We start from the raw sequence: 72,089 nt of genomic DNA on the forward strand, positions 1-72,089 counted from the left end.
TCCTCTGGTCCCAGAGTCTCCCTGGGTGCTGGCTTTCCTGAGTAGATGCAGGATTGTGAAGTGTATCCAGCAGTAGTCTCCAGGGAAATCATTTCGAGGCCTCCTTTCATCCTTTGCTAATTTACTGTTGATCAGAGAATTTAAGAACTTGATGACCTTTTAACTACTTCCTAACCTTGGGAGTTAGAGGACTAATTATTAAGTGTTCTTGTGTTTTCAGTCTAAACGGCTCTGGGAAAAGGGAAATCTAAGCCCAGCCCTGGCCCTCTTTGAGATCTGTGTGGACGTGATCCACACCCATAAAAACAGGGCCCGAGAGGAGGGAGGATACCAGCTCTCATTCACGGGCCGGAGGGGAGTCAGGAGGAAAATCCATTAGTGCAGGTTCCTCAGTGACATTCCTGGACTGGCTGACATTAGATCACCAGGGGGCTTTGAAAAGAAAGTCTCCAAATTCCACCCAGAGCGACATAATTAGAATACCTGGACTCTTAATAAATTAAATGATTTAATTTCACATCTTTTATCTGCATCGCATGTGTATGCAGGAAGGCAGCCAGTGGTGCACAAAGTCTTCTAACGTAAAGCAAGAGTAGCCCCTCCTATCCTGCCTCATCCTTTCCACCTTAGTCCTACGCCTTGGGAGCAACTGTCCTTTTTTTATTTTGCTTTGGATTTTACAAGAAGAAATAACACGTTTCAGCTGAAGTCTGGCTCTTTGCCTCCTCCAGTTCATTCTCCTTCTGAGTTCGTCATCTTATTTTGTTTGTTTGTTTTACATTTTTAAGTGCCTGTGGTTGGTACGGGGTCATAAGGAGAAACTGCATCCCTCCATCATATCACCAAGAACTCCTGGCTCCTTCAGCCTCCAGTTTCTGAGTGGGGCGGCTTCTATTTTCTTGGCGATTTTCTGGGAGCTCACCACACCGCGTTCTAACGCCGACCTGTTGCACGACTGGGATCCTGCAGTTTCTTTTCAGTGAACTTTGGGTTAGACTCCTGCCTATTTACTTTTTTTAGAGTTAAAAGGGAAAGAGTTTATTAGTGAAGCCGATAAACTTCTCGGCCACCCACAGGCAGAGCAGCCTAGACCTCTCGTTGTTGAACTCCAAGCTCCTCTTTACCTCAAATGCTATTCCTTTTTTTTTGGTTGGAGGATTTTAGGTAATTTAAATTTAGGAAAAAAATATATGTGAGATGGATTTTCTGAATCTCTATGCTTGAAAATGAATCTATTTTTCCATCCTATTTGATCCATAATTTGGCTGTTGGCTTGCTCTCAGGGCTAAGATATAAATAATTTCCCTTATAATCCACTGCTGTTGTGCTGTGGTACTTTTTGCTAAAGGAAGCAAGACATCACTGAGGTGTGAGATGTGAAACGCTGATTCTCTGGTGTTTCTAAGGGCCTTCCCCCATCTCTCGAGGGTTTTTAACATTCTCTTATTCTTGATATTCTGTAGTTTTATTAAAATGTGTTGAAGGAATTATTTTTCATTAATTCGGCTCAGTTCACGATGCACCTTCCCACTTCGATGACTTCTGCCTCTCCCCAGCTCCGGGAGGTTCTTCTTCTATTGTTTCTTTAAAATTCTGTCTCTTCCATTTCATGTTCTCTTATTAGAGCACTTGCTTTGAAATTCGATGTCTCTTCTCTCTCATCTCCTTTAACTCCATGACCTGGACAATTTCCTCCATGTTATTTTCTAGGCTTTCTAATTAAACATTTTTGGCAATCATTTTTTCTTTTCTTTAGCCAATAGCTTGTTCTTAATCCCTCTTCCCTTTTTAAAATAGCATCCAATTCTTTTTAAAATTAAATCTAATATTTTATTAGCATCTTACTGGAATAAAAACGGGAATTTTCAAGTTTTCTTCTGTCCCCTGAACACACTGCACAGGTGAGTAGGTCTTTTTCCGGTGAGGAAGGGGTCTGCAGTATCGTCGGCCTGTTCCTGGCAGGGTTTGATTCAAGGTGCATGGAGAGGGCCATCCATCCCCGCCCCCAGGCCGCAGACCTACCCTTAGAATCAGGTGGCATTATCGGTGGTTCCAACAGGCGTAACAGAAGCTGTCAGTTGTCTACACCTTTGTTTTTCTCAGAGATTCAACATCAGGCTGAATGTTGCCTGCCCCCCAGAGTTCTCTGGTTTTAGTCCCACTTACTCTGCCTTCCAGCCCTGCTAACTCTGACCTTCCCCCTCTCCAGAATCTGAGCCTGGCTCCCCATCGCTCTGCCCAAGTGCTGTGTACTTCCATCCTTCGTTCAGCTTCCAGAATGTGCTGGGCATCTTTTGCCCAAGGATGACCACCTTCATATGGCCCCATGTTTTAATAGTGTAGATTTATTCCCGTTATGCTTCTGCTGTCATTTTAGGGTCTTAGAGAAAACAAGACCAACACGTGCACTTAGTCACACATCTGGAATACAGTCTCATTGTGAGATGAACTGCTAGCTCTGTTGTGATGATATCAGGGAGCTGGAGGTCAGTTATGGGGTTTGGAACAGGGCGGGTGGAAAAGTGACCTGAGAACTGGGACCTGAAGGTGACTAGTACTGTGAAGGGCAGAGAGCTCATTGAAATGGGGGTGGGCTGGGGATGCCAAGGGGCACTGAGGTGATGGTGGGACAGCAGCACTGGCTGATGGAGCAGGAGAGGGATGGGCAGCAATAATCCTGCTCCCCACACACCATTCCCTCTCCTGGGTACTCTGGGAGTCTGATTTATTCTTCCTGAGGGTAGCACGGCCCCCAGTCTGGAGAGGATCCTGGATGGCTGAGTCCCAGTGCAGTCTGCCACTGACATGTTTCTTGCACTGCAAAGCCCTGTAAGCAGAAATGATAAGGCGCGCTCTGAACATGGAGGAGATCCAACAGTAATTTGTGATAACACACCTCTAGTGTTATCAGTAGCTCTGCACCTGCAATGGAAGCACAGCAGAGGCTGCTTGCAAGTGTGTAAGCCCTGTGAAAGGATGCTTTGTGCAGAGGGAACAGAGAGCAGCTTCTCTGGAAATGCTACTATTGTAATAATAGCTATTATCGATTACCTAAATCTTCAGACACGTTTGGCCTGTAATTATCACAATGCTATGGTAGGTATTGTTAATACCTTTTCACATACCAGATACCTGAGTCCAAAGAAATTAAAGCACAAGACCATGCCCCAGTGATGAACAGAGGCAGGACTGGAGCTCGTGCCTGCCTGACTCATTTCTGCTGTCCCTCCGGATGCTCTGCCCCCCCCTGCCAACACCAGCCCTTCTCCGAGTCCTGCTGCGTACACTTACTTTCTCTGTAGCATCAGGAGTCTGAGGAGGTAGCTGAGGAACTCAGGGTCCAGCTGACTGACCTGGTGCTCTGGCACTCACGGTCAGCGAGGTCCAGAGGAGGCTCGCAGCTGCAAACAGGATCCCCCTCAGTGCCATGGAGGGACCCAGAGAGGGTGCCCACTGGGAAGTGGATCCCCGATGAACCCCAGTGTCCTGTGGCTTCATCCCTAATCCCTTAGTTCTGGGTAGGCTGCCATGTGAGGATCAAAGAGAAAGAGAAGCTGCATGAAAGTGGCTAGAAGGACGTGCATTACTCGCCATCTCCAACTAACTCATGCCTTAGAAAGGAAACACACAGACACGCATACACACCTCCATTACCTTGCACTTCTCACACTACCTTGTAATTAATTCATTAGTTTAACTAATATTTATGGAGCATCTACCATAGGCCAGATGCTCTTCTAGGCACTAAAGGTAAAACAGTGAACAAAACAAACAAAAATCCCCACCCTTGTGGAAACAATATTCAATTGAACAATTAGGAATATCAAGTGCCGCAAGAAAAGGTAGACATACATGATTATATAAAGAAGTTTATGTTAAGTGATACCACGGACGAAGGCAAACACTAAACGGCAGGCTGCGTAAACGCAAATGCAACGCACGTGCCGAAGACTTGCGTGTAACACTTGCCGGCCGACTGCAGGTGAGGACGCGTGGGAAAGGGGACCCCGTACGTGCAGCGTCCCCGGGGGAACCGGCGCCGCAGGTCTGGCGTGGTGACGCGCGGCCTCCGCGGCCGCTGGAGGACCAGGTCACTGCCCCTCGGCGAGCTTCGGCGCAGGGACCGCAAGTGCCCGCTCTGCGCCGCTCGGCAAGCTCCCGGGAACATGACCGAAGCTCCAACGAACCGAAAGTGATTCTGCAGTGGGATCTGACGGGAGCACGCGGGGAACAGGAGGTTTACGGAGAAAACGCCGGGCTGAGCAGTGGTGCGAAAGGATGCGCCACCTCACCAGCGGCTGGAGAACCGCAGGGACGGCCGCCTCTCCTGCCGCCCGACCTCCCTCCGCGCTGCCGACGCCGGGACCGGGACCGGGCGCCTCGTCCTCCCGGGGAACGTCCGTTGTTTCTGGAAAACAGTCGGATCCGATGGAGTGAAAAACATTACGCGTTGCGCGCGGGACACCGAGCCTTCCTGCAACGCTACAGGGCCGGACGGGACCAAGGTGCCGTGGACGGAAGACGGGCAAGGACGGCGCCCGCAGGCCCCGCGCCCCGCGCCGTGGGAAGGGCGTCGGGTGGGACCTCCCGAGAGGAGAGCGGAGCGCGGTCCCCCGTCTGCGCGTCTGTCCGCTTCCGGCAGCCTGCACGCGCGCGAAGGTGGGCGGGTCCTGGGGTGCGGGGCCTCGGAAGCTGAGCCGCGCGGGCCGGGCGCGAGCTGCGGGGAAGCCGGCCCCCCGTGGGCGGGGCGCGAGCTGCGGGGAAGCCGGCCCCCCGTGGGCGGGGCGCGAGCTGCGGGGAAGCCGGACCCCGTGGGCGGGGCGCGAGCTGCGGGGAAGCCGGCCCCCCGTGGACGGGGCGGGCTCGCGCGGAGGCTGACCGCCAGGCACGGCCGCCCCGGAAGCGGGTTTGGACGAGCGGGTGGCGCGGCCCCAGGGCCGGCGAGGGAGTGGGCAGCGGAGTGGGGGGCCTGCCTTGCACACGGCCCGGGAGGCGGGAGGAGAGGCCCGGCCCCGCCCCGGCCAGCTGCGGGGGTGGGGTGGGGTGGGGGGGGTGGGGTGGGGGGGTGGGGGGGTGGGGGGGGGGTGGGGGGGTGGGGGGGGGGTGGGGGGGGTGGGGGGGGGGGTGGGGGGGTGGGGGGGTGGGGGGGTGGGGGGGTGGGTGGGGGGGGGGGGGGGGGGGGGGTGGGGGGGGTGGGGGGGGTGGGGGGGTGGGGGGGTGTGGTGGGGGGGTGGGGGGGTGGGGGGGTGGGGGGGTGGGGGGGTGGGGGGGGGAGGCGTGTCACGGGTCACGGGTCACGGGTCAGGGGCCTTGCCCCAGCGCCGGAGGCTCTGCCGTAGCTTCCCTTTCCCTGTGCATTTGTGCCCACTTTTGAGAGCAGCGAACAGACCATTTTGGATCCTGCTTCCTAACATAATATTAAAATGCACAGGATATTTACGTTATTGCAGACTCTTCACAGATAAAATAAGCTACTGGTAGAGGCTTACACTGCTTATATTATTTCTATTTACAGCACATCAAACTGTAATGAACATCTTCGAACCAAAGGAAGTTTTTATTTTATAGACTTTCCTTGGGGTGCGCTGTAAGAGGTGGAATTAGTGCAGTTCGGGGCTGTATGTTTTCAGGTCTCCCTGTCTGTATTTGGTTAATTTATCATATTGGAGACATGAAGCCATATTCAAAAGCAGCACCATGCCTGTTTTGAAACTATAAGCACAATTTGGGCCATTTCTACAGTCTCGCCTGAAGACTGTGTCCCAGGTAAGAAGAGACACAGGAAGCAGGAGGCCACACGGGCCGTGGAGAAGGTGGTCTCCGGGCCACTAGCTCCCTGTCACCCCCTCCCGGTCCTGGGGACGGTCCCCTGAATGCAGAAGGAAGGCTGTTGAGGACAGGCTGAGATTGGAGGGGGCGAGAGAGATTGCTCCAGGCTTGTCAGGTGAGCAGACAGGAAAACATGGTAGAAGGGAAGGCGAGGAAGGTAGTGGCCAGAAAGGGAAACCAGGCCTGGAGATGGGCGTTCATGAGCTCACCCGAGCTCTGGGGTCACCCAGTTTATGACTGACGGGGTTTAGAGGCCCATCTGGCCTGTGGTTTCTCAGGGGCTGAGAAAGAGGGAGGCTCTCCTGTTTCCACAAACCGCGTGGAAGGGGTGTGCAATTTGAGAATCAGCAGTAAAAGGAATAAAATAAAAACCATTAAGCCCTCAGAGTCTGAAGTTGACTCAGGCCATGACCCCCACTCAGGCATGCTCTCCCTGGTGCTGTGAGCTGAAATCTCTGAAACAGAGTCGGTACTGACATCAGGGGCCCTGCAGTGGTGGTGGGGAGTCATCGGAGAAGTCAGATTAGGCACTGTGGCACCCGGATGAGATTGGGACTTTTGGACTTTGGGGTTTGCTCTTGAAGCCCATTCTAGAACTTGCCCGTCCCCCCTTATGTCCATGCCAATACTTACCCCAGTTTCAGTGCCAGGACCCGGACCTGACCAATCGCTTTTGAAGGAGCCATCACACTGTGGTGATAAGTAGCCAGTAGGAAGAGCTGATTATGTTTCAGCTTGTGGTTTTGCTTTTATAAGCCCCAGGGCACTCTGTCTCCCCCCAGCACAGTTCAGGTTTCTCCTGAAACCCCATCTCCTGGACTCTAAATAAACTTTTAACCTGTTTACAGCCACAGCTCTTTATTGGTCAACACTGGGAAGTGAAGGGTGACCCTGCTCTGGATTGGAATTCCTACCGGGAGTCATGGAATTCCCAGCTCCATGAGGGTTGAGTCATGGCCTGTGGCCTGGAGGAGCTGGCAGCCCAGGGAGGGTCAGGAACTAGGGGCAGGAGGGTCTTGCTGCTGTTAAGAGCCTGGCAGGGGCCCTTGGAAGTCTGCACTCCATTCTGCCAACCAGAACTGATTCCTGAAGCAGAGGATCTGTGTGTCATTGTCCTTACACGAGTCCCCATTCAGCTCTTCAATTTTATTCGCTCACCACATATCCATGGAGCCTTTGTTCCATCGGACCATGCTGGAGAGTGAAGGTCCAGGAGTACAAAGATGTCATTCCAGGCCTGGTCCCTGTTCTCACTCAGGAGGCTCACAGTCCAGCTGGGGGACAAAGAGATGAATGCGGACAGCATGAGATGTGCAGTGTCAAAGGGATTCCGAGTTTGGTTCTTATTTTACTGTGTGGCTGGGGCCGGGTTGGAGGGAGCAATGTAGGGGTCAGGGATGGCTTCTCAAAGTCCTGAGAGTATAATTGGGTTTCAGCATCTAGCATAGTCCCTGACACAGAAAGAAAAGCCAGTTATGAAGCAAATGAAGTACGTATGTTTCTGGCAGAAGGCACATGCAGAAGAAGGGAGGGCACTGAGCATTCAGGGAGTATGTGTGCGTGTGTGTGTGTGTCTGGGGTGTGTGTGCGTGTGTGTGCATGTGCGTGCACGAGCCCTGGAAATAAGGTGAGACTGCATATTAAACACTGAGCTCACATCCTTCCTCACAGAGAGGAAGGAGGGAAATGTATTTTATCTGCTTTCTTTTGGTCTGGCTTGGACCGATCAGACAGATGGGTGGCCAGCAACTTTGAGAGACACTTTGGGGACCCTCATAAATGCCACACTAACAACCCACAATGCTTGGAGTGAAGGGAGGCTGTCGATTCATACTTTTCTTACTGAAATTCTTTCTTATTTTAAGCAATACATGCATAGTACGTACATTTCCCACAGTTAGAAAGATAGCAAATTTGACCTTTTAAGTAACATATTTATCTTTACAAGTTTGACAGCACTCTACATATAAATTATCTCCTTTGGTCCTGACTTCCTTTTTTTTCTCCTGAAGGCAATACAATAATAGGAAAATGTTTTAAAAAATCTGCTGACTTGTAATTAGATCATCAATATGGTGGCTGCTTAAGATGCCTTCTTAATCTTTTTCAGTCAATCAGCGTCAAACGAGCATTTTTGATGCAGAATAAATCTTTGAGAGATACGAGCGCTATTGTAAAGAAGCATAAAGTATAAACCTAACTGATTTATAGAACCGCATGCAGGGATCGTCAGAGAAATCCATTTCTCTAACTTGCTGGGAGAGGGGTATGGTCTTCTGAGAACAGCCTGTGTTTGACCAGGAGTCTTGCCTGGAGGACAAGGGATGTAACCAAGACCCAGACTCCAGACCCGACGCGGCCACTCTGTGGTCCAGAAACTCAGCCCCGCAGCTTCCCCTGTAAGAGGAGGGCTGGGGCACCGTCCCCCGCAGCTTCCCCTGTAAGAGGAGGGCTGGGGCACCGTCCCCCGCAGCTTCCCCTGTAAGAGGAGGGCTGGGGCACCGTCCCCCGCAGCTTCCTCTGTAAGAGGAGGGCTGGGGCACCGTCCCCTGCAGCTTGCAGTGCAAGGGAAAGCAGTTTTACAGCGTTCTAAGCGCTTTCACACACTGTGCTTTCATTTCTCACAGTGGTCCTTTGAAGTAGCTAGACCATGACGTAGCATTTGTAATAATATAGTAATAATGATGATGATGATGATGGAATGGGAAGTCCAGAGAAGTTTCGAGGGGTACTCAGAGTTGTGTGGCGCTCTGGAGACACCTGCCGGTGTTCAGAGGGATGTCCCACGTGGAAGAGGGGGTCTGCTCAGCCTCCTGACCTGGCAGCTCAACCATGTAGTGCAGGCCCTTCCTAGACAGGGCCAAAGGAGATCAAGGCAGGCCTGGAAGGAAAGGCCCAGAAGCTCTCCTTTTTGTCTCTTTTTGCTGCCGGTGTGGGGAGGTTTGTGTTTTCTCCTTGAGAGTTGAGTTGTGTCTGAAGTGTTGCTATCTGTCACCCGTGTGCACCAGAGGCTTAGGTTTTGCCAGTACGCTGCCTGTAACCCCCGCATTGCTCAGCGCCTGCCCTCCTGCGGGGAGATGGGGACATGGATGTGGACCAGCGCCCGCCGCCCAGCACCCCAGCACCCCACGGCAGCTTCTCAGGGCGCTCCCTGCCCTTCCAGGCGAGCCCCTGGTGGGCTCCAGGCGCAGCGCGTCTCCGTCCCTGCCCACAGGGCCTCTGCCCTGGCACCGGCGCGGTCAGAGCTTAGCAATTCATCGCCCAGGCTCTGGGTGGCGTCTTCTTGGCTCCCTGCAGGTGACGCTCCAGATCCTCACTTAGGTTAGCCCTGCGATCTCAGTTTTCTAACGCATTCAAGAACAGTAAGTAATTCCCCCCCACATTTTTCTTATTGTAAAGGTGAGAGCAACACCTTCTAGTTTTGTACTAGAAACTGGATGTTTCTTCTCATTTATAGAGTTGGGGAGGGAGAAAAATAAGGGAAGGCAGTTAGTGTGAGGAAGAACCTGCCTTGAGCCGGGCGCTGTGCCCAGTTACCCGTGTTGTCTAATCCACTCCCTGCACCTTCTGCCAGGCAGGAGCCGTCGTCCTCGTTGCTGCGGCCCTGCCCGCCCCGCTTCATCTTCGCCTGTGCTGCGGTGGCTGCAGGCGTCACCCGTCGTCTGAGGAGAGAGGCCGCGATGAGCGAGGTGCTGTCACCTGACCGGTGCCTCACAGGATGCAGAACGAACCTCTGCTGCATAACTCAGTGCTAACGCAGGCCTCGAGCCCGTGTGAGAACCACCGAGTCAGCTGCACACCCCTCTCCCTTCCCACCGAACTCCGGGCCGGGCTAGGACCTGCGCCTCAGGAACGCGCTCATCCACTCCCGGCCGCGGGAGGCCGCGGGAGCAGGCTGGGCCTGCCGGGACCGCCTGAGCTCTCCGCCGGGTGCGAGCTGCACTGTCTCACCTGCGCCTCCCCCCTCGCTCCTTGCTGCTTTCACACGACAGGATCTCTCTTCCTCAACGCTCCAGAGTCCTGCTGCCTCGCTGAAAATCAGTTTCCCAGCAGGAGCAGGAGCGCCGGGTGAAGGTGTGTGTCGGCGACCTGCGGGGGTGCCTAGGTGTGGGGAAATGCAGCTTTCTGGGCTCACCCAGACAGGCAGTGAGAGCAGGCCCGTGCCTGCTGGGGAGACAGCGTCTGTCACATCATACACAGGCGCTCTGTGGGCAGAGGATGACCTGACGCGCGGGAGGCTGGGCCTGGCAGGGGCGCAGGTGTGTAGAACCACCCTCCCCTTTGAACCCCAGATCGCTAGGGCTTCCGTTTGCTGCCTGCCTGTTTCTTGTATTTCTTCTCTCACATGCTTAGACTCCCTCTTACTGGCTTCATTTCTCCCTCCTCTCTCTTTGCCAGCACACACACCCATGCAAACACACACACAGCACCAGGCCTCGCCTTCCCTCTCCCTCCCTGTTTTGTTTCTCGCTGGTATCCTGGAACCAGTCCTGATACCTGCACCTGTCCAATCCTTTCTCACTGCTGCAGGGCCAGATGACAATCTGCTAACTACAGACTCTGAGTTAAAATAACAGAATGTTTTGCAATCAGGGCTGGAATCACAGGTGCCGAATTCCTTTCTAGCTTACGAAAGCCAGCAATGCACAAGGAAAGTGTTCACACCTCCCTTCTGCCTTTTCTTTCCCGCCTGCCTCTTCCATTAAACAGTGGGGGTGGGGGTGGGAGTGGGGGGCAGCCCTCTGGGAGCCAGATCCAAGCCTTTGTTTTCTCCTCAGGAATCAGAGGAGCTCGGTGTCCCCTTCCTCCCTCTCCATCTCCAGTCTAATGTCATCCCTCCAAGGCAGGTGCCCTGGCTGCCTCACGCCCCTGCTCCTGAAAGCATCCTAAGCAGCTGTGATAGCCAGAAACCCGCGAGGCCCCAGGGTGGGGCCCTCTGCCCTCTGCCCGTCGTCCCCTGCCCCCTGCTGTCACCCTCAAGCTTGGGGACACACCCACTCTCTGGTGGAAGCCTGCCCCTCAGAAGGAGGCCAACACTCTGCCCACAGACAGAAACATTCCAGGTAAAGTGGATGGAACCAGAGGGCATCTCTCAAGAAGGCTGCCTGGTTTGGCTCCAAGGCTGAGGATCAGGAGGCCACAGGTGTCATTTGTTGAGTGGTCCTGAAGGAACTCGAGAAGGAAAAGGACCTGTCGCCGCAGCTCCTGAACACACCCAGCACACCCACCTCAGGATCTTTGCTCCGGCTGCTCTCTTTGCCTAAAACACGGTCTCTCCAGATCTGGGCCTGGCCCGCCCTCTCCCGTGTGAGATAACTGCTCAAGTACCACTTCCTGGCCGTCGGTATAAACATGCTTAGCAACTTTATGCTTTTGTGGGACTTACTGCTTCCTACCTCTGACTTATCTTTTTTGTCATTCTTTTTCAAATATAAGCTTCACAAGGACAGAAATTTGGTTTCGCTGCCTGCTGCATCCTCAGTAATAGTAGGTGCTCATTAAATATGTATTAGATGTATAAACCTAGGGAGCGTCTCAAGTGGGTCAGGCACCGGGCCAGGCACTTTCCCTACTTTATCTCATTTCATATTCAGATCACCTTGCTGAAAGCAGCGTTTATGGTCACCGCACTTCACAGGTAAGGTGACCGTGGGTCCACGATGCTAGAGACGCCTGGGTTGTTTCCGTGGGGACTTCTCCTCTGGCCTGTCTGACCCCAGAGCCATATCCTCTCCGTGGGCGCACACTGTCTTCTGAGCACCGCCCACCCTGAGTCCTCCCCCTGTGGCAGGAAGGAGTTTCAGGGGGGCCCTTGAGCACTGTCCAGGATGGATGAGGGTCTCCGGCCCTCTTTCCCACTGCGCTTCTGTGGTCTGAAGCTTCTCTCATCGGTGGTCCCCCTGGTTGGCCTCCTGCTCTTCTCAGAATGTTCTGAGAGATGGCACTTCTTCGGCTTCTATCCATGATTGAGGGGTGTGTGAAAACTAACTTCACTGCGGAGTCCCACCAAATTCACAGGAACAAACCATCCGAGCTTTTTCATCATTGATGTTTGTTCTCCCTTGGCAGTGCAGCCTTCTGGATCACAATCTACCAAGAACACAGGTGAGCTTCTGAGAAGGCAGAGTTTTCCCACTCACCTTGCTTATTGGGGATCATGTGAGTGAGCACAGGGGTGCCTAGGCCCGAAGGTCTGCATCCCAGGGATGGGAGCGAGACCTCCTTCTGGAAACAGCACACTCTCTGTCCTTCTCAGCACCGAACCCAGGGTGCTGCTCCACAGCTCTGCCCTGCAGTTTCTCCAGGCTGCAAGCCTGCTCTGCTCCACACGAGGGTCACCACTCACGTGGCGAGCCTGTCTCTGCAAGGGGCTCATGTCTCAGCTCTGAGCCACTGGCCTACCCCATCCCTCACCTCGCCTCTTACACTGCTCTCAGCTTGTTCAGCTTCCAGCCTCATCACCTGACCCCATCCGTGGCTGGGCCTTCAGACTCCATGCTGTGCACTGCCCTTCTGGTTCTTTGTGGCTCTTGCCATGCCAGCCACAGTGCCTTGGGCAGCCAGGTGGTAGCATGACCTAGTAGAGCACCTGGTCTTTGATTCTGCTCTCCTGTGGAAGACCCTTCCTCTGGGTGTTCCCAGGCCCTGAGCAGGAACAAACACTATTCTTCAGAAGTTCCAGATGGTTTTTAATAAAGTTTCTTTGGATTTGATTTTGGGTGTCCTGGATCCCTGAGAGTGCCACAAAGGAAACAGGAGGTTCTTAAGCCACATTCTTATTTTGGTAAAGTTTTCAATCTAGTTCATTCATTTATTCAACTAGGACTTACTGATATCTGATATATACTGAGAGGCTGTGTCCTATGCTGGCGATAAAGAGACACATGAAACTTACCTTTCCTCTCACGAAGCCGCCCTGTAGGGCGCAGACTAGGAGAAGTAGAATTAAGTGGTGCCGGCCAACACTTGCTGAGCCCTTTCTGTATTCTGGGTCCTGTACCAAAGTGTCAACACGCTCCTTCTCATCTAATTCTCACAAGAGGTCTGTGCTTCAGGGTGTCCACAAGTTTTATCCGTAAGAAGCCCTTAACTGTCCTTCTGGCTTTGTCCAGCCCCTCTGTAAATGTACGTATTGCCAGGACACCTCAGGGACTCCCTGTAGACTCAGTCAGTGGTGACAGATGGGAAAGGGTACTGAGCTGGACATCAGACAGAACGGAACCGTGTGATTCTGCCTGTAAGTGACATTGGTCTGCACTCAGCTCACACTCCTCCCAGGGCAGAGTCCAGGCCAGCCCCCTGCTCTCCTTAACATCTGTAATGTCTTTCTAATTGGTCGCCCTCCAGCCACTGTCCCCACTCTGACTATTCTCTGTGCAGCAGACTGAGTCGTCTTTCAAGAAAGAAATTTGATTATAGAGCCTCCCCGACAAAATTGTTAAATGACCTTCGATTTCTTTTGGATCAAGTTCAAAATCTGTGGGTTGGCTTCTAAGGCATTGACCTGACTCCAGTCTAATGCTCAGCCTCTTCCTTAGGCTCACTTCATCCTGGTCCCCGGGCCATCGGTGACTTCCTTGAGGACAAAGTTCTTTCCTACCTCAGGGGCTTTTGTCCAACCTTCCCTTTGTCTGAAAGCCCCCTCTCCCTTCTCAGGTTAATTTCTGCTCTTTGACAGTTTTCAGCTTAAAACTATCCTCTCTCACCTCCCTTTCCTTCCCTAGAAAATTTCAGGCCTCTCATTAAGAGCTTCTCCAGCACCCACTCTTTTTTCTTCTGACCTTTATGGTAGCTGCAGTTGTTACATATGCGGTGAAATGGTTGGCCAACCGCTAGTCTTCCTCGGTCAGAAGGCAACCTGTAATTAAGAGTCGTTGCTGGTTTATCCGAGCTTATGCTAACACGAACAGAAGAGAGCCGTCCAAGCAGCAGACCACAGGGCTCGCAAGCCTGCTATTCTCAAGAAGGTAGGTCATGCTTTTCACGGAAGAGTGGTTCCTGCCACACGCGGGGTTGTTATACTCGGGTATCTCTAGGTGTTTAGTAATTACTAAGCCATTGCTGCTTGTGCCTGAGGTTGTTTCTCCACAAGTTACAATAGAAAGAGAACCGTCCACCTAAGACTTCCCATTGCTGTGGGAGGGGCAGGATGGCAAGACACTAAATTAAAGGGGAGCGTCTTTCCCCTTCTTGTTCGTGGACACAGGGTCCTTATCTTTCAAAAGCTTATGAGACTAAGAAGGAAAATGTCCATAAATGTGCCCCAAACCCTGAGCCTTGCTTGCTTTGCAAAATGTAAGAGGTATAAAGAGGAACATGCTTTCAGGAAGGTACTTTTAGGAATGGGATGGGATTAGCACCCCCGGGCTTTGTAGACAGGGCTGCCTTCTTCAAGGGAAGAGGTGATTTGGGTCACAGGAGACACACTCAGGCGTGGGGTGAGCTGTCATTGGGACATTGCTAGGGAGCGGCGAGTTGGTCAGATTGCAACGTGTGGTTGGGTATTTGGCCAGGATTGTTACACTCAATTCGCATGGGTTAAACTATAATCTTCTCTCGATCACACTACAGTGTAATAAGAACAAGAGTTTCTTCAAGTGAAGTACCTTGCGATGGCCTTGGCGTGCCTCCCAGGACTTGGTAATGAGCTCTTTGAGGACAAAACCCATGCTTTACTCATGTTTGTGACCTCATTACTCAGCTCAAGGCAGGATTCGGAGGAGCTAGTTAGTTAATCAATAATGTAGATTTTGGGTGAATTGGTATCTAAACATTTTCTTTTCAATGAGAGGAGGGCAAGAGCCACTGAGACAGAAGAGTAGAGAGAGAAAAGTCTTGATGTGGGCAGGAGGGGATGAGGCCCTTTGCTCAGGTCTGTGACTAGGGGCAGAGAGGGGTGTCTGTATTTTTTTTTTTAATATACCTTTATTGATTTCAGAGAGAGGAAGGGTGGGAGAGAGAGAAACATCAGTGATGAGAGTCACTGATCAGCTGCCTCCTGCACGCCCCCTGCTGGGGATCGAGCCCGCAACCCGGGCATGTGCCCTGACCGGGAATCGAACCACCATCTCCTGGATCCTAGGTCGATGCTCAACCGCTGAGCCACGCTGGCAGGGTGAGGGGTTCTTGTCTTAATGGGGCAGGCGAAGGGGAAGTAGCAGGGACATTTTAGGATAAGAATAGTGTGGAAAAGGGAGATGATTTGGATAGGCTTCTGCTTCTCCATAATGTTGCCTCTTAACAGCTTTAGTAAGAGGTGTGTGTGTGTGTGTGTGTGTGTGTGTGTGTGTGTGTGTGTGTGTGTGTGTGGAGAGAGAGAGAGAGAGAGAGAGCCCTGTCACCCTGGCATAAGGGCCTGAAGACAGCATCGTGGTACAGAAAGAAAACCAGTGAACCGTGGACTGTGCCTCTGCCGCTTACCTGTACGCACTGGATAGATGCTTTGCCTCTCAGAGCTTCTTCCTTGGTTAAAGAATAGTAACAGCACACTGATTTAATGTGATGATTTAATTAGCGATCACAAATGAAATCTCTTTGTTAACTCTAAAGCATATTGCAAATGTGTTTCTTGTGAAGATAGATTTATAGTTTAGTTTAGTTGAAGAAAGAAGTTTAACACATATAAACAGTATGATGACCTAAGTGTAAAATGCTGGAAAATGATGAGAGTACAGAATTATAAAATACCAATTTGGTGAGTGTTTGGAACTCATTGACACAATCTCCCATACGGTGCAATAATGTTTACCTGTTGTAATTATTTATGTCTATATCTCTATATCTCTTTCCCTAACCAGTTTGTAAATTCTTCAGAAAAGAAATAGTACCTTACTTATCTTTGTATGTCAGCATCTAGTTAAGTCTAATCTAAAAGCAAATTGCTCAGTACCTGTTTCTTGAATTGATCTGTTGAAATCCCTCACTTTACAATCAGAGAAACAGGTCAGGTATCTTAGGTAACTGCAAACTCACACATCGAGTTCTTCTCACTGCCAGGCTAGTGTTTTGTTTTGTTTTTCCCCAGTCTGATCTCAGGGGAGAGGTTGGTCTTGAAATGGTTTTGATGAACAAAAGCATAGGAGGAAACAGAAAGAAGAGCATTCCTGGCAGGGGAAAGCTTGAGCAAAGGCACTGAGGCAGGAATGGGGGTTGAGTTTTCAGGAGGCCTTTGTAGACCAGCCTGGCTGCATTGGAAGCCACACATATTATTATGGGACTTGCTAACCTCTTGCAGACCTGAGAAAAAAATCAAGAAGCTGTCAAAGATAAAAATAAAAATCTTAATCATTTAGCAACTTATCTAGTACCAAACTCTAAGGCAAGGACTCTTGATTCATATAAAATGAATGCGAAATTGAACATATTAAATACATTGCCAATGTCTTCCTGGAATTACATCCAAAGAACTTTTATGATAATAATGAACCAAAGCTGTCTTCTTAATGTGTTTCAGAAGCAAATGCCATCGGATAACTCTGAGGCCACTAGGGGCCCTCCGTTTAGTTTGACTGACCCGAATAGAATGGCCCCTCACTCCAGAGCAGGACCCGAGGCACTAATCCCTGGCTGCTCTGGGTCTTGGACCCCAGCATCATGACTTAGCTTTGTGTGCTGCCAACTTGGATTAAGTATGTTTCAGGGTTCATTAAGTAAGTTAAATATATATTGATATGTCATGGAAGGTTTTCTGGAAGAAGGGCGACTTTGGGAGGACCTTCAGAATGGAAACTACTTCTTTAAACCCTCAGTGTCTCCCTAATGGTGGCATTCAAAGCCCCCCAAATCCTCCCCGCCTTAGCTACTCAGGGTTATCTCTCAACATTTTTCTTTCTTGCCCACACACTCCAATGATACCAAACTGCTTGTAGTTCCCTGAGCCTTTTCTTGCTATTTCACACCTCTGAGTCCTTAACATGCTTCTTTTTCTACCTGACTTTGGGAGCACCTCCATCTGCCTGGGGAGATCATTTCCTCAGTGTCCAAGATCTGGGTGACGTTCCTTTTCCAACCTAAGGCACAGCTGGTTGATATTCTTTGTTCCACTCTGTATCTTACACCACCTTCCTTAGGGCACTTTTCTTGCTATCATGCATTCTTTTTATTTTTACTTTAGTAAGATTTTTCTATATTTATGTCTAGACTGTGAATTTAAAGACAAGGCTCTATGTGGGCTCTGCTCCAAGTCCCCAGGTGCTATCACAGGAGAGGGATCTTCTCTGAGAGCTCCCTGAAGAGAGAGGATGCATTTTCCCCAGCAGCCACCAGGTAACCTTTTCCCAGTTTCATTACCTGGATTGGACTGGTTGGCCAGGCCTGACCCAGTAACCGTGGCTGGAGGCGAGGTTTGCTGAGCAGTCACGTGCTCTGATGTGGAGCACGTGGAATTGGCTCTGCCGAAAACCCAGGGCGAGGTGTGGATACCCAACAAAGTGAAGCTCTTTTACAGAGGGCAAGGCAGGGTTTGGGGGACACCACAGTGACTGCGGTGGGATGGAGAGAGCACCTAAAGCCATTGTGCAGTCTGTGGTGACCCTGGACTACTTTTCCTGGTTGGGTGTGGATTTGGAGTTCTGCTCACTGACCTCTTGCTTATAAAAGCAAAGTGACAGCTTATAAAACTGAAGCTAAGTAGGTGTGTGTGTGTGTGTGTGTGTGTGTGTGTGGCATGCACACACCTCCAGAGTTCATGACCTGCTGTCAAGGGAAGGGTGAAACTGCTGTGTGTCTGCCAAGAGGAGGCGAAGCAGAAAGAACCCACTCTCCAGAGAAGCCAATTTGTTGCTCTAGGAACCACTCAGGGGAAACATTTCTCACTGTCAAATACCTTCTCTACTCTGTGAAAACTTACAGGGGCACAAATCCGGTCCAATAAAGGAAAGCTTCAGCATTTGAATTCTGGACTCGTTGATGGGACCAAATCCAGGAGGTGCAGCATCGGGGATCCCCGCCATGTACCCGAGATTTATTCACGTCGTCTCCCTTGATTCCCCAGTGGCGACTTTGGAAGAGACCTGGAAAGGTCTTCACGAGGAAGTCACCTTGCCTTTAAGTCAGGCATGTCCCAGATACGTAATCAAGCTAGCCCATTATCTGCCTTCTCCAGCTGCATGCGAGGTTTTCCTTCGACTTCTTTCTCTTCTGACTGTGCCATTTCTTTTTCACTTCATCACAAAAACACAAACAAAGCACAAACCTGACCAACCAAAGACATAATCTCCTCCATCCAAAACAAAAAACAGAAACAATATTAAAGCAAACCACCAGCAGCACTGAAGCCATCAATCCCAGCTGCTGGCTTTACAGTGAGAGCCTCCAGCGTGAGTTCAAAGCTTGGCTTTATCTGGATCAATCGCACAAGCATCCCACTTGGTTAAAATCAAATTCAGTTCTGTTGAAAGGTGAAGGAACTTGGACACGCAGGGAAAGGGTTTGGCTGAAACATGCTTGTCCTGGCCTCTCCCTCAGTGGTGTGTGCTGTGGGCCGACTCCTCTCCACTCTAGTCTTCGAGTTTCTCCCTCATTAAAGGAAGAAATTCATTAATTAGACAAATAGTTATTGTACTACAGGCCAGGCTCTACTACAGAATCTGTAGCCATGGACAAGAGCCTCGTGGACCTGCTCTTCCAGACCTTAATTCCGGAGAAGATGGGCATTAAACCCATGAGTCAATGTGTGACGAGAAATTCAGCTGCCTTTAATCGCTGTGGAGAAAGTGACACAGGGAGCTGTGGTGGGAAGTGCCTGGGTGGGGAGCTAAGTTGGATGGGGCCAGGGAAGACCCTCTGGAAGAAGAAGACATCTGAGCAGCCGCCTACATGGTGGGAAGGACCGGGCCACAGCGAGATATAGGTAGTGCCTTAGAGGAAAGGGCTCAGCACAGTCAAAGTTCGGTCAGAGGGAGCTTGGCTTGTTCGGAAGGACCAGAAGGAGCGAGGGCAGAGTGGTGGATGGGCTCTGGACTCCTCTGCTTTATTCTGAGGGTTCCTCTGACAGTGTGATTTTATCCTCATAGCAGCCATACTGCACACACCTTATGCCCATTTGAGAGATGCACAGATGATGCACAGGAGATGCACACCCAGAGCGAGTGACCTGAGCTGACGCAGCCAGCCAGCAGCGGAAGGAAAATGGACCCATGCCGCATCCACCAGGAGGCGGCTGTGAGAGGGAGCAGCGACGCAAAACCATCCTTATTTCTGATACCAACTGCAAGTTTTTTTGGGGGGGGGGGGGTTGTCTCTAAACCAAGCTACCCAGCTGCAGTGTTCAGAATGTCTGTTAGGCTCCATTGCCTGTAACACTCTTTCCAAGGACAGCTGTGAGGCTCAACACTGTTTCATTTGGTGCTCAAACATCAACCTCTCTGAGCCCTCCCCTGTCTCGCCGTCTAGGAGAGCAGCCTCCGCCTCCTTGTCTTCCCCTCGTTTTCTTTTGCCTCATGGCACTTATCCTACCTGATGTTATATTATGTGTCTGATGGTTTATTTTCAATCTCCTTCATCAGAATTTAAGTTGCACCAGAACAGGTTCTTTGTTTAGTACTTAACCTCTGTTCCTAGAACAGTGCTAGATACATAGCAGGTGCTCATCTAATAGCTGTTGAGTAAATTAAAAGACTCTCTTGCATTGTATTCTGATGGTTTTAGTCTTTTGTTTACATGTATAGAGGATAGGGTCCCGTTCTTACCTGCTTTCTCCCCTTCAGGACACTGAAAGTCTTGGTTTGTATCCCATACTCAATGAAGATGCCTAGAATTTAGTTGTATCTATCCACCCATCAATCTCTTTTTACGGAAAACACATAAAATGATGTCTCTTTTTCTTATTAAAATTTCTCTTTTTAATATATCTATTGATTTCAGAGATAGGAAGGGAGAGGGAGAGGAAGAGATAGAAACATCAAGGTTGAGAGCGTCATCATCGATTGGCTGCCTCCCACATGCCCCCTACTGGGGATCAGATCTGCAGCACGGGCATGTGCCCTGACTGGGAATCGAACCATGATCTCCTGGATCCTACGTTGATGCTCAACCTCTGAGCCACACCTGGCTGGGCAATGATGTCTTTTTTGTATCTGGTCTTATGCTTGACTTTTAGGAATTTAACAATGATAGTAATGTCATTCTGCCTTCAAAGAGCTCACAGTCCAGTGAATTGAAATAACAGGGCAGAAAAAGAAATGAGTTCTTAATGGCAACTCAGTACAATATATACAAATACAAAAAATGATTTTAAGAAGCAATGCTCTGTTGTTATTGATTCTATATTATTTTTTCCCTTTTTAAAAATGCTGGTGGCAACTCACTAAACTGAATTTATGACTCATCAATAATATAACTTAGTTACTCCCCTTCATTGCCTGGGGAATGATGTAATTATTCTTTTACAGACATTCCATGTCTTTCTTCCCACTATATGCAAGGTGATGATTCTGATATTACTACTACTACTACTACTTGTCTGTAATATCCACCAATCACTAAATGCTGTTCTAAGTACATGTCATGGATTATCTTGTTAAATCCTCATAATAAGGCTTTAGGGTTAGGCCTATTGTTAACTCCACTAAACAGATGTTTTGCGGATATTGTTATCAACCTTGTATACCTGGAATAAATCTCATTTGATCCTGATGTATAATCTTTCAACGGTATTGCTGGATTCAGTTTGCTAGTATTTTGTGGAATATTTTGGCATCTATGTTCATCAGAGATAATGGCCTATAAATTTTTTTCATTGTTGTGTTTTTATCTGGTTTTGAATTAGGACAATGCTAGCCTTATAAAATGAGCTTGGGAGTCTTCCCTCCTCTAGAATTTTTTGGATTAGTTTGAGAAAGATAGTGTTAGTTTTTCTTGGAATGTTTGGTAAAATTCACCCATGCAGCCATCTGGTCCAGGGCTTTTGTTGTTGGGAGTTTTTCTATTACTCTTTCAATTTCACTAGTTGTAATCTGTCTTTTCAGATTCTCTGATTCTTCCTGTTTTGGAAGACTGTATGTTTCTAGGAATTTGTCCATTTCACCCAGGTTGTCCAATTTGTTGGCAGATAGTTGTTTATAATATTTCCTTACAATCCTTTGTATTTCTTTTGTGTCAATTGTTAGTTCTCCTCTTTCATTTCTGATTTTATTTATTTGGGTTCTTTTTCTTTGTTTCTTCATGAGTCTGGTTAATGGTTTGTCAATCTTGTTTTTCTTTTCAAAGGACCAGCTCTTGGTTTCATTGACCTTTTGTAGTTTTTTAGACTCTATTTCTTTTATATCTGTTTTGATCTTTATTATTTCCTTCCTTCTACTCACTCTTGACTTTGTTGTTCTTTTTCAAGTTCCTCTAAGAACTTGAAAATTTGATTGTTTATTTTAGCTTTTTCTTGTTTCTTGAGATATGTCTCTAATGCTATGAATTTCCCTCTTAGGACTGCTTTCTCCATGTCCCACAGATTTTGGGTGGTTGTGTTATCACGTTCATTTGTTTGAAGGTATCTTTTGATTTCTTCCTTGATCTCACTGTTAAGTAACATGTTATTTAGCCTCCATGTCTTTGTATGTTCTTGTGATTGATTTCAAATTTTATAGCATTGTGGTCGGAGAAGATGCTTGATATGATTTTGGTCTTCTTAAATTTATTGAGACTTGTTTTGTGTCTTAACAAGTGGTCTATCCATAGGCACTTGAAGAGAATGTATGTTCTGCTGCTTTGGGTGAAATGCTTTGAAGATATCAACTAAATCCTTTTGATCTAGTGTGTCATTTAAAGACTCCATCTCATTATTGATTTTCTGTGTGGAAGATCTATCCATTGATGTCAATGGGGTGTTTAAACCCCTTACTATGATTGTATTACTGCCATTCTCTCCCTTTATGTCCATCAAGATTTGTTTTACATATTTGTGCACAAATGTTTACATGGGTCATATCCACTTGTTGAATTGCTTCCTTTATCATTATGTAGTGTCCTTTTTAGTCTCTTACTATAGTCTTTGTTTTAAAATCTATTTTTTCAGATATAAGTATTGCTTCCTCATCTTTTTTTTTCTTTTTCTTTTAACTGCCTTTCTCTTGAGGCTTTTAAGATTCTCTCTTTGTCTTTACCTGTTGGCATTTTAATTATGATGTGTCTTGGTGTGGGCCTTTTGGGTCCATCTTGCTTGGGACTCTCCTGGACTTGTGTGTCTTTTTTGTTCACCAGGTTAGGGAACTTTTCAGTTATTATTTCTTCAAATAGTTTCTTGATCCCTTGCTCTCTCTCTTTTCCTTCTGGTACCTCTATGATATGGATGTTGTTACACTTCATGTTGTCCCCAAAGTGCCTTAAATTATCCTCATTTTAAAAAATTCTTTTTACTTTTTACTGCTCTGATTGGGTGTTTTTTTCTACCTTGTCTTCCCAATCTCTAATTCGATCCTTTGCTTCTTCCAGCCTACTGTTGATTCCTTCCTGTGTGCTCTTTATTTCAGATACTGCATTCTTCATTTCTAACTGAACTTTTTAATGCTTTCTATGTCCTTTTTCATTCTGTTGAGCATCCTTATAACCATTATTCTAAACTCTATATCTGATGAATTGCTTACCTCCATTTAGTTTAGCTCTTCATCTAGAGAATGCTGTTGTTTTTTCATTTGGGGCCTGTTTCTTCATCTCCTCATTTCGGCTGCCTCTTTGTGTTTGTTTCTGTGTATTAGGTAGATCTTCTATGAGTCCCAGTCTTGGTAGTGTGGTCTATGTAGTGGGTGATCTGTGGGACCCAGTGGCATAGTCTCTCTGATCATCTGAGCTGGGTGCTCTAAAAATATCCCTGATATGTGTTATGTGGGCCCTCTTGTAATTGAGTCTTAATTGCTATTGACCCATTTGTGTTTGGGATCAACCCTCAAGCTGGCTGACAGTGAAGCTCAACTCCCAACACAGTGTGCAGGCTGCTGTGCACATGCTGATTACATGAAGCAGAATTCACCTCAGCTGGCTTTGGTGCCTGCCGATATCTCCCTGTGGATATGTTGCTTGTGAAGCTTCTTGGATCTTGTTCTGTTGTTGTCTGAACCTGACTATTGGGTGTATTGGTTTTGGGCTTCTTCTAAGGGACTCTGGTGCAGGCCAATTTCAGACACTGTAGCAGACACCCACAGTTTGTGGCTCTCTCTGCTGGGTCTGGATGCATGTGGAAAAGACCAAGCTGTACACCAAGGTCTGCTTTTACCAGCACTGGGCCCAGAGGCAGGCCAGCAAAAGTCTCAAAGGACCCAGAGATCCACCTCTGCCTGCAGGCTACCTGTTAGGCTCAGTCACTTAAAGGGCCTTGGGCTATACTCTTCAGCAGGACGTAAGTTCCACATGGTGAGATGAGAGGGATTCCAATGGGTGGGGCTATTGTTTCCCTCCAGGCTGATGGTGCATGGAGAGGAATGCTCTGTCTGAGAAAGATGGATTCTGCAGTATAGGGGAATGACTCAGCAAAGGGATCCTGGCTGCTGACCTCTCAGCTTTCTCCCCAGAACCCCCAACCCCAGACTCTCCTTATGCAGCTCTAGTCTGATTTGCCCTTCCTTCACTGTAGCCCATGGTGAGTGGCTGTGAACAAAATTTTGTGCGTTGGCCATTTATGAGGATGCCTGAATTTCTAACTATCTCTCCCTGGTGGACAGAAGCCCTGATGTTTTTCATAGCCAGATGTTATGTAGGTGCATTTCCTAGTTCTGATGCTCTGGTCTGGGAAGCCCAGCTTGTGATTTAGACCCCACACTTCTTAGGCAGAACCCCTTGCAGCTAATATATTCTTCCAGAACTTCAGCTGCTCCCTGTGAGTGCCTGGACAGTCCTCTCATGCCTCCACACCTTCTATCAGTCTCTATGTGGCCTCCTCTGTAAGTCCTTGGTTATAAAACTTCTCTCCCATTATTCTCAAGGATGATTTTGGTTATTGAGGATGAATTTTCTATATTTCAGTTGAAATTCCAGTTTGGTCTTGGGAGGAGGTGAGTAGAGCTTCAGCTTAATCTGCTGCCATCTTGGATCTCACCATGGATCCTTGACAGACACAAGCCAGGTAGGACCTGCAATCTCTTCCCTTCAAGGCTGGCACACATTAAAGGAGTTCCAGGTTACTTCCTGGTGCCTTGTTAGCACCAAAACTAAAATACAAACTATCATGGAAATGGCCGTGTAGATGCATGTTGCAAAATAGTCCGGCTACTATAGATACCTCTTGTCATAGTAGTTGCTTCTTGTGGTAGTTTGGAGCTATTGATTTTAAGCATCACATATACTATTGGGAGATATGTCAGGCTCCACTTGGAGCTCCCTAAAGTACATTCACAAAGAGCTTCCAGCCATCTCCTCTACCTTATGAGGCTGGTCTTACTACAGGTAATTATTTTTCTTACCTGCTCAGTTATCTGAGTTTTAAAAGTGTTTATATCACAGTCTCAGACTGGGAGTGAAGAGCTTAGATTTAACTCCCAATTGGTCACTTTGGTTTTAAAATTCAGAGTTTGCCTTACAACCTAGATTTATGCCTTCTTTTGGAACTACAGATCTGACAATTCTGGGATCAAGTTTCCTCAATGCAGCAGTTGACCAGAACTAAGTAGTGGCTGCCTCTGTAGACAGTTTACGGTTACTGTAGTGTCCACAGTCCCCACCACTCTTCCTTGCCTCACCTTCAGGCCACTTTGTTCATTCATACCAACTTCCTGAACCCATCTTTTCCTTCTTAAATGTTATCCCCCACCTCATCTGACCAGAGAGTTGATTGCAAGCTGAATCTAAGCAGCTTCATATATTTCCTCTGAGTTTAACACAGTCATTCCCTTGTCATTTATTTAATAAATAAACATGAGTTCTTGCATGCACAGAGCTCTCCTAGATGCATGAGTGCATTTAAACATGAGTATTTAAACATGATTGGTCTCTGCTCTTAAGTAGAGCACAGTTTAGTTGGGAAGATGGACAAGCTGACCAACCCAGTACAATATAATATATACTTAATTAAATGGAAGAGAGTACAGTGTGTTTTGTGAATACAGGAGGAAACTGATCACATAAGGCTGGGAAGGATCGCCAAGGAAGGATGCCAGTCTTATCAGAGAAGCTGTTTTCTGTTTCTTCTGAAAGACAATAAGGGCTGAATCTGGGGGAAAAGTAAGTCAGGATGTCCCAAGTTGGGAAAGAGCAGTTTGTGAAAAACAAGAGCTACTTTTGCATATGCACAGAAACAGGCCAGTGTGCTTAGAATGGGATGTGCAAGGAGGTATGGAGGGATACTGACAGGAACGGCTACACATGAAGGAGCATGGAGGATGAGAGGGCAGGATCCATGGAGCTGCCTAAGAAGCCATCTAGCAAGCAGAGTTCCTGAATCCACAGCTATTGCAACTCTGGACAACTGGTAAGGACCGCAGTGGGTCATCAGCAACGAGTTATAGATTGGCACAGAACCAAGAAGATCATGGACACCATCCTGAGAGTCCTCCATGGAACTGGGGTTTAAAGGGCTCATCAGTCATGGAAAGAGCTGAGATGTAGATGAGCACAGACCCAAGAAGACCATGCACACCATCCTTAGAGTCCTCCATAAAGCAGGGGCCTCAAGTGGATGGAGCTGGGTGAGCCACAGAGAGACCTGCCTTCTCTCCACCTCCCCCAATGACACAGGATGACTCCTGACAGCTCTCTCTCTGACTCCAGCAGAAGAAAGGGGGCATACAAGCAAAAAAGCTGAACATTCCCCACCATCCCACATTTCTGGAGCCATATATCTAGCTTAAGAGTGGGGAAACTTGTCATTTGATATAAGATTAAGATTTAAACTGTTAATTTACAATGACTAAGAGTGACTGAGACCTACAAGTTCTGCACAAAATGTCATCGAAAGACAAGAGAGCTTGGTAGAGCCAGGTTGAAAGCAGTGATTAGAAAAACCAAATAAAATGTTTCTACATGTGGACTCCACTGGCTACAGAGCACTCAATATACTTGCTATACAAGGTTGACCAAGGTTCAAGCCAATAGGAATGATTTGTTTGAGTGGCTGAGCCCAAGGCCCAGAGTTAGACAAAGATGATCTGGGAGTGAGATGGAACAGGAACAATCATGGGAGGTATAGGGCATGTCACCCCAGCAGAGTGACTGTAATGCAGAACCAGCAGGGCAGCTGGCCTCATCCAGGTGAGACTTTTGAGGGCTTGGGCTCTGAGTAAAGAAGGCCCAGGAAAGCAGCTCAGAGCAGCAGCACTGGCTCTCAGGGAGTCACGGGGCAGGCACACTTGCTCTGTCAACCCTGTGGTTGGGATGTACAGGTGACGGATACTTCATGGGTGTGTGTCCTTCCAAATGCAGGCTAGCCACAGTGACCATGGATATAAACAGATAAGCGTGTCTGTTATGTTTCCTCTTGTTCTCAATTACTGTAAATTAATTTCTGCAGAATCACAGAGAAGTGGGAAGATTTACAACAGATTAACTTTCATTTAGTTTAATGGAATTGTCTAAATGCATAAATCCAAGCTTGCCTCAGGCTCATGAATTTTTATAGCTCTTGCTCGGTGGACAATCCTTTTTCCCTTTCTTCCTTTCCCTGCCCTCCCACTTCCCCTCCTCTTCTCGTGCTGAGTCCTTCTGCGTTCTGCACCCCTGTCAGACTCCTTTCAAGCCAGGAGATGAAAGCTTCCAGAGAGCTGTGTAAAATATATTTATGGGGTGTCACTGAAAATACTCCTGTTTAGACATAAATGAGTATAAATGAAGTATGACAAGCAATTTGCTCCATGGAAGCTGATACTAATGACTTCACATATTCATACCTACTCGCATAATCAGATTTTTTTTTTTGCCAGTGATATATTCTGGTCCAAAGTGTCTCATATTAGGAATATTCCTCTCCTCATATTAAGAAGAAAAATCTTTTCACATTCCCATATTATTCTCATGGGCTCTTAGGAACCCATTTGTTTATAGGTAGTGGAGCTTACTGTGGGAAGCAGGGTGTGCAGGGGAGACATGGTTTCCGTTAATTGAATCAATAAAATCTCTTGGGCTGACTGCTTCTGTTAGATGCTGGGGTCTGTGATGGGACAAGACTGACATGGCCCCACCGGCACAAACTCACAGTCTAGTGGACGTCATGGGACAGCAAAGCCAGGGTTAAGTCTTGAAGAACCTACTCAGTTTCCTATCTAATGCTAACTTCCTGCAAGATTGTTGTGGAAAGCTCCAGAACATCTCCGGAGTGATGTCGACCATGATGGTCACACACTAAGATAAGGCAGAGCACTATTTGGAGAATTAAAACATTAATCAGCCCATTTTACTCTGTTCCATGACTGCCCCTTTGAAGCCATTGCCCAGGAAGGTCTTGTGCAAAGGGGGCTGGGTGAGAAGGGCCAAGGGATTAAGCAAAGAAAAAAGAGACTTATGGACACTGACAAGTGTGGTGACTGCCAGAGGGGATGGGGGTGGGCGCAGGCAGAAGAGGGTAAGGGGGGATAAATTGCCACAGGACACTTGACCTGGGATGGTAAACACACAATACAGTATACAGTTGATGTACTGCAGAACTGTATTCCTGAAACCTATAATTTTATAAACCAATGTCACCCCAATAATTCAATAAAAAAGGGATTGTGAGATTTTTTTCCCCTTAAGAAATGCAACAAAAACTAGAAAGCAGTGCAGGATGGGCCTAGAGTGAGAAAGAAGAGAGACTCAGCTAAATGAATTTTACTTCAGGAGAGTTAAGGTTAAAAACCAGGATCTCAAACATTAACAAAAAGTAAATCAACAATTCATTCTGGAATGCCTAATAATAATAATACCACCAGAAACCACCTCCTGATAAATTCTCAGAGTCATTCCGGCTGAGTAACCCAAACAATAGCAAATGAATGTGTTATAATATGGTTGTCATTCCACACTTTTATTATGTTTATCTTTTACTTGACCTGAAGCAGATCATAGCAGAAACAGCACTTGGCAATTAGAGATTCAGAAATAGCTCCTTGGTTTTTTCCTTTGCGAGTGCTAAATATTCCCAGCCGGAGCTACAAAGCTTGGAATGCAGAGGAAGTCCCAGGGTAGGCGGGAGATAAGATGCTCTTATCAGTCGTACAAATGGGGCTTGTATTAGAAGCCCATCTGATTTATTTCGTATTCCTGGCTGGCAGTTACTGTTATCATTATTATTAGATATGACAGTTCTTTGCTTTATTAAAAATTTTTATATTATAAAAATAATGAATTTCCTTTTTTAGAAAAAAATCAGTAAAAAGAGAACAATAAAAGTTATCTACAATCTAGAAATTAAAAAAAAGAACACAAACTTCTCAGGGTACTATTTTAGGAGACAAAGGCCAGCATCAGAAGACATAAGGCAAAGAGTTTGCAAGGAGATTCATGCCACATGCTCCCCAACACGGAGCCCCGGGACACCCTGAGCTGGAAACCGGGTGAGCTGAGAGGGCTCTGCTCCCTTGGGCCGGACTTCAGGGGGGTGCTAGCCCACAGCTGAGCCAAGAGTGTCAGGACAGGAGGCGGCAGAGAGGACATTCCGGGGACATTGCCTTTTCCACCCTCCAGGCTTTTTAGGCACTAGAAGGGGAATAACGGAGCAGGGGCGCAGAGCTGGCTGATGTATGTGAGAGGGAGACAGGACCCCTCACCACGTGCCGCGGGCCGAGTGGCCGTGGGGGTGGGAGTGGCTCTGTGTGTCCAAGAAAGAAGAGTCGCGTGTGATGCGGGGATTGCGCCTGGGTGTCTGCTGATGAAGCTTCCAGCTGGTTCCAATGAGCCTGCTCCCACCAGCCTCGGGGCCAGGCTCCCCCGCCCGCTCCCTGTCGGTCCTGGGACACAGGTGTCTTCTAGGCTGAAATTAGTAAGGATGTTTGGACGGGACTCTATAATCCCGCCACCAAACACGTCTTACGGAACAAGAATAAAGCCCACATTGTTAGTTTTGCCCCTGAGGATTTCATAGAAATATGAAAAAAGAATCATGTTCTCCACAGGAGAGACCCCCCACCCCCGCCAGGCTATTTTGTAACATCCGAGGAGATGGAGGGCGGGAAAGAAAACTTCCCTGGAGGCCGTCAAAGACACAGTGGACTCCTGTGCTCGGGTGAGAGGGCGCAGTGGGCATTTCCCTCAGCCAGCCCGCGGGCTGCGCTCCGGGCCGTGGGCAGGCGCTGATGCACCTGGGCAGCGTGGCCGAGCCCTGGCACGCACGTGCCCGGCGGGCGCTTCATTCTGGAGCCCAGCGGGGCGACGGGGCACACCTGGGCCGGCAGCGGGCAGCGGGCAGCGGGCAGCGGGCAGCCCCGCTTCTTCGGGAGGCTGATTCTGCACAGTCTTTTTTTTTTAATATATCTTTATTGATTTCAGAGAGGAAAGGAGAGGGAGAGAGAGAGAGAGAAACATCAATGATGACAGAGTCATTGATCGAGCCTGCAAACCCGGGAATATGTCCTGACCGGGAATCGAACCCCGATCGCCTGGATCCTAGGTCGACGCTCAACCGCCGAGCCAGGCCCGGCGCGCTGCACAGCCTTGACTGACAGCAGTTGCAGGATGGAAGGAGGTTGCAGGGCCTCTCTGGGAGAATGCTGCTCCCCGACGAGGAGGAAGAGCAGGCTCTGCTTTCTAGCCGGGTTATATTTACAACTACCAGTCTCTACCAGCCAGAGGCTGGAGAGGCCCCTGAGCGGGGGTCTGCAGCCCTCCGGCCAATCGCAGCCGCTTGGCACCTGGCTTGAGCCCTCACACGTCCTCTCCTGCAATGTTAACTTCGCAGATTTGCTTGTATTTTTCCTTTTAGGGCAGGGGTGTGGTTATATAGATTTAAGTGTTTAATTTCTTTAAAAAATACATATTCCTGCCTTGCAATGATTTGTGTCAATGTCCTGTTCCCATACTAGATTGTAAACTATTAGAAGGCAAGGATGGGGCTTCATCTTTGCTTCTGCTCCCAGCATCTGGACGCCTTGTGCGGAGCATGGGGTCCGGCCTGGATCAGAACACAGACGCGAAGCAGGAGGACCTGGGTCTGCCTCGGGTTTTATCCCTTCTTGCAGCGTGACCTTGTGCAGCTGACCCGACCGTTCTGAATCTCAGGTTTCTTAAAAAAGCGAGGATACCAAGCAGCTGCAGCAAGAAGCGAATGTTAATACTGAAGCTTAGTGATGGGTCAAAGTCAGACAGCTATTTCCACCGACGGCCACGATCGCCCAGGGGAAGGTCATCAGTGTCACTAGGAATAAGCTGAAACGGTGATGGGAACAGAAGGAAGCAGGATTCGAATCTGCCTCCCTCTACTTGAAACCCAGTCAGAATCCCGGCGTCCGCACCTGTCTGTCAGTGTCGTGGACCCACTGAAGTGCCTACAGAAGGTCCCTAGGGAAGGAGAGCTCCCTGGGTGAGCGCCTGCTCTGGGCCAGCGGCTTGTTTCCTCTCCTGCAGCAGCTTGTCTGCAGAGGCCTAGGCGCACTTTTTACCTGGACCTGCTGGTCTCGGTCACACATATGATTAATGCGACACAGCTCATCATACTGGAATGTAAGCTCTTTGGAGGCAGTCATTTTTGCCTGATTCTTCTACTCCTGTGTCCCCAGCACCCAGAGCAATATGACTTGCGTTCAGTCAGTATCGGGCGAGTGAGGCCCCTGCCGCCCAGCTTGGTTGGGCGCCCTGAGGGCTGGGAGGTGAGTGAGGTGTGGCTGTCCCTGTGACTGCCCCTGCGGCTGTGTTAGCTCAGCACCTGAGGCATCTCCTGGAGATTCTGTCCAAACTGCTAGTTTCCTAGGCAGACAGGCAAAGCTCCTAAATCTGTTCAATGCATCTCTCTCTGACAACAAAGAATTTATTTTGATCTAAAATGTCCTGAAGGGGCCTTCATCACCAAAACGGAGAGGGTCAAACAGGTCACCTCAATGCTGGGAGGCATGTTTCATTGCTACTTAGTGTCAACCATCATCATCTCATTTGTCAACAAAGCACTGGGGGAAATAACGGAGGCACCTTGGAACAGGTTCAGTCCTCAGTCAGCGGTGTATGGGTTTATAGAAAGGGCTCTGGTTTAGCCGTGGGTCCATTGACGGCTTCCTGCCCATGGGAATTTGATAGGATGTGGCTTCAGGCCCCTTCTCAGATATCAGGAAGTTAAAAACCAATTAGTGATAGTCAACAGTTACTTTTCAGTGCCCCTTAAACACCACAGCAAGCACAGAAAACATGTATTTTCAAAGGGGTTATAAATTCTTTATTTCACATACAACTGAAAAAAATAAATAACAGCTATGAATTTTTCTGGGGAATTTGTTACTGACCTTATTTTACAAAGGGTTCAACTACGGTCAGAGAAGGTAAGCACAGTACTTACAGGATGAGTATTTGTAAAGAAGGGGGACAAGTGGGTAGAGACATTTTTTATTTTACTTGAACATGAGAGCTGTCACAGGGTGGAGAGATTGTAGGGGACTTGGTCTACCTTTTCTCGTCATTTCACAGTTTCATGCCATTTAAAAAAAATATATATATCTTCATTGATTTCAGAGAGAGGAAGGGAGAGGGAGAGAGAAATAAAAACATCAACCCTGGCACGTGCCCTGACCGGGAATCGAACCCCAATGGCCTGGATCCTAGGTCGATGCTCAACCGATGAGCCGCGCCCGGCCGGGCTCATGCCATTCTTAAGCATGTCCTATTTTGTAAAAATTTTATGTGTCAAATTTTATGAAAAATCTTGTTGAGTTTTTAATTAGTCTTGGACTTAATTTGATGATCAATTTGGGTGATAATATTTTAAAATCTTTTTCATCATTATTCTAGTATTTCATAGTTTTGTTTTTTAACATTGATTCTTATAAAAATAGTTTTGATAACGAAGAATGAAGCAGGGATCTATCTTCCATTACTTGCCAGAGGGTTAGCCGTCTGTCCAAACACCATTTATTCACTAATCCATCTTTTTCCAACTGGTTTGACCGAACATCATATCTGATATAAAATTTTAATTTATCTTTGAACTCTCTTTTCCATTTCATTGATGTCTGTCTTCTGTTCACAGCTAGTATTAAGCTTATAATTGCTATGCCTTGCCATATGATCTTTTTCAGAATCATTCTGGATATACTCCTATCTTTACTTTTTCATATGAACTGCTGAAATAGCTTGTCTGCCTCTATCAAGTCTCCTTCCCTTCCAAAAATGTCAATATCACATAAAAATACATTTACAGATTTATAGATAGGGTTTGGACAGTTTTACAGATGTACACAGATTTATTTATAGATTTTTAGAGTCTTGATGGCCTTTTAGTATTGACTTTTTTTTCTTAAAAATAGTCTTTCCACTCATTGAAATAACTTTTAAAAAAAATTCTCACTGCCATTTACAATTTTTCTTCATAGAGCATTATCATATTTCTTGTTAATGCTTATATTTTTATTCTTTGTTGCTATTATAACTACAGTCTTTTTCTCATTTCATTTTTTGATGGTTGATCTTTTCATAGCGGAGAGCTATTGCATTTTATATGTTGTGTTGTTTAAGTTCTTAATTGCGTTCAGCTAACTCTCCTGGGCTTTCTAGACACGCTCTATTATATTTGGAAAACGGTAAGTTTGAACCCTTTGCCAACTTTACGCCTCACCCTTTGTCCCCGTTTCTCTGGAGACGTAAACGCAGGTGGTCTAACTCCCAACACGTGGCTCTGCCACCGTGAGGGTCGAGAGACACTTTGGTTCAATGAGACCGAGCCAATAACTCAAGTTCAGGAAGGGAGACAGAGCCGAACATAAAGCAAATCTCACAGGGTTTATTTTCCAGTTCCCGATGGTTCTCGGCACCAGCAGGCCACCCCGAGGACCCGCTGAAAGACACACACGAGGTCCGGGGTGCGGCCCGACGGCGTCGGTCACCGCAGCCCCCTGGAAGCCCTCGCAGAGGGATGCGGGCAGAGCGAGGCAGGGGCAGCTTTCCCGGAGCTGGGGACGAAGCCTGGAGGGCAGACAAGCGTCCGAGGATGTGGCCGAGAAGCCGCTGCTTTTAACAGCTCAGCTGAAGGTGTGGTGCGTCTTCAGTGTCTCATCGGGTCCCGCAGAGCGCGGGCCTGCTTGGAGGCCGGGGCTGCACAGTGTTCATCTTATCGTGGCACGCAGGGTCACGGTGACACTCAGCCACACAAACGGAGTTACTTATGTCAAGTCTAATACACACATCAAACTTATCTTCCCGACTCGAATACAACACAAACCTGTTTCTATAACAGCCTTCCTTCCGTTGCCCCGCCCTGGCTGGGGCCTCCGGAACAGCAACTAAGTGGGGAGACGCCAGGCTTGTTTCCCCCTCATTTTAACAGGAATGCTGTTAGTGTTTCACCGTCAAGTGTAACGCTGGCTTGTCACTTAATCTATTGGAACTTTTAATAAAGCACTCTTTATAGAGCTTTATTTTCACTTTAAAACAAGGAGTGGGTATTGAATGTTATTGAATATGATTTGTCCAGCAGCTACAGAAATATCGATGCCACTTCTACTACTATGGTAAATATGTGCAAGGCGTTTGGTGCCTATATATTCTTATGGTCAAGTCTTGCAGGATGGCTTGTTAATACGTTATTTAAGACATTTCAATGACATTACTTGTGAATTTTGTCTGTCATATCATTTTATGTCATTGTGCTGGTTTTTCCTTTCATATTTTCCTCCCCGTAGTATGATGGTTTTGTCAGTATAATTTTGGAAGTTTTGGTCTCTGTGTATGTTCTGGAAAAATTTTGAAAGCACTTGGGCGATCTGCTGGCTTCAGCATGGATAGAATTTATCCGGACCCTGAGATGTCTGGTATCAAATTTACATTCCTTTAAACCTGGTATTTCCTGTAAACTTATGCTTAAATCTAGAGACTTTGTTAAATTTACATTTAATTTTATTTTTACAAGATTATAAGAGTTGCAGTGGACATTAGGAATGTCGAATTTTCTCTCTTTTTATGATATTAGTAGTCATTGACAATCATTGTCTAGATCCATTAATTAATTGGGAATTTTAATTATTGATGTCCATATTTTATCATTTCTTCTTTGTTTATTTGATGGAATATTTTCATAAACAGTAAACTTCTCTCATAAATATTGGGTTATTTTGAGATATAGTTCATATAGTAAAGGCAGGATAAGTGTTTAACTCTTGGTATTTTTTTCACTAATTTTTAAAATAGTGAGTTGTTTCCTTAGAAATGACAGGTATTTTACATTGTTTGTTGTTGTTGCTTTGGTATCTTTGTAAACTCCTGGATTTAGACTTGTTTGATGCATTGTGATTATTAACCTAATTAACACATTTTCTCATCTCTGGACAACATGAGCTTGTAAAACTTGGTTCATTAATTCTTTGGATATGATTTTATAATATCTGATCCTTTTTCCCTCCTGGTAGGAAAAACTGTTATAGCCTCATTTTGTACCTTTTCTTTTGCTTCAGGTGTGGAGTCACTTTTCCAAGGAGTCCTGGTTTATCTTAGTAGCAAATTATTTAGAGAAAGTACTCTGGCCATGAGCAGTGTTTACTCATATTGGATCAATGATGGTTTTTAGAACTTTTTCGTGTATAGAGTAAGGGAATCTTTTAAAAACACAGTTTTGTATGTTCCTACTGATACTTCAAGTCCGAATTATTAATCATCATAATTATCGATTTTCCTTATTTCATACCACACACAAAACAATTTCATAATCACAATATTAACATTACTACCAAAGAGGTTTCAGCTTGTGGGTGTGGCAGTTATTTTTACCCTGAGAGAATATCCCTCTGAGTATAAAAGTTCAAAAATTACTGTTTGCAAGTCATCTGGAATAGTGTCCGTCTGACCCTTATACAACCAAGCAAACACTCAGTTGGGGACATTTGTTTAATTATCTTTTATTTTCAGGGATGGCTTTTAAACTTAATTTTGTTATAGTTATGTTAATTTCCTTACAGAACAAAGTCAAATGTGCAGAACTAGGCACATGAAAAGAACAGTATCCCTCCACAGTATTCCCTCTCTCACACTTTAAAAAAAGTTTTGTCATTACACAATTTTTCACAAGGAAATATGTATCTTTTGGGGGTTAACTTTTGGTATTAGGAAGCTTTGCACAGTTTTTTTTTCTAACTTTTCAAATAATACCTTTAGCCTCTCTTTTATTTATTTTTTTAGCTATTATTTATTGTTTCTCACTACAAACAGTAATGGAATTAGATGGAAATTTTTCCTTTCTTGTTCCTGTTTTTCCTTGCAGTGTCTGACTTGATGTACTATACTTTTATTTCCAATCAATCCCTGACAGGCAATAATTAAACTTATTTATACTTTTATTTCCACTTTTTTCCTATTTTTACAGCAGTTTTATTGAAATATAAATTATACAACATGCAATTCACCAATTTAATGTATAGAGTTCAGTGGCTTCTAGTATATGCCCAGAGCTGTCCAACCATCACCAGTCTAGTTATAGAACATTTATATTGCCTACAAATATACTTTACACCCATTTCCAGTAATTTCCCATCCTCCCCTTTTGTTAATGTAGATTTATCTATTGAGAAATTTTTATATGAAAAGAATCATATGTCTGTTGCCAGAGGGGAGGCAGTGGAGGGATGAGTGAGAAAGGTGAAGGGGAGTATAGTTAATAACATTGTGATAAGTTTACATGGTGACAGATGGTCACTAGACTTAGTGTGGTGATCAAATCATAAAATATATAAATGTTGAATTGCTGTGTATATCTGAAACTAATATAATATTGTATGCCAACTATACTTTAATAAAAATAAAAATATAAAATAAAACTAAAAGGAATCATAAAATTCATGGCCTTTTGTGGCTGGTTTCTTTCATTGAGCATAATATTTTTAAGGTTCTTCTGTGTATTTGTACTTCATTTTTATTGTTGAATATTTCACTGTAGAGATACAACATTTCTTGTTTATCTCTTAATAGTTGGTGGACATTTGGCTTTGTGCTAAGATGAAAAATGGCTTTTTAAAGATATACAACTCCAAATTTCTAGAGCTTGTGTTACTTTATATGGGAGAAAAGAGGATCTCTGTACCTTTGATTAAGGATCTTGATATGGGGTTATCCTGGATTATTCAGGTGGGCTTCAAATGTGAGGAGGGAGATTTCACACACTCCCAACAGAGAAGAAAGAATATATAAGGGATGTGGCCACAAATGCAGGGATGTTGGCAACCACCAGAAGCTGGAAGAGACAAGAAACAAATTCTATTCTAGGGAATGCAACCCTGCTTACACCTTGATTTCAGTTCAATGACACTGATTTAATACTTTGGGAATCCAGAACTGTGAGGAAATAAATTTCTGTTGTTTTAAGCCACCAAGCCTGTGATAATTTGTTACAGCAGCCGCAAGAATCTACTATCTGGTTCTTTCCACTTTTGAGCTATTATAAATAGTGCTGCTATGAACATTCCTGTAGGAGTTTTTGTTGCAACATGTTTCATTTCTCTCATGTACAAATGTTTGTGTCTAAATATATTTTCATTCTGCTTTGCATATACTTGGGAGTGAATTGCTGGGTGGTGTAATAAGTCTATATTGAACATGTGGAAGAATTGCATCCTTTGTTCAATACATCTTCACGATTTTACATTCCAACCAGCAGTGTTTGAGTGTTCCAGTTTCTCCAAATTCACACCAATGTATGTATGTATGTATGTAAGTATATATGTATTTATTATTTTTAGCCACTCCAGTAGGTGTGAAGTGGTACCTTATTGTGCTTTTCATTTGAATTTTTCTAATGACTGATGATGTCAAGAATATTTTTACATGCTTATTGGACTTTCGTGTTATCATCTTTAGAGATATATCAACTGAAGTTATATGACCATATTTTAACCAAGTTATCCATATTTTGTTTTTGAGTTGTAAAAGTTTTTAAAAATACAAGTCCCTTTGTATACATATATGCATCCTTCTATTCTGTGTTATCTTTTGACTTTCTTGACGGTGTCCTTAGAATCACAAAGTTTGTAGTTTTAAAAAATTTTTTACTTTTCAATTCCAGTTGACATAAAATATTATTAGTTTCAGGTATACAACATAGTGATTATACATTTATATAACTTACAAAATGATTACCACAAAAGTCTGATACTTATCTGACACTGTATATAGTTGTTACAATATTATTGACTATTTTCCTTATGCTGTACTTTACGTCCCCATGACTGTTTTTATAACGGGCAATTTGCACATCTTAATCTCTTACCCTTTTCCACCCATCCCTCCAACCCCCTTCCATCTGGCAGCCATCAATTTGTTCTCTATATTTATGAGTTTCTTTCTGTTTTGTTGTTTATTTATTCTTTTTAGATTCCACATATAAGTGAAATCATATGGTATTGTCTTTCTCTTTCTGACTTTTTTCACTTAACATAATACCTTCTCAGTTCCTCCGTGTTGTTGCAAAAGAAAAGATTCTCTCATTTTTAGGGCTGAGTAATGTTCCAGTGTATATGTGTATGTACCAACTCTTCATTATCCATTTGTCTAGCAATGAACACTAGGGTCGCTGCCATATCTTGGCTATTTTAAATAATGCTGCAAAGAATGTAGACATACATATGCCCTTTTGAATTAGTTTTGGCGGTTTCTTTAGATAAATACCCAGAAGTGGAGTGGTTGGGTCCCTCTTTTCTTGTTATAGACTGTTTTAAAGTGTATTTTGTCACCTGGCTGGGTGTGGCTCAGTGGTTGAGCATCGACCTAGGATCCAGGCCATCGGGGTTTGATTCCCGGTCAGGGGACATACCCGGGTTGCGGGCTCGATCCCCAGTTGGGGGCGTGCAGGAGGCAGCTGATCAATGACTCTCTCATCATTGATGTTGCTATCTCTCTTCCTCTCCTTTCCTCTCTCTGAAATCAATAAAGATATATTTAAAAAAAAAAGTGTATTTTGTCTCATGTAAGAGTTGTTACCCAAACTTTTTGTTGTTTCAATTTGCATGAAATAGCCTTTTCCATCCCTTTGCTTTCAGTCAGTGTTTGTTTTTAAATCTGAAAAGGGTTGAAAAACACACACAGCATATGTAGACAGCATATGTATGGGTCATGTTTTTTTCTCCATTCAGCTACACCAAACCTTTTTTTTAAAAAAAACATGTTTTTATTGATTTCAGAGAGAGGAAGCATGAGGGAGAGAGAGATAGAAACATCAATGATGAGGGAGAGTCATTGATTGGCTGCCTCCTGCTTGCCCCCCACTGGGGATCCAGTCCAAAACCCCAGCATCTGCCCTAATTGGGAATTGAACTGTGACCTTCTTGTTCATAGGTTAACGCTCAACCATGGAGCCACGCTGGCCGGGCAGTTACCCCAAGTCTTTATATTATAACATTTGATCCATTTATATGTAAAGTAATTATTCATAGGTATGTAGTTATTGCCAAATTATTATTCAAATTTTTTATTTCTTCTCCTTCTCCTTTCTTGTAATACTGGTTGGTTTGGTGGTGATGAACTCCTTTAGCTTATTCTTGTCTGAGAAGCTCTTTATCTCTCCTTCAACTCTAAATGATAACCTTGCTGGGCAGAGTAATCTTGGTTGTAGGTTCTTGCTTTTCTTCACTTTGAATATTTCTTGCCAGTCTTTTCTGGCCTGAAATGCTTCTGTTGAGGAATCATCTGACAGTCTTATGGGAGCTCCCTTGTAGACAACTAATTGCTTTTCTCTTGCTGCTTTTAAGATTCTCTCTTTGTTTTTAACCTTTGGATTTTAATTATGTTGTGTCTTGGTGTGGGCCTCTTTGGGTTTATCTTGTTTGGGGATCTCTGTGCTTCCAGGACTTGTAAGTTTGTTTTCTTCACCAAGTTAGAGAAGTTTTCAGTCATTATTTCTTCAGATAGGTTTTCAATCTCTTGCTCTCTCTCGTCTCTTTCTGGTACCCCTATGATGCAAATATTGTTATGTTTCATGTTGCCCCAAAGGTGACATTGGTTATTTAAATTATATAGGTTTCAAGGATACAATTCTATGATGCATCATCTGTATGTTGCATTGTGTGTCCACCACCCAAAGTCAAATCTTCTTCTGTCACCATATATTTGACCTTCTATACCCTTTACTACCCTCCCCCACCCCCAGTCCCTCTTTCCCTCTGGTAACCACTATACTGTTGTCTGTGTCTATTGGTTTTTCTTTGTTTCTCTTGTTTGTTGATTTTTTTGATTTCAGTTTTATATCCCATATATGAGTGAAATCATATGGTCCTTGATTTTTTCTGTCTGGCTTATTTGCTTAGCATGATATTCTCAAGGTCCATTCCATGTTGTTGCAGATAGCAGCATTTCATTTTTCTTATTACTGAGTAGTATTCCATTGTATATATGTATGACAGCCTCTTTATCCAATCACTTATTGAAGGATACTTTGGTTATTTCCATGTCTTGGCCATCATGATTTTAAATTTAACTCCATTTTGGTTAGAGAATATATATATTACACATAGGGCAAAAGTATGTTTACAGTTGTATATGAGAGTTTATACTTTTATTATTATTTATTAATTATTATATTATTTTTCATACAAATAACTATAAACCTATTTTTGTCTCACATCTTATATAAATGTGTGTGTGTGTTTAAATTCAGTGAGGCTTTAGTAAGGCTTAGCATTTGGCCTATCTTGGTTTTCCTAGGAATTATGATTAGCATCTTAAGTTAAAAATTTTGTTTAGATTATTACTTTAATTTCAATAATATAAATAATCTTTTGTCCAATATATATATATTTTCTAACCCCCTTTTTATACTCTTATTGTCATATAAGTGACAGATTTTAATATTTTAAACTCTTCAACACTTTTATAATTATTGCATTTTGTTGTATTTGAATTGTATATAGGAAGAAAAGTTACAGACAAAAATACAATATACCATATTTCATAATATCTATCTAGTTACTTTTCACAGTGCTCTTTATTTTGTGTGTGTGGATTCAACTTATCACCCAGTGTCTTTTCATTTAAACCTAAAAAATTCCTTTCAGTGCTTATGTAGGCCAGGTTTACTAGTGACATTTTCTCAGTTTTTGTTTATCTGGAAATGTCTTAATTTCACCTTCATTTTTGAAGGTTCATTTTTTTTATTGTTGACACTGTTACAGATGTGTGCCATTTCCCTCCACTTTGCCCCATCCACCCAGCCCCCTCTCTGGCTTGAAGGTTAGTTTTGCTGAGTGGGGCATTCTTAGCTGATCTGGATGGGTTGAGCTTTCTCTTCCCGAGACAGTGATCACTTTCCTCTCTCTGGAAAAGGACCTGCTCTGGCTGCAGGAGAAACTTCTCATCTTAGAGATCTTCAGTGAGGTGGAGGACTCTTTCTCTGATAATCGTCTTGAGCGTAAAGACCCCAAGAGGGAAGTGGGCCACGATTTCCACTTTTTTTTTCACCATTGGACACTTAACTTTTACTCGATGTTCTCTCATCTAGTTCTCGGGCAGCATGGGCTGCATCTAAGGGGTCTTCAACAAAAACAAAGCTTGGAGGATCTCTAGCAACCTACACACTTTGTAGTGGTCCAAAATAGCCAAAAAGGTCATTCCAAATTAGTCCTGTTACTGTTGTTTACAAGATTCCCTACATAAACCTTACAATCCTAATGTACAAGACTATTCTGTAACAGTATTGACACTCTCTTTGATGAGATATAGTTTTCATACTTTCCCTTAATTCTTTATTCATCATTTCTTTTAGTTATTTGAATATATTTATAATAACTGCTTTAAAGTGTCACTAAGTCTAATATCTGACTTCTCTCATGAACATTTTTCTGTTGAGTCTTCTTTTCCTCTGTATATGTGGCATGCCTTTCTATTTCATTCCATTTCTGATAGTATTTCCGTCGTTGTTGCGGAGGACTGGGTATTTTAGATAATATATTGTAGCACGTCTGGTCAGGTTCTTTCCCCCTCCTTTTTGTTTTCTTTTTTCTTTTTGTTTACTGTTGTTGCTCTTTTCGTTTAGGGAATTACCTGGATTAATTTTGTAGATTCTGTGTTGTCTGTAATTGAAACCACTAAGTTCTCTGCTACATTTAAAAAAAGTTTTTGTTTTTATTTTTGTACTTAGCTTCCTAGGGTTCATTCCTAAGTCAGGATAATGTAGTAGTCAACCATTGCAGGTCAGAAGATACCCATAAATGCCCTGCCTATCTGTCTTTCTCTCTTTGCCAAGGGAATCTGTCTGTGTAAGAAGACACACCTTCAACCTTCAGGCAGTTTACAAGACAGACTTAGCTTTTACTTCCTCCAGGTGCAGGGCTTTAAGTTCAGCCCAAGCAGAGTGGGTGTTTCACCAAGATTTTCCTGGGCATGTGCATAGCCTTGTGTGTGAGCCTACTGAGATCTCCAGAAATATGTCAGAGCCTTTAAAGCTCCATATGGTTATCTTGTTCTCCCCCATTTCCTTTTATATTCCTGGCTAGGCTCTTGTTTGCCACAAGCAAATCAAGTTATAGCCTTAGGCAGTTGTTGTCAAGTGGTTGATGTTGCTTTGGTAATAACCTAAGGGTAGGTTTTTTGTTTTGTTTTGTTTTTCCTCCCTTGTTGAGATGAGCTCTGAGTTGAATTGAAAACCACAACACCTGGCAATAGAGATTTTCCTGGCAGCCGGAAGGAAGTTCAGACAACATTTACTGTGCTTTTAAGATGGTGCTTTTAAAGGCATTTTAGAAGAGGTCAGTCATCTTTGTTGGCTACAACAACACTGGCTTTTCATGGCTACCACATTACTGATCAGGGGATGAAGGAATATGGGAACAATCCCAAGTTAAAGGTTACATACCCTACTGTGTTGAGGAGATTCAATAGTTTCCCATAGATAAATAATTTTAACTTTTCTGTTGCTTTAGTTAATTTTGAGTTATGAGCTAGTTAATGGTTAGTTTTGCTTCTGTTGGAGGCAGGTCTGTTGATCATGATTGTGAAAGGGGAGAAAGACACCTAATAGGAATAGGACCATAGTTTTTAATGATTATTCACCTTACTAACTATAGACAAGGAGTTTTCTTACAGACTCTGGAAAACTTGAAGGACGTGCTGCAAGAAGAAAAACAGAGTTGTAAAAAGATAAAGAGACACATTGGGGCCTGGATGAGTCCATTGTTCAGAAAAGAAAATGCATTTTGAGAACAGACAAAGGACAGGATACACTTTGATTTGGTTGCTGTACTTGGAGCCTGACCCCTCTTTGGGAGTTTGCCTTAGCAATGCTGACCATTCTTAGGTCCTAGGCACTGGTGGAACTGGGTTTTAACACCACTGAAAATTAACTACTTTGTTATTGGACTTCAAGATCCTGGAAGGAGACACACAGACCAGAGATCCTGCAGCCATCCTTCCCCTCTTCTCCCCTGCATGCAGCCTGCAGCTCTGTATAACCAGCCAGGTAATCAGGGAAGGGCAGAGCAAATTTTATGTGAATGAATCCCACTGCTCTCCCATTTTGCCAGCAATACTGCAATAAGTGCTCAAATATGATTCAACCTTGTCTTTGCTTAATTGGCAGCAGTAGTGACAGGTAGCCTCGACCCATTGTGTCTGGTTTCACTTTGTCAGGCTTTAAAAAATGTTTTTGTGTGAGAGCAGTTCACTGAGATAATCTCTCCACTATTCTGGTGATCACTCTCTCCTATTTTTGATAGTTAAGTGAAGTCCTCACTGTCAAAGCATATTGTCAGAACTTACTCTACTGTATTCCTTACAATCATGATCCCCAAGAATGCACTATTTACAATATTTGACACCCATGGGAACCTGTCTTGATGATGTAATTTCAGTCATTTAGGCTGTCTGAATATCACTTTTTAATTCTTCAGGAAAGAATTATGGAAACAATATTCTCTATGTTCTCGTATAGAAATAAAACTGTGCCTGTGACTTTTGTACTTGAATATCAGTTATACTGGATATAAGGTTCCTGATTTATATTTTATTTCCTTGAATACCTTAAATATTCTGTGATATAAAATGTTGCTATCAAAATTCTCATGGCCTCATGAGTTTCTTGCCCTTACAAGCCCTTTGGTTTTTAGCCAAAGAATGCTTTCTTTTTTTGTGTTACAGTAATTTCAGTTTGATATGTCTCAGTTTTGGTTGTTTTGGGTAGATTTTCACAATTACGTGATGTTATTTTATCGTATAGATTTAAATGATATTTTTAATTCAGAAAGTTCTTTAAATTATATTTTTAGTATTTGTTTCTTTCATTACTTTTGTTTTCTTCTTTGGAAACTCCAAATCTGAGTATACTGGATTTTACATATCTACAACTTTCTCTTGAATGTATTTTGGTCTCCACTTCCTTTATTTTAAATATTCATTTTCTCTTTCTATCACAAATCATGATGTTTATATTACTTATCTTATAATCTTTTTGTTAAGTGTTTATTTCTGAAATGATGTTTTCTCTTTTAAATAACTTTCCTGAAATCTATCACCTCTCTTTTTAAACCATTCTTTACCTAATCACCTAATTTTTCAGTATTTTCTAATTGTAATTTATGTTGCCTTTACTTGGTGTTTATCCTCTCCTTAATGTCTCTTGGTTAATATTGTGGGTACATCTTGCTGGGGGTGCTTTTTATTCAATGAACATTTCCTAAACCTTTGTATAAATTCTTTTTAAAATCTATTTGAGAGAGAAAGAGAGAGAGAGAGAGAAAGACATTAATTTATTGTTCCACTCACTTATGCATTCATTGGTTGATTCTTGTATGTGCCCTGACTAGGAATTGAAACCCAAAACTTGGCATATCAGGACAACAGTCTAACCAACTGAGCTAACTGTCCAGGGCTGTTTTCTAAACCTTTAAAGACAGAAATGCATCAGGATAAGTTTTACAGCTTTATTTCTTTGGAAATTCCATTGTTTTACAAAAAGGTAAATCTGTTGTTTCACAAAGAGAGAAAAATATGGCCTCATGATTTCTGAGATCTGACTTCTCTGCTTCCATTTTTTATTATATTTGGATCTTTTTAAAAAAACTTGATTCTGCTGTTTAATGTGTGTTCTATACCTAGCAGTTTCTCCTTAGAGGAGGGATGTTTCCGGGAATGGAGATTTGGTTTGTAAATTGGAGATTCCGGGAATGGAGAGTTGGTTTGTAAATTGGAGATTCCATAGAAGCACATTGCCGCAGCATGAAGGTTCTCTGGGAGTAATCAGAATTGAACACTTCAGGGCTCCCTTCAAATTTTGGCTGCTCTTCTAAGTTGGTTTGTCATACTTTGCAGTGAATATTTTTCAGTTTTGGAGTTTGTTTTCATAGTCATGATAAACCCAATTGTCTTACTCAATGTCAATCATATAGGTGTCAATGTTTTTACCTTGCTCCTGTTTTGTTATCTGTAGAATACCTACTCATCAAATTTTATCATAAATGTTGTCTGTATGTTTTTATTTAGCTTATTCTGGCTGTGGTGTGTGTGTGTGTGTGTCTGTGTGTGTGTGTGTGTGTAAAAGAGAGAGAGAGAATTTTAGAGGAATTAGGGAAATTAAAAAGCTATATTGCCATTCACATCTTCCTGAAATCCTAATGATCATAGTGAACAACTCACTATTTCATTTTGCTGTTTCATAGTATTTTTATTAGAGATCTTGTATTTTTTTGAATTCTCGCTTTATAGGGACCATAGATTATTTCTTTAGTTTGATAGAGAAATATTAATCACCACTTTCATCATGGACTGTGTAATATGCCTGATGTATATTAATCAGTTACCTATGTAGTTTTTTTCTTTCTTCCTTGTTTACGTTGAATATTTTTACCTGCTATGCTAATATTTTATTTTTAATGCTCACTCATATCTAAAAAAGGTAAAGGAAGGAGGCAGTACAGAGTGTCTTAATGGGCTAACTTTTGAAAAATATAGTCTTAAGTAGATACTGGAAGTATTTATTGCAGAAATTCAGCCATTTGAGCAACCTTTTTTTGTCCATTTAAAGTTCATCTGCCCTCAAGCTTAGCTCTCTTGTAGAATGATTAGAATTATAAAGTCCTGAGTAAAGATCGAGTGTGTATGAGTGTGTGTGCAAGATTTAACCTCTACTTCTCTAGACTTAACAAAGACCAGTAGCCACAGAGCTTTTTACGTCCCACAGTTCCTCCTCCAGTATTCCATGTCAACAGTAATATTTTCCTGAAATACCTGGTACCTTCTTGTCTAATCCCATATTTTTTGGTGATTCATAAATATCAAACAGGTTTCAGAGATGCTCCTCCAGATTTTTGAAGAACTTCATTTTTTCATTTCAACTCAAAGAGCACTTATTCTATTATTCTGTTCCTTGGGTAAAAAGCATGTTTTGCAAACTTCTAGTCCTTTCATAGACCTGACGAGCACATATTTTCACTAGGTGGTCTGTATTATCCTGGACCAACATTTGTAGTATTTGCTATACTTTCTACATATATTGTATATTTTGGATTATCTATATTCTATTGTAATTGTTTTATCTTTAATTGTTGTTTTTTTTCTTCCAAGTTTATTTTTAAGAAGATATCTTCATTTTGCTGTTGTAAGCCAGGGTTGTCAGAATACGTCCCACAAGTAATCTTTCACTATCAACACTATTATCAGCTTACTAAGCACAGGAATCCTTATGAATTTTATTTTGTAGTGGTGTTTAGTGTCATGGACAGAATATTGAACATATAAAAGTCTATGGCTTTCCCATGAAAATTTTAACTTCTACTTTTTACCGTAAATCTAATGCATCTTTTCTCTTTCACTGCTAGGGGAAATTAATCACACAGCTCCATTCAGCCTTTCTTTTATTAATCCAATCAATACGTATTGAGTCCTTGCTATGTACAAAGCACTAGTCTAAGTGGGAGACAAGACAGTCCTTATCTTCACTCTAGTGAGGGATAATACCATTCAAATACGTCTGCATGACTTCCGCAGGTCTCCATTGTAAAAGCTTCTTACACCGCTCACCTTCACTGCCTTCAAATTCTATTAGTTTCTCTTAGGAGAGTTTGATAAGATACTAGTTTTTCTGATTAATTATAAATAATACTGAACATTTTATAGTGTAGCTTTCAGCAAAAGATTGAATGTGTCAGGGCTTTAAGGTAATATAATTTAAGCTTCTATCAGAATATAATTTAAAAGTGTTTGTACTGAATGCCAGACTTTTAAAAAGAGAAACACTGAGAGCAAGTGAAGCAGGTTGTGCAGCATAGGCCACTTGGCATTTAGCGTAAAAGGACATTTTACAAGCTGGTTAAAGGTAAATCCTGTGTCTACAGCAGTATTGACTGCTTCCCAAATCTACCATCCATCAATATGTGCAGAGATTTCCAACAAAGAGTTTGTAATGAATTTAACTTTCCTTCTGTTCAAATTGCTTGCACAGAATCAATAAAAACCAATTGCTCTTTATCAGCATTATAAGATACCAAATAACTGAGACTTATAGCTATCTTTAGTCATCTGGTTAATTATTAGTATTTTGGTTACCTTTTAATTTTGAATTTTCTCTGCAGTGAGATCTTGCTCTACATTTTCCTCCAGTGGTTTGCCCTAACCTCATGATTTCCAGAAGGTAGGGGTAAATCAAACCAATGATAATTAGTGTTCTTTGAGCCCAGAAGTCACTAGAGACAGCAAGATGGAGACTCTCACCAGCCTATTCTGAACTGTCTTCTCAGTTCACATTCTCCTGTGTGCCTGTTTTTATAATAAGCTCATTATTGAAGCTGGCAAATAGACATTCAGCTTCAGCTAATCTCAGTTGTTCACTCTAGTGTTTATCTTGTAAACTGCAGAGCTGAGCTGATTAAAAATTGGCTTCCGTGGGCACATCATAATTTCCTTACTAGTGTTTCTTAAACATTTTCCTGGTTTGACCCAAATTGCCCCTGAGCAGGCAGGCTACATCTAGGCAGTTAGATGCCATCTGTCTAGGGTTGAAGATGACATTTTAGAGACACCAAGCTGGTACGGGGACCAGGAAGAACAGTAGTCACAGATTGTAGCAAACATTAGGTCCATGTGTTAAGAGTAGGTCCCCGAATATAGACCCTGAGATGCGAATGGCATACAAAGACTTTTGAGTTGTGATCACAGAAAGTAAACCTTGAATGAAGTGAGAAGTCAGAATTACGCAGGGGGAAAAGTTGACCTGCAATGTGGTCTCAACTAAGGCCCAGATAAGCCCCAGGAAGCTCTCCAGTTGGGACATCTCTTCACAGGGACCAGTCCTTTGTTTCCCTGTACCAGCTTCCTTGGTAGTGGCATAACCTTGGACATACAGTCCCCTGTTGCTGAGGGCAATGCCCAGTAACAGAGAGAGCTGGGAACTTTCAGCATCCAATAACCCTGGCAGCTGGGATGTGACTATTTGGATTTGAAGTAGGGATCTGGTTGGAGCCCCAAACCATCCATTATAGTCAGTAAGTTAGGAAGGCTTAGGGTTAGGGAACGCACAGTTGCTCTTGTTATGTTTCTAAAAGTGTGATCATTAAACAGTTACAGCTAGCTTTTATAGCATGTGGGAAGATTTAATGGTGCAATAATATCCATATTTCTTCAAAATGAGTAGTTTTCAGCTCAGACCCCAAATAATAAATGGCTTTTCCAATAAGCAAGAATGAATCACAACACTTGATCACCACAGACTGGATGTAAAGGAAGGAAGGACAACACTTATCTGGGTAAATGGGCAGGGAGAAAACATGGAAGAACACACAGTATTAAGTAAAACAGGAAGCTGACTTTTCATACAGCATTTGGGAGAATCCAACCACTATTGGAATATCGTGAGTCCATAAATAACCTTTGGATTTACCTTCTCCAGTTAGTACAGAGCGCTTGTTATGGTCCAATGCTCTTCCTAAGGAAAACTACAAAGTGTAAAAAATACAAAATCAAATCTCTGTGAAGGTATTTGAGGACTACTAAGTCAACCAGAACTTGAAAGGCCAGAATTCGAGAAAGAAGGAAAGCACTTTGAGATGGGTCCAGTTCTGGAGGGATTTTCCCAGGGGGCATTTGACAGTTCATAAGTGACGTGGGGCTCAGAGGCTCAAAAGCCAAGCAGAAAGCAGAGGCTCATGCAGTTTCATGAGGCTATGAAACGAAACGTGGCCTCTTGGGCTCCAAGTCAGTCAGCTGAGGGTAGACCAAGATACCAGAGAGGAGGAAGTGCCTTGAGATGTACAAAACCACCTGCCACCCTTCCTATTAGGACACTTACTCAGCTTTAGGCAGAAGGGTGAAGAAGGCAAGGGAAAAGCAATAGATGAAATAATAGAGACACGAGCAGAGCTTTTGGAAGTCTCTCTGGGCTGAGGAGAGAAATGGAAGTTCTGGGTCGGCCAAAGAGAAGGTGCCCTGGCGTACACCCCAACTTCTAGTGTAGGAGTAGAAATGCACTCTAGGAGTAAGAATAAAGATAAAAGCCAGCTCAGGAAACTGCTGAAATCCACCTTTAAACAAGCTCAAACCAGACTCAACGAAGGCTCTCTACTCACAATAAATCCTTTGCGGAAGGAAGATAGCATCAGCCAGAGCTTTAAGTTACAAATGTGTGTTCAGCCTTAAGTGGTGGCCTTGCAAATGTTGTCTCATTGAGTAAATCATTAAGATAAGAAGTTGGTTTCCAGGTACTTCTTTTTAAAAAAAATTTATTTGGGTGACATTGGTCAATAAAATTATATAGGTTTCAAGTATATAAATCTATAACACATCATCTGTATATTGTACTGTGTGCTCACCACCCCAAGTCCAGTCTCCTTCCGCCACCATTTACCCCCTTTACCATCTCCCACCTCTCCCACCCCCTCCCTTCCGGCGCTCACCACACTGTCTGTGTTTATAAGGTTTTTTTCTTTGCTTCATCCCTTCCCCTTTTCACCCAGCTCCCAGCCCCTCTCCCCTCTGGCAGCTGGCAGCCTGTTCTCTGTATCCATGGGTCTGTTTCTACTTCGTTTGTTAGTTTATTTTGTTCATTAGCTTCCACTATCCAAACCTCTTCCCAGGTCTACAGGGAGACTGTGGAGGCTGAAGCGACTGCGTCAGGCTGCCGTCCTGCCAGGCGACACGGATGGCTGTTCCACGCGGCCTGGTCCCAGGCTGGGGAGCGGCGGCCGCCTGGCCCTGCCCTTCTCCTGACGAAGGTGAGCATGAGAGGCCGAGCACAACTGCATGTGCGCGTGTAAGGGCTCTGCCAGGGGGATGAAAATCACGTGTCAAAGTGGAAACACCAGCATCTTAAAATCTAGGCAAATAAGTGAAATTTGATAGGGACTAGAACTGCATTGCATTTTTTTGGGGGGAGGGTGACACTTCTTCCCCAGCACCTTCAGTATCTTAGCCCACTGCCTCTATGGTTTCTGAAGAGCAATTCACTGTTAATCTTACCGAGACTCCCTTGTACATGACACACTGATTTTCCTGATTTCAAAATTCTCTCTTTGTCTTTGAATTTTGAGAGTTTTATTGAAATATGCCTGTGTCGATCTTTTGATTTTATATACTTGAGACTTCTTTGTATGTGTAAATTTCTTTCTTTCACTAAATACATAAAGTTTCCATCCATTATTACTGGTCTTCCACAGGCTCCTTAGGCTTTGTTTGCTCTTTTCATTCTTTTTACTTTTTGCTCTCCAGACTGGATAATTATATTGCTCTGCATTCAAATTCACTGCTTTTGTTTTTTGCTCCAGCATTCTACTGACCCCATTTATGATTTTTTTGTTTCAGTCATTGTAAATTCCAGAGACAGATTTCTATTTGTTTCCCTTTTATAACTGCCATACCATAAATATTATAATTTTATTTATACTTTGTTTTCCTAGCCTCCTTTAATTATTGTCTATGATTTCCTTTAGCTCTTTGAGTATTTTTATGACAGTTGGTTTAAAGTATTAGTCTAGTAAGTTTAGATCTTGGCTTCCTCAAGTATATTTTGTCAATGGGCCATGTTTTCCTGCTTTTTTACATGACTTGTCATTTTTGTTGTTGAAAACTAGACATTGGGATATTATAATGTGGTAACTCAGGAAACTAGATCCTTCCCTTTCCCTGGGTTTGCTGGTTTTGATTGTTGAAGGCCACAGCTGTTCATTTGTCTAGTGACCCTTTCAAACTATTTTTGAAAGGACTGTATTTCTCAGTATGTGTGGTCACTAAAGTGTGTTCTTTTAGCCAGCTACTGAGCTAACTAGATATCTCAGAATATTGGCTAGAACTGCTAATATGATGTTGTATATAAACAATGCTATAATATAAGTATTTGATAGATATACTTAGTGGTGGTCCTTATATGCCTAAGTTGGTGAACATTATTTGTTTTTAATTATGAATATTTAAGAAATTTTATTGAATGCATTTTCTACACATATATAAACCCTTACATTAATCCTTTTAAAATTTGTTAACTATTTCAACATATTTTCTAATGTTAAACCACTCTTGCATTTTTTAGCAATAATGTGCTGGATCCTATATGGTATATTTTGTTTAGCAATTTGTATTCATATTAAAAATAAAAGTGACTCATAATTACCTTTCATCATGCAGGTCTTGTTTTGTAATCTATGTTATCACCTCACGTTAGTTGCATGTTATGTGTTTTTTCTTGTGAAAGCTTTTATGTGTTTGATGTTATTTTTGAGTGTGTCTTAATAATTGACACTAAAGCCTTAGTATTTATAGGTCTGTGACAATGAAATTTGTTATCCAAACTAGTGTACTTTCAAAAGTGAAAAAATCACTATTAATAGTTATGCAGAGACAATAGGCACGGGCTAGAATTTACATCAGCAAAATGGAATATATGATCCCTTTATTACAGAGCTATTAATTTTTAAATTTCCTTTAGTTATTTTTTAAAAATCGTATTTTACAGGAAATTGTGAATTTTTCCAAATTCTTTCCTGTATCAGCAAAAAGTATGCCTTAGTATTTTCTTGGCAATGTCCCTGAGGTCTTTTTCTTCTTTTTCCCCATAGCGCATCTCTAGACTTTTGCTTTGGGTGTTTGTTTATTTGGAATTGCCTTTATTTACTTCTTTGTCCTTATTAGTACTTTCTCTGGATACAACGTTCTGTGTTTATGGTCATTTCCACTAGGGACTTTGATGGTATAATTTAGTTATCTTTTCGATTTTGTTGTTTATGAGAAACCTTTTGTCAATATGACTTTATCCCTTCCTATTAATCTCTTTTTCCTGTCCGGTTGCTGTAAAGATCGTCTCTTTCCCTTTGGTGTTCTGCTTTTTTTCTGTCACTGTATTTATTCTGCTTGGACTTTGTTGTTTTTCCTGAGTCTGATGATTTGGGTAGTTAATTATCCTTCTGAAGATTGTACATTCTCTATTTTCTCTATTTTCTTCTTCTGGAACTCAGACATCTATCAGATGCTGTTTTCTTTTAATATATATATTTTTATTGATTTCAGAGAGGAAGGGAGAGGGAGAGAGAGAGAAACATCAGTGATGAGAGTCATTGATCGGCCGCCTCCTGCACGCCCCCTGCTGGGGATCGAGCCCACAACCCGGGCATGTGCCCTGACTGGGAATCGAACCCCGATCTCCTGGTTCATAGGTCGATGCTCAACCGCTGAGCCACACTAGCTGGGCAGATGCTGTTGTTTTATGTTCTATATCTCTCAACCTCTTTCACATTTTCCGTCTCTTTGCCTCCAGATAAAATCTTCACACCTATTTTTGTTTTCAGTTTATTCTTTATCCTGTCTCATCTGTTATTGTGCAGTAGCTCTATGTAGGTGGATTTCAAATCTTCCTGGTAGCCCCTGAATTGAAATATAATGTACATTTTTACAAATTAAACCCACCCCAAATTAAAAACAGCAGCACATTTTAAAAGTGGGTAATTAACAGTGTTCCAGACAACTCCTTGTGGTCCAAGCATCACTTGCCTCCTTCCCAGACGCAACCTCTCTCCTTCTTTCTAACAGAACCAAGAACTGTTCTGCTCCCACTTTCAAATGGGAGCAACCCCATATCCACTGTTTTGAATCTATCGTCTGTCACTCAGTATTCTTGTTATGAAATGTATCATGTCCCTGCACTTAGCAATACTCTATTATTTTTCTTGCTGTAGGGAATTCTTAGGTATATATCTATTCCTTCTACTGGTAAAGGCATTTAGTCTGTTCCAGACTGGAGCTGTTACAAATAGTGATGCTATAAAGATTCCAGTCCAGGTCATCCAGTGAATACTCTGCACTTTGTTATAGGGGGTGTATGGAGAAGCAAGGTAGACTCATACTCGGTCATAGAATTGGTGTATGTTTAGTTTGTGTCAAATAACATCCCACCGACAATATTTAAGGGTCCAGTTGGGCCACCGTGTCACCAAACTTGATTTGGGCACTCTTTGTAATCTAACCCACACCGGTTGGTATGAAGTTGGACTTAGCTGATGTTTTGGGGCACCTTTTTTACTTTCTCACTTTTTGAATTTTACTTTTAAATCTCCTTTAGTTGTTTTAAATATGTTTGTTTTATGTTCTGTAATTGAGAATTCTACTACTTGAAACCTTGGTCAGCTGTTTCTGCTGATGTATAATCACGGTGACCTGCTCACACGCACGTGCACACACACAGGTTTCAGGCTACACGTATACTTGGTAAATTCAGTGAAGGCTGCCCGTGGCACAGGGGTTGTTTTGCTCTGCTGGTTGCCCCAGACTTGTGCCAGTCAAGGGCTTCTTTCACTATGTTCTCTTCATTTGTGAGACTTTGACCAATCATGTAAGAATGTGAAGTTGTACCTCTCACTCCATGTTTGATTTTGAAAGCTCAGAGGAGACTTTTTTCCCACCTCCAGTCCAGTCTGACATGGATCAGACTTTAATATTTTTTTTAATGTTTCCATTTTCAAGGGATGAGGTTTCTGTGGTCCACCCTTCATTGCATTTAAAGCCATTTTGCGGGGCACATGCTGATGCTGGAGTCCCAGTCGCCGAATTGCATCTTGTGCCACCCCAAGGCCTTTCTCCTGCGTGGCCTTCAAACCAACGTCCATGTTGCAGAAAATGCGTGAGCCCAGGGCAGCCCCAGCGCACAGGCGATAGCTCCCTGCTTGGACTGGCAAAAGTGTTTTCCTGTCACTTTTGCAATGTTAGGTAGCCACTTTAATTATTTGTATTATATTTTATCATTGAGTTTTGCATGTTTTTTAATGGAAAAGTTTTCCTAGTTTTCCACGTACTGTCAGCTGTGGAACACTCTTAGCATTTCTTTCATTAGTAACTTTTCCTCTTTATTCCCTTTAATCTTCTTTTAGGTGGGTGGTGAAACTTCTGTCTTATTTTTGTTTTGTTGGGTTGCTTTACATATTTCTCATTTGTATTGCAATCAGGGAGTGTCTCTCAGGTATCCAGCTCTGCGCTTGCTTTCAGCTCTGTTTATTCCACTCTTTATCCCAGCTATTACTTTTGTGTAGTAAACATAATTTACGTTTTCAGGTTCTCTGCCAGGCTTTTTGGTTGTGATTAATCTTCCTATCGTGCTGAGGATATTATCTTGTTCAGTTTTCTCTATTTACTTTGCTGACATGGATTAAGTTCTCTTGTTTGTTGAGTCCATTTTCATTTATTCAAACATTTGACTTTCTTCTGATGTTAGATGATTTCTGCTTTTGGGCTCATGTCCGGAGCTGGCATTCCCATCGACAGTCCCCTGTACCCGCTTGGTTTGCAGGGGCAGAGGGTGGCGTGTGCTGCTGGAATTTGCATTCACACTTGTCAGTAAATGCAGGGAAAGTTCAGGATAAGCTGCTGAGAGGTAAATTGTTTTCAGTCTCTTGTAGACTCAAGGACTCCTAGTTGCCTCTTGTACCTGGAATTTCAACCCTGTCTCTGACTCAGGCTCTGAAACCCATGATCTTACCTGCAGTGGAAAGCCCATCACTGAGATCAAGCCCTTGGAGTGGCTACTCTATATCTTACAACATGCACCCTTAACACTTAAAATATGATGTTGACTAGCTTTTTATAACCTCTTTGTTGATAACGTAAGTCTTGCACTTTAACCCCATGAACTCTCTTTCACTTTTGGTAAGATTATTTTAGTGTATTTTAATATTCTGTCTATTTTTAATTATTATCATTGTTATATACTGTCATTATTTATTTAGATTTAGCTACCTATTTACCAGTTCTCCATCTTTTGTGCATATCTGAACTTTAAACAGACATAATTTTCATTTGGCCTGAAGAACTTCCTTTAGTGTGCATATAATCACAGTAAACTCTTTTTCTAATGTTTGGTAAAAATGCCTTTATTTCAACTTTTCCCCAAGGATACTTTGCTTGGTACAGAATTCCTATTCGGCATGTTTTTCCCCCCAATCACTAAACATTTAAACATAGTCCCATGTTCCATCGTCTTCTGGCTCTCCTATCCTCTATGAAGAAATTAGCTTCCAGTTTTATTGTCATTCTTTGAAGCCATATGTCTTTTGCTCTTAGCTTTTGGTTTTCAGTAGCATTATTATGAGAGTCTTAGATTTGGGCTTTCTTTATTGTCTTAGTCTGTTTGGCCTTCTGTAGCACAATACTATAGACTGGGTGTGTGAACAACACACATTTATTTTTCACTGTTGTAGAGGCTGGGGAGTGCAGGGTCAGGCGCTGGCAGAGTCCTAGCTGGTGCAAGCTGTCTTCTTGGCTCCCAGACAGCTGTTTCCTTGCTGCATCCTCACAGGACGGAGACAGGAAGCTCTGGTGTACCTTCCTCTTACAAGGGCACTAACCGCATCATGGGAGCTCCACCCTCATGCCCTCCTCTAAACTTAGTCACCTTCCAAAGCCCCGTCTCCAAATACCATTGCACTGGGGCTTAGTGGCTCCACATATTAATTTTGAGGGCCAACACGTTCAGCCCATAACATTTGTGTTTCTTAATCTGAGCTTTGATGTATTTTGTCAGTTTTCTAATATTCTCAGCCACTATCTCCTCAAGTAACCCTTCAGTATACTGATTTTCTGGTTTCTATCATCTGATTTTTTTTCCTTTATCAAATTATATATTTTTATACACATAATAATGTTTGTTTTAAGACTGGACCTTATATTTGAAATGTCTAGAGATAATTTGAAGCTCTGAATAATGTTATATTTACTCATAGAAGATCGATATTTGTCCTGGCAAGTAGCTAGGCTGAGGACAGAATGCATTAATATAATTAGGGACTAAAATGATTAAAAGTTAGGGTCGTTCCCTGTGAAGTCTTGTGTATTTCTAATTCTTTCTTATTCCAAAGATGTGGCCCTTTCCCCACCCCTAATCAAAGCCTGTTCCCTGTACCAGGTACACTTTTTCTTGGTAGGTTAGGTGCCCTGATGAATCCCCCTTTCGGCGTCTCAGCCTTGAAACTGACGGTCACTCAGGGAAAGTGGTGCCACATATTGAGCTTGCTGCCTTGACCTCTCTCTCCCATCTTGAAGGTAACATTCCCTAACTTTGCAGTTCTCTGACATAGTCAAATAGAGTCAAATGGGATGCTTTATATATATTTATATCACCCTATTAGATATATAGTGTATATATCTATTTCACAACATTCCTATTGGGTTTCTTTGCACCGGTTGTTCCCCAGGATCTTGCCTGCGATTGTAGGAAGCCCAGCCCAGGAGTCCCGTGTTTCAAGCTCGAGACTATCACTGAACTGCAAGGTACTTCGCCCTTCTGAGTGTCATTTACCTCCCCGCCCCGTGGGAACCCTAATCTGCCATGCTGGCGTCACGAGGCTCTGAGAAGGTCACCCGATGGGTGTCCCAGCGTGCAAAGGATGCTCAGGTGTGCACCCGCGCGCAGTATGTAGGCAGCTGCCCCCCAGATGCCAGCTAACCGGGGGAGCACTCGCTGCGGCTGCCGTGGGCCGGGCAGGGCGCTATGCCTTTCACCAGCTCTCCTGTGAAATAAACACTATCATTATAACCATTTGACAAATGAAGAGGCTGAGGCCCAGATTATCTAGTTGAATTGCTGAAAGTCAGAGAGTAACAGAGGTGCGGGAATTCAATCTAAATGATATGCAACTGGAGCCCTTATTATGTTTTATTTAAGTACAGTTGGTATACAATATTATATTATACTAGTTTCAGTGAGTCAACATTTATATACCTTATGCTGTGATCACCAGCTAAGTCTAGAAGCCATTTGTCAGCATGTACACATCACAGTATTATTGAATATGTTCCTCTCCACCTGCACACCCGTCCCTCCGCGGCCCTCCCCTCGGGCAACCATCAGTTTCATCTTCGTTTCCATGAGTCTGTTTTTACTTTGTTTTGTTTGTTAGTTTTGTTTTATGTTCCACATACAAGTGAAATCATACTGTTTGTCTTTTCATGTCTGACTTACTTCACTTAGGTTCATCCATGTTGTCACAAATGACAAGATTTCATTCTTTTTTACTGCTGAGTAATATTCCAGTGTAGATAGGCACCACCTCTTCTTTATCCACTCGTCTATCAATGAACACTTAGGTCGCTTCCAGATCTTTGGCTGCTGCTAGTAATGCTGCATTAAGCATAGGGGTGCATATATCTTTTCAAATTAGTGATTTGTTTAATTCAGATAAATACCTATCAAATGATAAATACCAGGAAAGCTATTTTGTATGAAGATGTTTGTTAAATATTATACATCATAGACAAAATAGAAACAAGAACAATGATCCACAATAGGATAGGAAATAAATAAGTTACATTCACATGTAGATGTACCATCAATCCTTAAGAGTTTTATTCTTAAGAATATTTAATGGCATAGGATATAGCATGGTTTCTAATGTATATGTTAATATACATGTGTGTACATTTATAGTATATATTATAAATCTATATTTCCAACCCTTTAAATTATTTCCTCCTAATGGGTTATCTCCCTGTCAGACTTATATATTTTTTATCTATTTTCCTGTTTTCTAACTACATAGACAAAGAAGCATCCCCCAAAATACAGCAAAATGCTACTGGGAGATCTCTTGAAATGACAGGGAATTTTAATTTTTCATTATTTTATTGTTCAGTACTTACAAACTTTCTACAAAAAGTGTGTTCTAATAATGTTATTAAATACATGTATATGCATATATTTATATATTTGTGTGTATATGTAAATGTGTGTATGTGGTAGTGAGTAAAAACATTTTATCATGTATGACCTACTACATAACTTCGAGTGCATATAACTTTAAATGTCAAATATTGTCCTTGAAGTTTCAATCTTTTTGCGTCTGATACCCACCGAAACCTAGGTCACAGGCCTCCACCTTCCTGGACCCGCATCTGCCTAACACCAGCCTGCAGACCCTCACGGTGGGCAGACCTTCCCACCTGTTCCATCTGAACACACAGCTCCCTTCCCAGCCCTCCCGCTCCTCCGCAGACTTCCTGGCTTTGCCACAGTTTCACAGCTTTGCCACATTTGAGATATCTTTCTTCATACATTTAGCATTTAGCATTGCCCACAGAGGGTGCCCGCAGAAAAGGTCCCTCCAGAGTTTACAAGAGAATGGATTGGTTTTACATTCCCTTGCAGCTTGTGTTATATCTTAATGCTCAGATTCTCCTCATATTATTGCAAGGTGAGAACATGTGCATGCCTGTGAGAATGTATATTTGAATGTGTGTGTGTGTGTGTGTGTGTGTGTGTATTTTGCCTGCATTCACTTCCAAGGAGCATCTCATCTTAATTGGTTCCTAATGGAGTACTGGTCTACCATCGGATGGAACATCCTGCTCTTTGCTTGGGAGACTAAGGAAGGCATTTGGGAATTATCTGGGGAAATATATCATCCGACATATTTTGCTTAGCTGAATTGAAAACCTTGTTTTTTCCACTCCCTTTTTAGATTGCTAAGCATTTCTTGCAAATATAAAAAAAAGCCCAGCTCTTTTGCATTCACAAACAGCTAGCTTTGAGTATTGTTAATGATTTATTATAAAATGTTTTTCCCCTTTGATGAGTATCTATCAAGAAGTTGTTTGTATGCATAAATGTGGTCTCCAGACCACAAGCTTTCTTAGAAGAAATTATTTCTGCATTTGAATCTAGAATTTGTAATCAGAGACTATGGGGGGAGGTGTTATGCTTAGATGATTTTCTTATACATTTATTCATCTATTCTACAGAATAAGGTATTTCTCCCTAGGATTAGCTCTTACCCACGTGTAAGGTGAAATCCCACTGAATGAGGTGTGTTCCCCCCAAAACAAGGATGGAATTAATGCTAGTGGGCATTAGATGTCCCTATAATTCCATTCAGCCTGTCTCAGCAAGTGATTCAGCTGGTGGGTACAGAGAATATTTTTAAAGGAATTGGGTCCTCAGGGGACCCCAATAAAAGGTTAGTTTTTCCCAGGGGTTTTCTTTCCATCATCCCAGAGAAGCACTTTGTGATCCGAGTCTGTGTCCCCATGCCTTTTACCACATCCCTTTGGAAATGTCAGCTCAAGAGGAAGAGCGGCACACACACGCCATTCAGGAGGGACTGTCTCCGGGGAAAGTCCTGTGACAGCCGGTGGCCATGTCCCCACCTGCCTGCAGTGTGGACCACCCGAGACTCCCTGCGCAGCATCACTGGGAGAAGCAAAAGGTAAATCTAGGAAATAGGTAAGTCCGAAGGTTTGCCCGTAAAGCGGCTGGAGACTGTTCACTCCGCAAATGTTGGCCAGGCTGACGTGGGCCACCCTGATGGGGCAGTGAGGACGGGGGCAGTTCCTCCTGCCGGGAGCTCCCAGAAGCCTGTGCCAGCTGTGGAGAGTGACACGCAGAGGACACACGCAGGCTGGTGGCCGGCAGGGTCGGCTAGAACGCGGGGTCGTGTCTCTTTCCACACTGACCTTCCTAAAGGTGGAGCCATCCTGGTCCCTAGGTAACAGCGATGAGTGGTGTCCTGTGCCCGGCTTCTCTGGCTTTGGGACCCTCCCGGCCACACCGCCAGCCCCTTCTGGTTGACCCTCATTTGTTCGCTCAAGTTAATATGTAGTGTGTGTCCCTGTGTGACACGAATAATTCTCGGTCCTTTTTAAATTTGCATTTTGTGATTTTATACTTTGTATCCTCACAAGCCGCCTCCAATTTCTAAGAGTGAGACATGCACATAGAAGAAAAATAGCTAAAATGGGTCACTTAAATACCGACTGATGATGTCTTTTTCAACTCACTGCCTAATTAAAGCAAATTTATGAATTCATGGTTTTATTTACTTATTTGGACGATTAGAAATAGCAGCTTCACTGGGTCCCCAGAACCTTTGTCCACGTTTTTCTAGAATAGTGCCCACATCTCTGCCTCTGTGACCCTGGGATTTCCCCCCGGTGGCCGCCCAGGGGTGACCAGCCCGGCTCACCGCTGCTGCTCGGCGGGGCTCCCGCTGCCCCCAGCCCTGCCTCCCTGCTGCCCTCTCCTCCGCATAGAGGGAAGCCCCCCGCTGGAGGAGCAGCTTCTGGTGCATCTGGAGAGCCCTAAGGAGTCATTTCCTAGAAACAGGATGTTTTTAATACCAGCAGTAAAGTGGGGCTTGGAAGAATATCAGCTGTCAAAAGACAAAGCAAGGTGAGAGAGCAAACACCGCCGCGGGCCTTGTCAAGCTCACTCGAGGTGTTTTCCTGCAAATCGCTCCCAGCGAGGCCTGCGAATAACAGAAACTGCCTGCGGCCTCGTGGCTGAGGCTGGGGGAGAGTGAGTGTGGGAGAGGGCGTGGAGGGCTGACGTGGCCGCTGTGGCCGCTGTGGACCGGGGGCAAGCCAGGGGAGCGCGGCTGCTGGGGCAGAATGAGCTTGGCTCCTGGAGGCCTCCCTCGGGTACTAGTCACGCGACACGAGCACATCGCAGCCTTCTGAGCCTTGGGGTCAAGCGAATAATAGCAGGAAATAATATTTCAAATTGAGAGAGGTTTAAATGAGATACTACACAAAGCGGTGCCTGATGGAGTGCCGGAGAGATGTAATCTACTTTTAGCCAATTCTAGCTCCCTAAGATCCCTCTCCCTAGATGGCATTTGAAACAGAAATGACCTTGGACAGGGGCAGGAAATGCGGCCACCTGGGCACTGGTGAAAGGTCAGTGGGGGTCTCTGTACAAACTTCCAGTGGCTGGAACATTCTGTGATCGGAACGTTTCACCTTGTGCACAGAATGTCTGTGGTTTGCAGCTTAGTTGTTTTTATTTGACAGTCTAGAGCACCCTGGCATTCAAAGCAAGCTCAGCTGTGGACTGAGGGATGAGGGATTTAAAAGGTGAGAAAGCATCAGGGGTGGCCCTAAACCAACCTGTGATATTGCCAAACCTTGCATTTTATACCCTTCTCTGGGCCCCTCTCGTGTCCCTGTTCCCCAAGTACACTAAACTTGCTTACAGGAGAGGTTAATACACCCAGGGACAGAGTGTAAGTCACAGGTATCCTTCCATAAGGGCAGGTAAGTGAACAGGATAAGCATTGTAGGGTGCAGGAACAGGTGGGGAGAGGAATTCTTATTTTCATTAAATTTATTGGGGTGACAATGGTTATCAGGATCATATAGGTTTCAGGTATAGATTTTATGATGAGTAATTCTTTTTGACTGTGTTTTCCTTTATTCCTCAGGATGGCTCTGGAAGGCAAATGAGCAGTAGAAGCCGCCTCGAAGTGACTGGAAGGTTGGTAATATTGCGAATTGGTGCAGGGCGGTGCGGCAGTGCTGATTCCCACAGCTCAGGCGTTCTCGGGAGGGGTAAGCACTCACCCAGAATTTGAGAGGTGACAAGAATAAGGGAACAGAGTGACAGAGGCTCAAAGGCAAGACGGATTGGAGCTGAGGTGGGGGTGTGTGTCTCAGGACGCCCAGGTGACCCAAGCAAACAGGTTCGTGTAGGGAGGATGGTGGGCGATGGGACACAAGTAAGAGGCAGAAAACGTGTCACAGAATTATGCTCTGGGGTTTGAACTTCTTGACTATATTAAACTTTTGCATCTCAGAGTGACGTGATAGAGTCTGCCTTCTAGAAGGGTGTTTGGGGATATAGTTTGGACATAAACCATGGGAGTTGAGCCTGGAGTAGAGAAATTAGTTGAGACAGCTGCAAGGTGATGGGGTCGGACACGGGGCCCCCAGCATCACGGCAGGAGGGGCCTGTGCGAGAGCTCCCCAAGAGCAGGCCTGCTGGGCTCAGCGACCGTTTCATGTGCGGGTGAGTGAAGGGAAGAGCTCGGGCTGGCGCTCGGTGTCTGACGCGCCGATGGTGTATCACTGGCTCAGCTGTGACGAGCCCGCTGTGGGAGGAGGCGGGCATCAGGGGGAGGCGATGAGCTCCCATCCGGACGGTGAGGCGGACCCTCCACTAGCGGCGATGGAGGCACGCCCAGGTTTGGGGCCATCAACTTGAGAAAAGTCACCTGGGGGTCACGGCCCCAGGTAAAGGGGTGGCGGATGCGATCACCGCCACGGCTGTGCACCCGGAGAGGGAAGGAGGGGCCGCGGAACATCAGGCTGCTGGGCTCCATGAAGCAGAAGGGCGGTGGCTGCGTGGAGCTGGGGCCAGGAGCTCCGAGGGCACGCCCCGCCGAGGCAGCTGATTGTTCTGGGTAGCCCCACAGGGAAGGACAATGCCAAATTTGGCCTGCAGGTTTCTTTTTCAAGTGCTGCAAGTTATGGCGCATTGTGCTTATTTAAAACATCTATCAGCCCATCTGCCCACCGCCCCTCATTCACTGGGCACCAATGTGTGGCAGGCTCCGTGCTAAGAATCGAAGAGGTAGCCATGACTAAGTACGTTTCCTGTCACCTGGGAGGTCACTCTGTGCACCCGGCCACAGCGGTTTGTCCCTCTGTGTCCTGGGTAAAGGACATGGATTCCCGTGGGACCTAGATCCTCATGCTTCTCTAGGAGAGCCAGGGCCAGGCTATGCTTCTCACCTGCTGGAAGCGATTCTGTGGCTCCGCATGGCTACAGGAGAAAGCTCCCTGCCTCGGTGCACATGGCCCCCCGTGACCTCCTTGCCTGTCTGTGCGTCCCAAGCTTCTGTATCTGTGTCCTGCTCTTTAGCAAATACTGAGCAGGGCGCAGGCTTTCAACCCAAGAATACCTTGATATGCTTTTCCTGTTCATAATTTCTTTTCTTCTCATTTGTCGGGGAGACTCCTATGTGTTTTTAAGACACTGTTAAGACATCACCTTCTTTATGAACTCCGGTGATTAGCTCAGCAGAAGTGACCTCAGAATGCAGCTCAAGAGTCAGCCTCACCTTTTTACAAATCCTGGTGTGATCAGTGCAAGGAAATGTGGCCTGAGCACAGTTACTGACGTTCTCTGAATCAGAATCCCCACTTTTTTAAAACAAAAGTTGTGATGACCACTTTGTAAGGTGGTTATAATTAGGAATATATTATTTTAAACTATATATACAACATATTGGTCTGTAAACATGTATGAAGTATCTGTTGTCTAATGAGTAGGTCTTTAGTCAGTAACAACTTTTACTATAATTACTTTAGGTCCTCATCAGTTCTTCTGTTACCACATACATATATCTTTGCCCCCCACCCTTACTGTGGTAGCTAGTTTCCATGGACCCCCAATAAGCCAGCTGCCCTGTGTTCATGCCTTTTGAATGCAAGGCTGCTCCCCTTGAATTCGAGTTGGCCTGGGATGCACTTATAACTAGTGGGATGTGGCATAGATACTTTGGGTGGCTCTGAGGCCGGGCTGAAGGAAACCCTGTGCTTTCCTCAGCGATCTCCCGGCACACTGGCGCTGCAGGAAGTCAGACACCATGTAAGATGTTTGAGTCTCTGAGCCCACCATGCTGTGAAGGCACCCAAGTTAAGCACATGGAAAAATCACGTAAAGGTGGAGATTGTGGCCGGGCCTGGCTGTTCCGCCGCCAGCCAAGGGGCTGGATCTTTGAGTGAGGGAGTCATCTCAGCGTCGAGCCTGTCAGGGCCTCAGTTATCTTCAGCGCTGAGCAACCTCTAACAGCAACACGCAGAGAAGTTTCAGGTGAGAACAACCTCACCGAGTCTATAAATCCTCAAATGATACATCGTTGTTTTAAGCTGCTAAATTTTGGTGTCTGTGATTAAGAACTGGAGCATACTTGTTCCAGAAAGGTTACCCCCAAGCGAGGCAGGACGCTCCTAACTTCTCATGTCCTCCCACAAATGGTGAGGGGCTACACAGTTGTGCTTGTGGTCCCTGCTTGCCGCTGACCTCCTGAGGGGCTGCGCGTGCCAGGCTTATCTAGTCCCAGCCTCCGGAACCCAGCAGAGTGCCTGCCAACTAAGTGGGACTAAGACACTCTTTTGACTAAACATTCACACTGTATTGTAATTAGGAGCCTCCTCTTGAGTTCTGAGCTCCTGTGCGACAGGGCTCAGTAAAACAGGATTAATAATTATACCTACCGTGGAAATTTTTGGTAAGAAAATGGAATGATGTATATAAAAGGACTTTACAGGCTTAGCGCATTGTCAGTGTTCAGTAGGCATCACGTGATGTCCTGCGCGTTGGCCACTGCGCCAGGCTTGTGGTAGATGCTCACTCAATGCTTGTTGAGCTCAGGAGAGCCAAATGGTTCAGGCCTGAGAGGTGGCAATTGGTGACCAACCCAGTGAGGCCCAGAGAAAGCTGTTAAGTGCAGGACCCTCAAGACCTTCACAAGGGCCCGAGAGGCCCCACCTGGTCACACCCACGGATGGAGAGTGGGGATGGAGAGTGCAGAGTGCGAGTGAGAGGGCCGTGGTCACAGGGGAGAATGTGTCTGCGGGCGCCCCTACGTCTCGGGATTGATAGACGCTGGCAAAGGAGCAAAGGGGGGGAGGGAGGAAGAGCACAGTCCCCACAGAAAGTAATGGAAATATAAATGCAAAATAACCAATACAAAGGCTGGCCGCCTGTTGGTCAGTAATGCGGATGAGACGCGGGGCCTGCTGGCTTCTGTCAGCCCCGTGGCGAGCAGAGCAAAGCCCCCGAGCTCGCCGTCCGGGCCAGCACTCGGGACGGCAGCCGCGGGTGCGCCCCGGCTTGGGGTGCTCTCCCGGCTCCGGGCAGCCGCCCATCCTCCTGTCTCTGGCTTTGACAGGTGGTTGTTCTTCTTGGCTATGATCCTACAATGCGCCTCCACACAGCAGTGCACCTGCCCCCCAACTATCCACGTGTACCTCGCCCGCTCCCAGGGAAAGGGCTGAGCCGTGGCACTAGTGAGACGGCGTAGCTCGGGAAAAGCAATGTGTGACTCGTGCCACAGTGCTCGCACAGCAGATTAGAGGGGCTGGGATGCTGTGCGTGGTCCTCGCAGCTCCAACCACTTCAGGTTCTGCAGGTTTACGGGGCGCTGTGCAGCCCTGGGACCAAATGACCGCGGGCACCATCGTATCTAAGAACACCTCTGCTCTTTCCTCTCTATTTACACTCTTTTTCACCCCTAAAAGGACAAAGCCTCAGACAGACTCAAGAATCTTTCTAGCCCCACTTTCTGCCTGTCCCTCCATAAGAACTGAAGTTAATGGGGTTTGCTTTCATCCAGTACAAACCATTTTTGACAGTCCCATCAGTGGCTCTAGTTGACTTAACAACCACTACTTTAGAAATATTAACTCGTTTAACCTTCATTGCAATCCTATAAAGTGTTATTATTATTATCTCTATTGGGGGATATTATTATCCCAGTGAGAAAATCAAAGCACAGAGAAGTTAAGGTCATATAGCAAATACATGGCAAAATTAGAGTTGCCAGTTTTGCCATGTAACTTTTATAACCACACATAATGTTTTAGTATAATTACATCCCATGCAATTCATTGTTATCTGAAATTCGCATCTCACCGGGCATCTTGCATTTTATTGGGCAATCCTAAGCAAACCAGAATGGAAGCCAGGCACCCCATCTTCACACCACCCTTCTCATAACCCACCTGAAACACGAGTGCTCGTGGACTCCCACTGTAACCCTCACTCGGGGCCGTCAGAGCGCCTGTCCTGGCCGGGCGCACCTCAGGCCCGGCTGTGCACCGTCCCAGCTCCCGCTGCTCGGCCTGCGCCGTGGCTCAGCTGTGGGCAGCACTGTCACGCGTGCAGGGGGGCCTCGGGTATTTTGTGAATGGACATCTATAAAGACAACGAAGGGGCAATGCTGCCCTGTGTCATTTTCTGATTTGAGGCTCCCTTTCCACGGGGGCATAAGAAAACGGAACACACAAATGAGAGAAAGTGGGGAAATCGCTGTTATCCGAGCGGGTCCCTTGCAAGCCCTTGGAAGCGAGAGGCAAGCACCTCCCCTGGAAGAAGGACGGTCAGTGACATCTCCTCCCGCTGCCTGTGATGCTCGCGCGGCTCCAATTACGTGCAGTGCAGAGCCGGGCGTTCAGCTGCAAAGGGCCACAGATTTTCCTCTCAACTGCATGAAAGGGTTTCAAATCATTCCCACCTCCTGCCAGCCAAAGCCATCGTTTTCTTTATAGCTACCTTTCTTCTTTCGCTTTCTAAGCACAGCACAAAAGGTGGAGAGTTACTTTAAAGAAAGGCATTTATTTTCAACAATAAACCAAGATCAGTGAAGAAGGTGGAATTAGAGTTCCTGCAAAATGAAAAAAAAGACAGGACTCTAAAAAAAATTCTTCAGAGAAAATGAAGTTGTTGGCTTAAGAATTCAAAATAAATCACAAATTTTAAATTTTCTGAGGTCAAGTCACATTTCCAGGCTGTTAGGATTCGCTTCAATGTTAAGAACATGTATATCTCAGCAGGAAACATGCCGGTGGTGTGATGAGCACTGTGCAGCGTACGTGAAAACCCTGGCCTCTCGGTGCTCTGGGTGTACGTGCAGAGGGCGTGAGGATCTTGTGAGAGCCTCAGGATGACCCACAGGTTTGTAGTGGTCGGGGGCTAACATTTGGAGTGAAACTTCCCGTGAAGCTAATTGCCTAAGAAGAAATCGAGGGAAAGGGTCTAAGATTTTAAAATATTTTGTGTAAGCGTGTATGTGTAAATGTGTGTGTGTGTGTGAATGTGTGTGAGTGTGTGGATGTGTGTGCAAGTGTGTGTGAATGTGTGTGCGAGTGTGTGAATGTGCATGTGTGTGAGTGCATGTGAGCGTGGGTATATGTGTGAGTGTGCGAGTGTGTGTGAATGTGTATGTGAGTGTGTGAATGTGTGTGAGTGTGGGACTGTATGAGTGTGAGAGTACGATTGTGTGCGTGAGTGTGCATGAGTGTGTGTGAGTGTGTGTGAGAGTGTGATTGTGTGCGTGAGTGTGCATGAGTGTGTGAGTGTGTGAGTAAGTCTGAGTGTGTGTGAGAGTGTGATTGTGTGTGTGAGTGTGTGAGTGTGATTGTGTGCGTGAGTGTGCATGAGTGTGTGTGTGAGTGTGTGAGTTGATTGTGTGCGTGAGTGTGCATGAGTGTGTGTGTGAGTGTGTGAGTGAGTGTGTGTGTGTGAGAGTGTGATTGTGTGTGTGAGTGTGTGTGAGAGTGCGATTGTGTGTGTGAGTGTGCGTGAGTGTGTGTGTGTGAGAGTGTGTGAGTGTGAGTGTGAGTGTGTGTGTGTTGGAGGAGGGAGAAAGGTTTCCTGGGGTCGATCCCTTTCTCGGGGCGGGAGCCGCACGTGCCAGCCCTGGAGGTGAACTAGCCAGAGCACCCACACAGTGTTCCCTTTTCTCTAGTCTTGCATGAAGCTCGAACTTGCTCCATGCCCCCAAAGGATGCCCAGGGAGCGCTTCAGGGACCGAGGTATCAGGGTTCCTCTCGTGGGGACTGTGGAGGGAGGCCTGGTGACAGGTGAGTCTTCATTCTGTCTGCTGATTAATGCAGCATTTGCTTTTTCCTGTCTTTCCCAGATTCTGAGAGGCCCTCCCATCCGCGGGGAGTGAGAGGGAATCTCTAAGAGCCTCAGCGCCGCGCCCTACTTCAGGAGCAAGACGTTTAAGCCCCCAGAAGGGTCCCTCTCAGGACGTGCCTGCCCAGCTCCCTTTATCCAACACAGGAGCCTGTGGCGTCTGCGAGGCCTCGCTGCAGTCCTGCCCTATGCCTCTCACTCCCTTTCGGGCCTCCCTCACTGGGCTATTTTGGGGACGAAGCAGAAAGAGTCTTGAATGTTGCTAAGTTTGGAGAGGGTTTGTTCTGTATAATAGAAAGACGCTGGAAAGAAGGGGAGTCTAGTGCATCCAAGAGTCAAGAGTAATGGCTTCAGGAAGGGGTGGACCCAGAGGCTAAACCATGCCATTCGGATTCTGTCACTCGCAGGCTCCGAGAGTTCTTTCCTTCATTTTTCTTCTTCATTGGTGAGATCCTCTGTAAATGATGACAGACGTGTTCACAGAGAGCTCAGCCTTATATCCTGCCAAGTTCAGAGCTGCCGTGGAAAGAGAGCTGCTGTCCTGGTAACTGTGGAAAGGCCCTGCTTTTACTCTCTTCAGCACAAACAGGGCGGCATGCCCAGGGTGGCATCCCTCTGGACCAGGGAGCCCGCCCCCATGTCCAGGGCCCACGCTGCTGCCCCCCCCATAGCAGGAGCGGAGGAAGGGAAGGGCTGATCCCCCCAAGGACAGTGAAGTGCTAGGATCCGGAAAATGGACAGCAGGTGCCGGGACAGCAAGTGAGCACGTGCTGGCTCAGGTCATTAGTACTCAGGTGGGCCCTGGGCTAGGGTTTGGTCCAGGGATTAAATCACAGAGTCTTTGACACGGGAGGATGCACAGCTACATGGAGGAGACTCACAGGAAAGCAAATCAGTGCAAGGGAGCCTTCCAGGTGCCCTGCTGTGCGTGCCAGAAGCAGGAGGGCCTGCGTGCCCGCTGGGGGCATCCCTCTAATGGTCACATCTAACACAGGGCAGAAGGCCAAGGGCACTGCCTTCCCGGAAAACCCATAGTCTGGCTGCCTCCCAGTCTGGGTCCCGGCTGGAACTGGCATGGCTCAACTTCTGAGGCACCGAGAGTCAGTGTGGCGACAGGAGCAGGACGGCTCAGAGAATCTCCTAAGGGCAGGGGGAACATGAGCCCTCCTTTTACAAACTCTTCAAATAATAAAAGAAATCAGCTGGATTATTCAGGGATGAAGCGCTAGGCTCTCTGGCCAGGGCGCCCCACATTTATTACTAGGAGCTTGTTAAAGGGCTTGGCACAGGAAAATCAAACTGTAGGGGCCCTGGGAGCGTCTGGTCCCATGCGAGGAAACCTGTTCCAAGTGTGAGCTATTAGTTCTGCTCTGAATATCACCACCACTAACTGCAGGGTGTTAGTGAAACCTCCAACCTGCCAGAATCTCAATTCTCATCCACTAACCCAGGAAAATGACAGATGCTAATTGGTGATTATGGGAAAGAATATCTTTGGACTGGGAAAGTGCTCCAGGTGCTAACCAGCCAGCCCCAGGGAGGGAGCTGGTCTCTGGTGAGGGTACATGGCTTCTGTAGAAAACAGCCTGGACCCTTCTTCTGGACTCGGTCCTCTCTCTCCCTCTCTTTCCCCCACTCCTCAGCCCCACTCCTCTCCTCCTTCCCCAGGGCTCTCTTCAAAGTGAACCCCGACTGCACCTTCTGACTCTCCCGCTTCGAGGAGTGGCTTTGAGGAACTCAGGTCTTGCTTCAGTTTCCAGCTCTGCCAGCACACGCTCTGTCACTTGCTCAGGTTGCCTAACGTCTCTCTTGATTTACTTTTTCTTGACCCCAATTGGGGATGACATTTGAACGCACCTTGGAGAGTGGTTTCTGTAAAAGCACAGGCGTAGGTGCCGGCTTAGTCCTAGGGCTGCAGAGGTGTCCAAGCGACCCCCTTCTAGCCCATATTTTCTCTCCCTGATAGTCGGTCACATTGTCATTCCCGGCTGGATGGTGAATTACAAAATGCAACACTGATGTGAGTCATTGTTATTAATATCATTATTTCTTATTATTTCCCTCATTCTGGAGTATAACCCTGGCTCATAGCAGATACTCATTAAGTAATTATTGAACAAGATGAATGGCCATTTCAATAATGCCGATTTTTAAGGTATTATTTCAGCTAATTTCTCCCCTCCAGAAAGCCCTCGTAGATCACTGCGGTCCACAGATGTGCATCCTTTCCTTGGCGCTTCCCACATGGTGTCTGTGACCATGGCATTGTTTTGTTAGTGTCAAGGCACCACTCTCACGTCTGTTTTCCAGGTGGCCTTGGGAACCCTCCCTATACTCTTTCTTGGCTCCTTCCTCCAGGGTCGTCTGCCAATTACTCCCTGTGGCTTCTCTTGGGTATATATATATGCATTTGAAGGTTACTTCTTGATGAGGTTTTTGATGATACTGGTGATGATGGTGTTGGTTTGCAGGAGGAGTGATTGGAGACTGCAAAAAATGAATGGAGAAGGGAAACTGAGGTAATTCCAGGGCAGAGTGGGGTGCTGGAGAAGGAGGGGACAAAACAGAACCCTGAGACCTCTTAAGCCTAGAAAGAGCCATCTGGAAATTTTTACCACCTGGGCACTAGGCCTGAGAACAGTCTTATTTTCCGATCCAGCAAGTGCCGGTTCCTCTGGTACTTTTGTACACATGGCTGCACGCAGCTGACATTACAACATCCTGTCTGGAGAACTCCTCAACCAGGTAAAAAAAGTTGTAAGTCACTTGCTTTATTCCTCAATTTACTCCAGGCACCCGCTGTGCAAACTGCTTTATTGCATGAAATGTCATTGGTTTGCGCAGCTCCTCTAGAGTTTGCCCCCTTGATAACGCTTCCCCACTGCTCTCCAGTCTCTGCGGCTGCCCAGCTGCAAAGTCAGTGCACGTGTTTGAGAGTTTGCTCTTAATGATAGCACCTCACTTCTAGGTAAGTGCCTCTGTGTGGGTTCCCTTTGCTGCATACACACCACCCCAAAACATAGTGGCTTAAAACAATAACCTTTTCTTTACACATTCTGTTGGCTACCTGGGCAGATTTGGGGCTTTCTTATGTGTCTGTGGCGTGCTGGTGGGTTGGCCAGTGGTTGCGTGGTCCAGGAGGGCCTCGCATGTAGCTAAAACATGGGGGCACAAGGGCAACACATCTGTCATCCTCAGTAGGCTCCCAGGCTTCTTCACTTGCTGGTTCCTGCAACGTTCCCCAACAGAAGAGGAGAAGTCTCACCAGCAATTACTCTTATGACTCTGATTATATTAAATGGCTAATGATCCATTGCCAGAGCTCATCAGGTGGCCAACGCTGATTCAAACCACCTCTTGATGGTGTGGGATGAAATGTGGCCAGTTTCTCAGTTTACAACAAAACCTTAGTTGATCTGAGTCAACAATTTAGCATTTAATCACTGTTCTAAATGGCTTTGAATTTAGTATATCACTAACATCCACATAGCCAATGAATCTCCTGGGGGAAAAAGTATATTAAATTTCTAATACTAATACTTACAGCCAATTAAAGGCAAAGCACAATTCTCTGTGTTAGACCATTACAATTGCATAGTGATGAAGGCAGTGAGATATTTTGAGCGATATGAGAGGAAAGTTCACTCATTACTGTAGAATTACTCTTCCAGAGTTCTAATCACATGTCAAGAAAAAAAGAAGGAAATTGGGATGGTGAGTAAAGTATCAGTCTAACAGTAAAAGTACCAAGCAGCCGAGATGGCTCACCTCTAAGCACATGGAGATAGGTTCACATTTTTTGAAGGAGTAGGAAGGCTGGTAAATTTCGGGACAGTGTAGCAAGATGTCCTGCTTCATTCCACTCCCACGGAGTAAGGGGAGCGCCTCACACCCTATGCCCACCTGGCAGGTCACACAGCTCCCCGCTTTCACCGGTTCACCAAGCTTTCAAAGTGCCGGGCAGTCATGGCACAGATTATTACCTCCATTTCACAGATGCTGAGTCTTATCCAGGTACCTGGAAGAGTGTCGAGGTAGGGAGAAGGGGGAGGGAAGAAGACAGGCCCTTGAGAGGAGTTAGAACTGGGGGATCAGGGCATCACTGGGAGGGTGGGTATTACAACAACAGGAAGCTGGTTTGAGAGAATTAATGCTTCAGAAAGTCTGGAACTCTGAGTGCAGAGAGTTACTGTTGTGCCCCCCCCCCCCCCCGAGAAAGAAGCTTCCTTGGGGGCAGGAGGAAAAAGAAAAAGAGAGATGAGTCTAGAAGCCGAATGCAGGAGGTGAAGAAAGTCATGTTGACGCCCGAGCTGTTGGATTCTCATATGCAGATTTCCCAGCCGTAGCAAATGGTGCCATCGCCCAGAATGCTGGGTTCTTTTGCAGGAGAATGTTATTGCTTGGAAGGCTGGCTTCCAGGATATGTTGAAACAATTTAGGGGATAGATTTCATACATGCAAATGAGGCATTTACATCAGCAAAAAGGTCATTTATGTACAAGTAGAAACAGCTTTTAAGATTAGAGAGAAAATAAGGGAACAGCATTTTGCATCAGACTTTAAGTGCAGCAAATATGTAATGTATACAGATTCACTTATTTTATCTATTTAATAAACATTTATTAAATGCTTACTACTTGTCAAGAAATCTGTGAAGCATCAGGAATATATAGATAAATAAGACCTCCTCACTCAAGGAGTGCTGCCCAGTGGGAACGTAATGTAAAGCACACGCATGCCTCCTAGTAACCTCCTACCCGCTCACACGCATCTCAGCCAACCTGGCAACACTGCAGGCGCTCAGCACACTGGACGGCACTGGTTTAGGGGAGACGGGGCTGGAAACAACCACCACACCATATGAAAACTCCTATGACAGATGCCACAAGGTAAAATGAAGGGTGACATGAGCCTTAAACTCTTCCATTACCCAGAATGTTTAAGCCACAGTTTCCTGGAATATCCCATTTGTGCCTGGGCTGAGAAAAAACGAACTGTTCCATCTTCTAGTAAACATAAGAATAGCTTCATGCTTCACACCCTCGCTGAAATCCAAAATGCACATTAATGTATTAAAAGCTCTGAGGAGTCCTGCAGGTAAGGAAAGATCTTCAGTATATTTAATCTGAAATGTCCTCACAGCGATTGACAATGAATCTCCTCCACATGTTTGTATTTTTTAAATAGCTATAAATAACTATGAGAAACACTGTGAAAAGTCTACTTTAAAAATATGAACTTTATTTAATAGACTTATTTTGGATAACTCACGGTTCTATATCAACTCCAGTCAATTCTTTTTACCTTGTAAATGTCTAGCTGGGTTTTCCTGCCATGGGCAAGCCTAGTGATCACACTTCTATGCTTTCAGGAATCTATACCTTGAATACACAGTTTC

Source organism: Miniopterus schreibersii, assembly GCF_964146895.1.
Source record: "Miniopterus schreibersii genome assembly, chromosome: 7".
Taxonomy (NCBI): domain Eukaryota; kingdom Metazoa; phylum Chordata; class Mammalia; order Chiroptera; family Miniopteridae; genus Miniopterus; species Miniopterus schreibersii.